This window comes from Littorina saxatilis, linkage group LG4 (assembly GCF_037325665.1).
Source record: "Littorina saxatilis isolate snail1 linkage group LG4, US_GU_Lsax_2.0, whole genome shotgun sequence".
Lineage (NCBI taxonomy): Eukaryota > Metazoa > Mollusca > Gastropoda > Littorinimorpha > Littorinidae > Littorina > Littorina saxatilis.
In genome coordinates, this window is record NC_090248.1 from 18874221 (window position 1) to 18945405 (window position 71185).

Genomic DNA, 71185 nt, shown 5'->3' on the forward strand with positions numbered 1-71185 from the left:
TTAGTCAAGTTTTGACACATGTGAAATTTTAACTTGGTGTGTTTGTATAGCTGCTAAACATGTTTTTTAATGTATGTAAAATATATAAATGACCCACATGACAGCTGAAGTACATTCAAGTTATTTTTTCAAGTGAATGTTTGAAATATCTTCTTCTGATCTTGTACATCACCACAGAACGGTCTAGGCTTTTGAATGGAATATGAGTACAGTTGAACCCCCCTTTTTTACCAAAACAAAAATCTGAGAAAATCAGGTCTTACATTGGGGTTTTACAGTATCGTTCCAGTTGGAAACATACACACAATCTACATCCTGGCTGTTTCTTGTGCAGAGTGGGCTGTTTTTTGCTGGATCATTTAGTGACATAATTATATGTAAAATACCAAATGATTTCAGCTAAAATATTCCATTCCACACAATAATGAAACAGGCAGGATGTTGATTTTGAAATAATTCTATTTTTACACTTATCTTGTGATGTCTGCCTGTGGTTAGACAAGGCCTAATCTAATATCTTGGCCTTGTAGTGATTGTGTTGTTGGTCACATTTAATCGCCACTATACCTATAAATATATATAATTTACGAACAAGACTGCGCAAATCTGTTTTTCTTTTTGAGGTATCTTTTCCGGTTATCTTGCAACAGCTAGAAAACAACACACACATCACCTTCGAGAATGTGCGCAAGGGTGCATGGTGCCTTTCTTATGCCAGGTACTTTACACTCAACATGTTTTGAGTTTTGTGAGACTTCACTGTAGTCTGTTAGCAAGATTCCTTTTCTCCTTCAGAAAAGCCCATGACCTAACCTCAATGATGCAGCAATCAGTCAAATGGGGGGCACCAAGTTTTGTGCCAACCCTTGTGCAGTATTAACATGTGCAACAGTAACTAATTCAACATGCAGGTGCACATACTACATGTATTTTGCTTTTTAATGAGGTGTGAGACACTGATTTCAAAATCATCTTGTATGTCTGCATCTGACTTTCTTCCTTTATACACCTTTAGATATGCAGTATTTTTCAGGGACATCTTTTTTATGGTGATTAATGTGTTATTGGGAACTTTTTTTTTAAGGAAGCAGTTTAGTGTGAAATTAATTATAGTTCGTCTTTCAGATGGTGGTAATGTATTCATTACAATCAGAATATTCAGCTTGAAACTACCTCTTGAATAATGCTGTTTTACTTCCATATTTGAAAGACTGGTTTATATATGCATGTACTACAGGAAAGTTGAGATCTGATCGTTTTCTTGTTAATTTATTATGTCCATTATTTTTATACTCCTTTTTTAACAAGCTTTAATAAAAAAATAAAAAGTATGGCTATAATTTACCCATATAGGGAATACAGCTTGTTTTATGTTGTTTATGGTAAGTTTCCCTTCACATTAAAAGTATATAGAGTAAAGCTGAGTGTTTTGGGGTTGGGTTTTTGTGGAGGGGAGGGGGGGGTACATTTCTCTTTACACTGACAGAATGTTGCCATATTAGCTCTTTATTGAAAGTAGCATTAGAAACAAAACCACAGTGAACAATATCACACAGTATACAAAACAGTAAAGGAGTTCAAACAGGTTTATTATGAAATTCTTATTCAATATTTTACAAATCTGAAAAAAACATACTGCAGTGTGTACAAGAAAGTGAGTTTGTATTATCAAAAAAGCCAAAACACCAAAAAGTCTGCATTTTTCAACAGCTAGAAACCTTAATCAGCAAGAAATTTAGCATTGTCAAAGACAGAAACTGCAGGTTTGTTTGCATTGTTTAAGACGGCTAGATCATTTGCATTGTAAAAGATGGAAACTGAAACAGCAAGAAAAAGTTTGCATTGTTGGAGAAACAAAAACAGCAACAAAAAGTGTATTTCTTTTAAGAAAGTTTGCAGTCTTAAAGAAAGAAACTATAACAACATGAAAATTTACATTGCTAAAAAAACCAAAATGAAAACAGTTAGATAAATTTGCATTGTTAAAGGCACAGTAAGCCTCCCGTAAACCATCACAGATACTGTCAGACTTTTACACGCAGTACAAACACCCTTTCATTTAAACACTCACCGCTTGAGAACATCCTAGGTGCCCTCCGTAAAGAGCGAGCAATTTTCAAAGAATTTATTTTTGCGTAGTTTATCTTACCCCTGAGCCATCGTGAACCCGTGTGATCCAGTTTCCTTTTTTCAAAATGTAGTCGTCAGTTTGTAATTTGAATGCGACTCGCTGTAAGCTTATCTGCAATAGCATGTTATTATGTACCTCTGAATCTAAACGAAACAAACGGCTGTGATTCACAAGAACTCTAGCGATGGCTTTTGACTCAACTGTTCAGAGGAACTGGCGATAGGCATAAACCGTCGTCTGCTACGAGAACCACGACCTTGCGTGACCCTGCTTTTCCTTTTTAAAACCTTCGAATTGTACTGATCTTGTCTTGATGAAAAAAGAATTCTTTTATGATTTAAGAATGTTTGCATGGGTGTTACTCTTCCGGCTTTTGCCGGATTTCCGGTTTTTGAAAAAATCTGAAGCCGGAAATTCCGGTTTTCCGGTTTTTCAACAAAAAAAAAAAAAAAAAAAAAAAGCTTCGTTTTGCTAAGTTGAAATAACGAGCAGCGGTTCCGATCCGACTTTTGACACCGGTTCGCGTGCTTTCTCGGTTCGCTCCCTTGGATTTGCCGCCATCTTGCTTATTATGATTTGGTTTCGTCGGTGTCCAGAAACTTTCTTTCAAACTTGAGCATTTTGCTCGATCAAAATGCCTTACATCAGTGATGATGTCGATCCTTCTAAACTTGAAAAACTAGAGGAAGGTGTTACAAACAAGTGGAGGTGGGAATGGTTGTTGGAAAAAAACGGTGATGGTGACCGCAAGTCTCTGAAACACACCCTCAAAGCAGTAAAGAGCGGACTACATCTAAATTGCCGAAAGGGGGGAAACGTGCTGCTTTACAGAGTGCAGGAGACATTCGTTCCTTCTTCAAAAAGCCTCGCATGGATACATTATAGGACTCAGATCAGAAGCAGTGTTTGTGTGTGGCTTTGATAATGCCACTGAACTCAAGAAAACGCGGGATGCCTTGTTTCTTGTCAGACATTTTTCGAATGCTCTAGAATTTTTTTTGAATTATTGACGGTGATTTTGCTTGGTTGATTGGGACAGTAAAGTATCCCATTTGTATTATTTTTGTGGACTTTTTTTGTTTCTGCTTCTTTTCTTCTTGTATGGTTTCTGACTGTGAGAATGCTGGAAATGGCCACTATTCATTTTGGCAAATTTGCTTCAGCTTCAGGGGGGGCAACGCCCCCCTGAACACCCCAACGGGGCACTGCCCCTGTGCCCCAACGGGGCCTCAGCGGCCCCTGGACCCCTGCCTTTCAGGTTTTTTGATTTTTCCCAGTAGCACCCATGTGTTTGTGTAACAAGCTGTCAATTTATTATTTATTTTTTAAAAGTTAGGTCTAGCGCCAAAACGCACCACGGTCGGATTTTTTTATCAGACAATCCGCAAAATTAATTCTTTGAAAATTGCTCGCTCTTTACGTAAGGCACCTAGGATGTTCCCGTTCGGTGAGCGTTCAAATGAAAGGGTGTTTGTACTGTGTGTAAAAGCCTGACAGTATCTGTGATGGTTTACGGGAGGCGTACTGTGCCTTTAAGAAAGTTTGCATTGTTTAAAAAAAGAAACTAAAACAGTTGACAAACAAAAGAATTGTGTACTCACCGATACAAGGACAGCACAATGATACACATTTTTGCTTGTAAAAGCTTCATCAGGTAATTATGTTACATTATAAGATGTTTGATGGGTTGTTGACAGACCAGCTTTTTTGTCGGTCCGAGGGGGAGCATATCGTCTTTTGTTTCATATTTATTGACCAAGGCCGAAGGCCGCGGTCAATAAATATGAAACAAAAGTCGATATGCCCCCCGAGGACTGACAAAAAAGCTTGTCTGGCAACAAACCATCAAACATCGTTTTTGTCATCATTTTGGTGGTTCAACGTTAAGTGAAAAATCAACACAGGGAGCCATGGTTTGAAACGCGAGTTCTGTTATTATAATGCATGTTCGGGGCCCCAGCACGTTGTTCAAAGCTGGCGTGCGAAAGCAACTTACTGTGTGTGATTTGAGTTTATAATGTTAGACAAGTATGTCAGGTTTGAGGATGCGAAGTTCTGTAGGTTCCGACTACAGAGTGGTGTGTGAAACCAACAGTAAGCGCCTTTGAAACGATAGTGCCCACATGTTGCATTCGAGCGATGGGATTGTCGTATTTCAAACGAGGTGATTTGCTTGCACAGTCAGCGTTGACCATCTCACAACAGATCTGTTATGTGGATTATCGTGCGACGTTCGAGTCGGGGGCAAGGAATCGCAGGAAGCAAAGATGAGTCTTTTTCCATTGTCACCTTTCTTTCCGGTTGTTGGTGCATATAATATTGTGCGGACAAAATGATGCGACGGCGAGTGTTTTTTGCCTCCAAGATTTTGTGGTGTGGGTATTGTTTTGCTCGTTTCATACCCACACCAAAACCTGAAACACACCCCACCCCACCCTCCCCCTCCCTCACAATCAGTCCATGAACACAAACACTGACACACACAAATTAATGATCAAGTTACCCCCCCCCCCCCCCCAACCCTTCACTTGCACACCTGCAACGCAGACGATCATATTATTGATTAAATATTCATATAGGTCAGTGTTGGGTTTTTTGTTCTTGTTTGTGTTATTGCAGAATCGGTTTTCTCTTATTGCTACACGTGTCTCTTCATTACATTTCACCATCGCCCTACCACCCTGCCCCTCTCGGTATTCCACGACTCGGTTTTCAGTGGTAAATATTAGTAATCGAATATTGAAGCTACGTTGAGTCAAAGGTCACAGAAGATTTGCATCGTGCAGCACTGCACGAATTGGGTCAAAGGACACAAACGATTTGCGTCGTGCCGCGAAGGAAAGATAATCGCGATCTTGTTTCTCATTGCCTCTCTGTTTTTCATTAGACTTGTCATTCTGCTTGCTCGGCTTTGTCAGATGTCTTCATTTCTTGTTGCTATGTTCTTTGCTTTTTTTATTATTATTTTTTTATTTGCGCTTAGTTTATCGATACAACGTCTTGTGCACGGGTCAAAATGTGTGTGTCAGGGGTCAATTGGTTTGACTTAAACTTGACGTTCTCTCCAAACAGAGATACACGCACTCCATGACTTTGTGAGAAGATAAAACATATCGATAGGTTTCATTTGTTTGCGATAAAGCATAAATGTATGACCTTTGATGAGGTAGTTTTGTTTTTTGTTTACATTTGCCGGTTTGCCAGTTCGTATTTGGAACTTGGCGAAGCAGTGTCGTCTGTTTAGGTCTGGGGAAACGCCAATGAAAAGAGCCGACGAATCCTCGAGCGTTTCTATTGGGTTTGCTTTTGATTATCCATGTAATAGGGCTTCCTGCAACTATGGTTACCGGGGATTTATTCCCCGGGGAACATGAGATTTATTTCCCAGGTGCTTGTGAATGAAAACTCATGAAAATGATGACAATTGTTTTTGTTACCTGATGAAGCTTCATTATAAGCGAAAATTCGTATTATTGTGCTGTCCTTGTATCGGTGAGTACACAATTCCTTTGTTTTTCACCTTTGTTCATCTCACCACAGTCACTTTGTTATTTAGATTACTAAAAATGAAAATAAAACAGTAAGAAAAGTTTGCATTATTTAAGAAAGGTTGCATTGTTTGAGAAGTTATGACTTTTTAGGCTTGTTTCTGAAAATGTATTGCTGTTGTATGTCTTCAAAAATAAACCCATTTGCATACATAGGCATTGTTTTTGTATAATTATGGTGTGTATGTTTTCTGGTTGGTCAACAGACTATGTGTGAAAATGATGAAGAATGAAATGCACCACCTGGTGCGATTACCCGGGGGGGGGGGGGGGGGGGGGGGGGGGTCGTGCACAGACGCACACACACATACACACTCAGAAGCTCCAGGGCACAATGCATGAAGAAAACATAAAAACAAAAACAAATTGATCAGATGCACAAAGATATGAAAGTAACAGCTTCAACGTGAAAAGCTAACATAAAAACTGCACAAAACTTACACTTAAAAAACAAGCCCTATTCTATACTTTAGTGAGATTGACATCAAGAGAGAGGTTGACATCAAGGACCTAAAACAAGGTTTGGAAAAACCGCTACAGAAGCAAACAGTGCATACGCACACAAGATTACAATATGATGTACGGTAGGTACACGGGAGACTACTCCTGTTAATAAGTTTTCTGGTAAGTGACGATGTTGTTTTTGTTTGTTTGTGTATTTTGTTTTCTTTTGTTACTTACTCAAGATCACTGTTTGCTGAGGCCGGGGCAACAACACTGAAAAAAAAGATGACGAGAAGGGGAGGGTGGGGGATAGAGCACAGAACAAGATCAACAACAAAAAAACATTAATATTTTGCTGGTGTCATTTTGTTGTTTTTGTTGTTGGTAGGATCCTATAATTATGCCACCCACTCACAAAATTATACACTCTTTGCTAAACCTCTTGTTCTCTTGCTGGGTATTTGTCAAGTTAGAGAGAGACGGACAAAACTGAGCAGGAGGAAGCGGATAGAATGAGGAGGTGTCATCTTAGCCCCAAAAATCACAACTAAATTATTTTCTCTGACCCTGGAACTACCTTGCAACGATTCCTTTTTCGCTGAACCAGGGTACATTATAATCAGAAGTAGGCTACGACCATTACGTGCAGTCGACGGGCGGTGATACAATCAGCCATTTGGATTTTCCCAGAAGCCGATGTTACTAAAAAAATAAAAATAAAATAGAAAGGGTAATTATGGGAAATCGTTCACTGGAAGTACTATGTATATAATTATGCAACCCTTTGATAAATTCGATTTTCAAGAAATCACTCATAATCTTTGTAATGAATTAAAATGAATAAAATACAAAAATTACAAGTTCAGAACATAAAGGAAAAGTTGAACCATTTTTTAAAAACAAGTTCGAAAATTAATTTTGTCAATACAAAGACCCTGACCCACGGGTTACGAATTGGTGGGCGAGCGCTCTACCATTGAGCCAACCCGGCACACAATTCTGGGGTGAAAATATAAATTTTAACTTCTAAAGTTGTAAAGTGTGTTTATTTTCTTTATATGAACATCGCTGGCATTGCACCAGACAGTAGATGCATAGTAAATGTGAGAGAGACAGTGTGCGTGGAAAAACATTTTGAGGGCATCCACAGAAACTTATTAAGTACGAAAAGGTTCCTAGAAACTCGTTTATAAACTGTATCGATGTGAGAGCGATCACTCGGAGAGAAACCGATGATGGTCTTGGTCACCAATCTGTTCACCTCAACTGTTGCGAGCTGGTTCTAGTGTGCTTGCAGCAGACCCAGCACAGCACAGATCCACTTCTGGAATCTTAAGCTAAATGTGTCCCAAGACACACATTTTGTAGTCCTGGCATCCTGAAAGGCAGAGGCCCCAACCTACAGGTTTGCTTCCATACCCAAAACGCCTCCAGACACGGGAACTTGGGAGCAGAGGCAACAGCTCCGCTTGAACCTCAGAAACCAAATGTGCCTCCAGACACACTGACAGATCCCTTAGACGGCCGAGGCTGTGGCCTCTAAGGTTCTCTTGTACCAAACCGCCTCCTGACTCTGCATCAGATTGCTTGCGCTGGCATCTGCTTACATAGACCCACATTAAGTCACCACCGAGTGGTAGACACAGACGACATTTGGTAGCACTGACTGCCAGCTTCACGGTAATGTGTACCCCTAGCGCGGCTCTGCTTGGGTGGGAATGTTCTGAGCAAATCACTATGTGTTACTCCATACCCCCCGCCCTCCATGGAACTTCTTGACCCCAACCAATTGGGGGGGGGGGGGGGGGGGGAGTTTGCCCAGTCGGTAGAGGCGCTGGCTTTAAAACCGGTTGTTACTATCAGCGTGGGTTCAACCCCCAAGTTCGGCGCGGGAGTGTGTGTCCCAGAGTCAACTTTGTGCAGACTCTCCTCGGTGTCCGAACACACCCGTGTGCACACATGCGCACGATAAAGATCCCAGGGTCACAGCGAAAGCCTCAGGCCTTGGTTACACGAATACCATGCATTCAAAAATATGAAGCCCGGGTGTCCGTTCGGCCAACAGCCAATAAAGTAACCATTTCAGCACTGACCCAAGACGACCCAACCCGGTCCCTAGCCCATTTCAGGTCTCCTCTAGCAGCCGGCAGCCAGCTGTCCACATCCCCCCCCCCCCCCACTTTTTTATGTTTATACAAAGCCGGGTTTTCCCATGTAACATGCCCCTAATGGCTTTGCTGTGAGGGCGTAAAACTTACATTTTCTCTCAGAGCGCCAGTTAAAGGCACAGTAAGCCTCCCGTAAACCATCACAGATACGGTCAGGCTTTTACACACAGTACAAACACCCTTTCATTTAAACACTCACCGATTGAGAACATCCTAGGTGCCCTCCGTAAAGAGCGAACAATTTCCAAAGAATTTATTTTTGCGTGGTTTATCTTACCCCTGAGCCATCGTGAACCCGTGTGATCCAGTTTCCCTTTTTCACAATGTAGTCGTCAGTTAGTCATTTGAATGCGACTCGATGTGAGCTTATCTACAATAGCACGTTTTTATGCACGAAACAAACGGCTGTGGTTCACAAGAACTCTAGCGATGGCTTTTGACTGTTGAGAGGAACGGCGATATGCATAAACCGTCGTCTGCTACGACCCTTGCGTGACCCTGCTTCCGGGCTTTTCTTTTTTCAAACTTTCACAACTTCGAATTGTACTGATCTTGTCTTGATGAAAAAAGAATTCTTTTATGATTAAAGAATGTTTGTGTAACAAGCTGTAAATTTATTATTTAGATTTTAAAAGTTAGGTCTAGCGCAAAAACGCACCACGGTCCAAAAACATTCTGATAATCATCGATCCACGGCTATCGCCAGTTTACATCGATAGAATGAGACCCGAAGGGAAGTAACTCATTTTTGACCTGAGTTCAGGATGGGTCCAAAAAGTGTTCGAGACAATCTGCAAAATGAATTCTTTAAAAATTGCTAGCTCTTTACGTAGGGCACCTAGGATGTTCCCGTTTGGTGAGCGTTCAAATGGAAGGGTGTTTGTACTGTGTGTAAAAGCCTGACAGTATCTGTGATGGTTTACGGGAGGCTTACTGTCCGGGCGTGATTTCCGGTATTCAGTCGGATGATATTCAGTCATAACAGCCGTCCAGCACCAAAACGAGGCGCCATTGTTGTAGAGGACCAAGTCCACGAAAATAAATTCTTTGAAAATTTCTCACGCTCGACAGAAAGCAGCCAGGATGTTCCCGTTCGGTGAGCGTTCAAATGGAAGTATGCTTGTACTGTATGTAGACGCTCGTGGAGCTCTGTGATGGTTTACGGGACGCTTACTGTGCCTTTAAGTTCATCATCAATTACAACTCCAAGCAAGAGAGAGAGAGAGAGAGAGAGAGAGAGAGAGAGAGAGAGAGAGAGAGAGAGAGAGAGAGAGAGAGAGTATTCTGATTGTGTATGCAATGCTCTTTAAGTTTTTCATTTTATATGCATGTGAAGTCAATCTTTATGCGTACTTCCTCGACCGCCTCTCCCTTACTCTTGAAACGAAAAAGCCTGTTTATGGCACCGTTTAACGATGCATTGCTGTATAGTTTTGCTTTTTGTTTGTTTTGTTTTAGACTTGTCGTCAAATGACATTATGTTAGAAGGACAGGTTGGAAGATTAGGCTAAGCCTAAAACCTTTATCCTTGTGTAATAAAGTTCTGAGTTTTGAGTTCTCTCTCTCTCTCTCTTTCTCTGGTGAATATTATATTGCTCAGTCACAACCCAGACCACAAAGAGTTCTTTATTTCTCTAAGCCCTCCGCGACCTGCCTAATTTAAGTACATGCAGAAAGAAACGGTCTACTTCACAAAGCTTAGATACTCTATTTCGTATATAATTCCAGACTGGAACACACTTAGTGAGTTGCATTTCAGTCGCTTTACTCGTTCATGTAATTTAAACGTAGTGTCCTGTAACAGATTGATATTGCAGAGATTGTAAGAACTGTTGCAGTACTATTCACACGTTTTCGTTTTTAGCCTTTTTACATTTAGTCAAGTTTTGACTAAATGTTTTAACATAGAGGGGGGAATCGAGACGAGGGTCGTGGTGTATGTGTGTGCAGGGATCTAAATATAGGTCTATGGTGTGTGTGTGTGTGTGTCTGTGTGTGTGTGTGTAGAGCGATTCAGACTAAACTACTGGGCCGATCTTTATGAAATTTGACATGAAAGTTCCTGGGTATGATATCCCCGGACGTTTTTTTTCTTTTTTTCGATAAATACCTTTGATGACGTCATATCCGGCTTTTTGTAAAAGTTGAGGCAGCACTGTCACACCCTTATTTTTCAATTAAATTGATTGAAATTTTGGCAAATCAATCTTCGACGAAGGCCGGGGTTTGGTATTGTATTTCAGCTTGGTGGCTTAAAAACTAATGAGTGAGTTTGGTCATTAAAAATCGAAAACTTGTAATTAAAATTATTTATTTATTAAACGATCCAAAAACAAATTTCATCTTATTCTTCGTCATTTTCTGATTCCAAAAACATATACATATGTTATATTTGGATTAAAAACAATCTCTGAAAATTAAAAATATAACAATTATGATCAAAATTACATTTCCGAAATCGATTCAAAAACTATTTCATCTTATTCCTTGTCGGTTCCTGATTCCAAAAACATATAGATATGATATGTTTGGATTAAAAACACGCTCAGAAAGTTAAAACGAAGAGAGGTACAGTAAAGCGTGCTATGAAGCACAGCGCAACCGCTGCCGCGCCAAACAGGCTCGTCACTTTCACTGCCTTTTGCACTAGCGGCGGACTACGTTCAGTTTCATTCTGTGAGTTCCACAGCTTGACTAAATGTAGTAATTTCGCCTTACGCGACTTGTTTTATATTGCAGATTAACGTTTGGCAGATCTTTCCCAATATCTCATAGGAATGTTCTATCAAGATCAGAGCTCTAAAGCTGTTTGTGCATCGTCTACATATTCTTCACGGAATCGAAAAGAAAAGTTATACATTCACCATCCTTAAAGGTTAGGCAGGTCGATATTATAATAGTTAATTAATTATTTGTGAGACCACAAGGTAATGATGTTTGGCTGGTTTGAGAGAGAGAGAGAGAGAGAGAGAGAGAGAGAGAGAGAGAGAGAGAGAGAGAGACAGACAGACAGACAGACAGACAGAGAGAGAGACAGACAGAGACAGAGAGATAGTTCCTTGTTAACTTGAACTTTATTTTCCCAGTACAGCTGGTGCCTGTCTTCCATCGGCGTATGCTGCCTGAATGGCGGGGTAAAAACGGTCATACACGTACAAATCCACTCGCGCTACAAACATGAGTGAACGTGAGAGTCTAAGCCCATGAACGAAAAACAAGAAGGAGGAGGACACCGATTGATTCACACACAAAAAAATTCGCTAATATTTTGCGTGTGATATTTCCAGTGTGTGTTGAAACAAGTGTAAAACAAATGTAAGGGAAATCAATCGGGCAGACTTTATGTTACACAATTTTGAATATGATGACATGCCAAAATTCAGGTAAACAATACCCCCAATGGGGTTTCTGCCCGATCAATTACAACTACAGGACCTATTTTGGAAGGTACGCTGGTATTAATCCCTTGTTTACGTTTGTTGTAATGATGTGCTTCTATTTGAATAATAGTAACGTGTCTTTCCGATATGTCTGGAAATAGCGTAATTACATGACGCTTTCAATGCTAAAATTTAATCAGTTTCTTTCTTTCTCTCTCTCTCTCTCCCCCCAAATTGATTATTCTTTAATTCTTTTAAACACAGACAGGCAGATTTTGCTAGCGAAGAAGTGCCATCAACTCTCAGAATGAAGATATTACTGTAGTAGCCTACATGTATGTTACATGTAATCAGTTTATGTCTGTGACGAAATAACACCATTATCCACAGGAGGACCAAACAAAGCACTGAATCGAGGTTCTTGAGTTTTCAAATGCGATAGCCCAAACGTTCATAAAACTATGACTTGTGAGTGCGTATCTGAAAACAATGACATTCCTCGCCGTACGTGGTCCCTCGCTGCCTTGCCATTGTCAGTATAATGTCTTTCCTTTCTGCAGTTTGAAACAGGTCCCGCGACTGAGACCGCCGTTTCAACTACACATTGGCCCTATAAAAACCGGAAATTTCTAGTGTCTCTTAGACCCACTAAAAATGGCTCTAAAAGGAGTATTATCCACTTGGATGGCAAAACCTTGAAATGATGTGGCTTTTCAGAATGACTAGTTCTATGAGTGAAAAATCGAAACTAAGACTGTGTGAAACCTCTCGCTCCTTCTTCATTGACGCAATTTTGTGTCAGCGTCTACGGTGTCACATTTAGAGAACTGGGGTGCGTTGTGTAGAGCAAACGTTCTATTCGCGAAGAGAGAAAAGGGTTTCCTTTTATAAGCAACGCTATGTTCGCGGAAAACTGTTTGCAATAGGGCCTTTTACACCTGGGCTATTCTAGGCGACCTTGACCTTGGCCCGCTGTGCCTCGGGCAAAGTCAGCCACTTTTGCGCGTTGTTTGAATGGTGGAGCTGTACGATGGTGCACAAACATTGCCGCTGTTATGGCGTGTGTGGAAGTGATTTAAGACACCGTGAGAGATCACACATGGTCGGTGTTGGATGGGTACCGTTTTCCAAACCCTCTAGAGATTTAGAAAAGTGCCGAAAATGGATTAAACTATGTGGAAGAACGATCGAGAGGTTCAACATCGAAAAAGTCAACAAAGACACCTACATTTGCACAAAACACTTCGTCGGGGGGCACTTGAAAATGACATGCTGTTTTTCTTCATAAGTATAAATGGAACAAAAAAGATTGTACCATGCTTTGACTTTATGTGCTGAGAGAGGAAGAAATGGTTTTAATGTAGCTTTTTCATATCCCCATAAACCAAAGTGTGATACTGCAGCTAGTTAGCAAAACAATTTCATTGAAAAACTAGACAGCAAGTGACACATAGTCTACAAACCAATGAACACGAAGGCATTTAAGAAACAGGATCATTCTTTTAATCTTGTCTAAAATTTTGAACATGAATCTCACTGCAAAAACACAATCTAACAGAAGTGGCAGAAAAACAAAACTACTTCAGCATACAAATGGCCCAAAGAATATGGTCTGAAATCAGACAAAAAGCACGACAGCTCGGTGCTTGCAGTTGCATACAACAAGAACACAAAAATGAAACAAGAAGGGCAAAGCCCATACGACTCACATGCTTGACCTTGACCTTTACATGACAAACCTAGCAATGACATCATACACTAAGAACTGCTTTACACATTTTTCCTACCAAAATACATGTGACCTCAAGGTCAAGGTCATCCAAGGTCATGCAACACAAAGCTGTTAATTCAAGACATAGGAAGTACAATGGTGCTTATTGGCTCTTTCTACCATGAGATAATGGTCACTTTTAGTGGTTCACTACCTTATTTTGGTCACATTTCATAAGGGTCAAAGTGACCTTGACCTTGATCATATGTGACCAAATGTGTCTCATGATGAAAGCATAACATGTGCCCCACATAATTTTAAAGTTTGAAACAGTTATCTTCCATAGTTCAGGGTCAAGGTCACTTCAAAATATGTATACAATCCAACTTTGAAGAGCTCCTGTGACCTTGACCTTGAAGCAAGGTAAACCAAACTGGTATCAAAAGATGGGGCTTACTTTGCCCTATATATCATATATAGGTGAGGTATTGAATCTCAAAAACTTCAGAGAAAATGGGAAAAATGTGAAAAATAGCTGTTTTTTAGACAACATTTCTGGCCCCTGCGACCTTGACCTTGAAGCAAGGTCAAGATGCTATGTATGTTTTTGGGGGCCTTGTCATCATACACCATCTTGCCAAATTTGGTACTGATAGACTGAATAGTGTCCAAGAAATATCCAACGTTAAAGTTTTCCGGACGGACGGACGGACGGACGACTCGGGTGAGTACATAGACTCACTTTTGCTTCGCATGTGAGTCAAAAAATGGTCAAACTGAACTATGTGTCGTTCAAAGGAAAAATGGTTTGCCTCAAGGAAAAAGACTTGAGAGACATCACATAACTGTACAAGCTCACAAGACCCGGTATTGGTTGTAATCATGAGTACGACAAGACTGAAATGATAAATAATGTGCATCACAGTACTATTCAAGCACTAAAAAGTGCCTCTCACTAGCTTGTCACCAAATAAACAAAGTAGGTTGTAACAAAATTGCAGATTAATAAAAAAAAATAGTTCAATCAATAGTATATATATATATATGTGACTTGTCACACCTGACATTAAACTAGTGATTTCCATCACTATCCTTTTCAGACATTAAAAATAGTTCAAAGCACCTAGCCCCACATAGAAGTAAGAGGCTCATTCACAAGCTAGTTAAAAGCTTTTCATTCTTTTGTTTTTCTCAAAAGAAAATTCATAGTATGACAACAGTATTCACAGCAGGCAGTTTTTAAATCACGCAAGGGCATTCTCCAGGTGTGTTCACGAAATACATTGTAATTTTAAACAGAGACAATTTTCAGTTCACGCGTGAAGATGATTTTACTGACCAAGTTTCTCCCCATATATTTCATAACCCTGCAGGTGAAAATGGGAATACCAGCACAGAATGATTGTCAGTGAAAATTTAATACCAACACTTCAAACTACATCACTCATCATAAAACAGAAACTGTGACTCCAGAGTGGATTTAAATGAAAATCAAAAAGTGGAAAAACTCATACTCTGATAATTGACATTGTTGTCCAAGTGTTTCAAACTACATCACTCATCATAACTTGAACAGAAGCTGTGACTTGGATTTAAATGAAAATCAAAACGCGGAAAAACTCATACTCTGATAATTGTTGTCCAAGTGTTTCAAACTACATCACTCATCATAAAACAGAAGCTGTGACTTGGATTTAAATGAAAATCAAAACGCGGAAGAACTCATACTCTGATAATTGTTGTCCAAGTGTTTCAAACTACATCACTCATCATAAAACAGAAGCTGTGACTTGGATTTAAATGAAAATCAAAACGCGGAAAAACTCATACTCTGATAATTGTTGTCCAAGTGTTTCAAACTACATCACTCATCATAAAACAGAAGCTGTGACTTAGATTTAAATGAAAATCAAAACGCGGAAAAACTCATACTCTGATAATTGTTGTCCAAGTGTTTCAAACTACATCACTCATCATAAAACAGAAGCTGTGACTTGGATTTAAATAAAAATCAAAACGCGGAAAAACTCATACTCTAATAATTGTTGTCTAAGTGTTTGTGTGGTTAAAAAAAACCAAATGTACCTGATCATGAATGAAATCAGAGCAACCCATATGTTCATTAACCATTCACTGAATAATAACATGCCTATGTTGTGAAATGTAAGTACTTGCCACCCCCCCCCCCCCCCCCCCCCGGACACTGGCAAAATCCCAGCAGAATGTCCCCATCTTCGCTGACGATTATGCACAGTTTATATGAGGAAGTGTGCAGGTAGGTTGTCTGCCTCTGTGTCGGTTTTACCTCCGCGGTGTAGACGAAAAACTTTTCCACTTCTGCACATGTATGTATCTCAAGTTGAGCACATGGCCATAAAAAAGGCGATATATCTTCAAAGGATTTGTAAGTTTTCGCCTTCTTCTGGTCGAAATCGTTCTTTTTCTCAATCAGATAGTTCAGGATGTCAACAACACCGATCCTGGGTGCGTTTGATGGGTCACTTTTTTCTTCGGATGTAAAAGGATCGCGTGGTGGAAATCCGATCTGTCGAAGTTTTTCGGAAAGTTTTTCTTGCACGTCCTGTCTTGTAAAATCCGGATCGATCGGAAGTTCCAACTGCTGTGCAGTTTTTACAAGTTGCAGCAGACCATCTCGTCTGTATCCAGTAACAGTATCGACAGCGAGTTTGCCCGTACCCAAGGGGAGTAACTCGAAATGACTCAGCGCGCGGTCAGCTGTAAAAGGCCCTATTCTACCCTATCTACCTACTTTAAACGAAATGGACTCGTCTCTTGAGAGAGAGTCAAACAGCAAGCTCAGTACAGTGCAATGACTTCTGGCGAGTCACCTCTCAGGCACGTTACAGAACGCTCTGAACAAACCCCCGTTGTCTAGACCTTGCTCGGCGAGAGGTCGCCATGGTTACGCTTCAGTGACCCCAGACAATGGTACTCGTACCGAGCGCTTGCTAACGTTCGCTAACGTTTACGAGCGCCACAACAAAACTATGCGTTTGCTAACATTACAAAACATTCTGCCTGTCTAACGCACCCCTGGTTTCACCCCCCAAAATAAACTCTAATGGAAAGAGTACATTCTTTTTTCAAACACACACACACACACAACCACTCACACAGACTCATTTTGGCATCCTTATTTTGATGTAGGTACTGAATAAAACGTGCGCACGCACATACAGACAGACACACACACACATGCGTGCGTGCAAATCTATGCACACACACACACACACACACGACAGATGTGAATAATAGCAGCAGACAAAGATATTCACACACAAGAGTGCTAATGCTATGTACAAATGCCAGAAATACCCAAAAGCAGCTTCACTTCGAACGCCGAGCTATGCTTTTTTACACACACACACAACCACACACATACACACAAAGATAACACGTGACATTCTCTGAACATTTTAAAAATATATTTTAAGTCAACCCACTGCACTTTTGGTTTTAATATCGAGTTTTCAAGCCATATAAACACTGCAGATCAATTATTAATACCAAAAATTAATACTGGGCCAGTGCCATTTCTGCCGGGCTATATAGTGACTTTCTTGAAGTTACTCGCCCGGCTGGTGAGTAAAAATGTTGAGATTTGGACATCCTTGTTTTAAGCTTTCAACACTCCTCATTGTCTATGTCAACAACCGCTTGTAACTGGTTGCTTCTTCCCTTTATATCATAAACCGACAATAAGGCGTCCACAACAAAGAAACCTTCAACATTTTCAAAATCAAGGAGGAATTATGGGTAAAGAAATCCTTTTTCGTGAAATATGACGTAAGTGCCATTGGTAATTGGTATAAATGTATATATATATATATATATATATATATGCGTTTCCGTGTTGGTACATGTAGTGCGAACATTATGTCGGTCACACTGGATGTCATTGCTATTTAATTTTGCTTTTAAAATACAAGCGGGTAAGGGGGAAGAATTTACTCGATGCTCCCCAGCATGTCGTAAGAGGCGACTAACGGATTCTGTTTCTCTTTTTACCCTTGTTAAGTGTTTCTTGTATAGAATATAGTCAATTTTTGTAAAGATTTTAGTCAAGCAGTATGTAAGAAATGTTAAGTCCTTTGTACTGAAAACTTGCATTCTCCCAGTAAGGTGATACATTGTACTACATTGCAAGCCCCTGGAGCAAATTTTTGATTAGTGCTTTTGTGAACAAGAAACAATTGACAAGTGGCTCTATCCCATCTCCCCCCTTTCCCCGTCGCGATATAACCTTCGTGGTTGAAAACGACGTTAAACACCAAATAAAGAAAGAAAGAAACAAGCGAATAGAGGCAGTCATCAATGTTTTACTAAGCGCTCTGTCTTAATTGAACTTCATTTTTTATCGTTCAATAATCAAAGACAAGGAGTCTATTCCAAAACAGGTGGGAAAGCGGAGAAAGACCCCTACTTTTTATTACCGACTTTTCTGAACATTTTCAAGGTCGTTTGTCAGAGGTTTTACTGTAACAAGCAAACAATGAACACTGTGAAATTTCATGAAGTTCCTTAGCCTGTGTTCCTATATTTTACTCAAGTGTAACAGACAAAGGCACAAAGTGTCCTTTACAGTGGACAGCCTTGCCCCCCCCCCCCCCCCCCCTTTCCTTTAAGACACCCCAATTTAAGACTCCTTCCCTTTAAAGGCATACTAACGCACTCCCGTGTTTACAAAGTGTAGTTTGCCCACAATCGATGTCAAACGCACCATAAGACCATATAATGACGATATGTCACCATGCGCGGACCATAATACATGCATTACAGCTTGTTCTAGCCTCTGAAAAAGTGAGGATGTCAACAAAGCCGCGGTGTTAGCTCCCTTGCATCAACGTTACATGTGTTGCCAAATCTATAAATAGGACCATCTAGATCAAAATAAAAATTCAAATATCTTAACATTGAAGGGGTCCTAGACCACAATATTTTGCAGGGAACTTAATTTAGCATGTCTCCAGCTGTTGGTAAAGCAATTAGCGTGTATAGTCATCGAGTACATATGGCTTTAACCAAACTCCCACGTGCATTTATTTTTGAACCAAAGTGTTTTCACTTGTGTGACCATTTTTCCCCCAGCCAATTGGTGTCCGATATGTCATTAAGATGGCAATATCTGTACAGATGACCGTTTTGTACAAGCTAGAGGTGCCTGTGGCAAATTGCTTGCTTTGCTTTTAACATAATTGGTTGATATCAAAGAGTCATCTGCAGTCATCGAAGAACAGCCATGAACAGCCAATGGCTTCTGTGTTGTCCAAAGCAAAATCCGAATTTGGTTAAACACAACACTTTGGAGACCGAGGTTCACAGGTTTTAGGGACAGTTCTCATCCATGCAACTTTGAAGTTCGGTACTGTCTTGAACCCCACAGAGTGATGCAGATTGATAGACTTTTCATTGTCTTCTTCAATCATTACATACACGTCACAGCCTTCTTCAAAGTATTTTGCAGCCAGCTGTGAAACGATGACCTTGGCATAACCTTTTCTGCGGAAGTGGGGCTGAATGTAGAGCATTCCCATGGCTCCATAGCTATTACCCAGCATGTGTCCAACATGCTGTCCATCTTCCATTGTCAGAAAAACAGACGGCTGGTGACGTACAAGGTCACGGATGTAAAGGTCTGACCCTTCACAGATAAACTTCCATGTTGAGTTGACCACATCAACCACATCCTCTGTCACCGGTGAGATCTTCATTCCCTCTGGCACAGGACTGTTCAACAAACACAGACGGGCATCATTTCAACAGAACAGAAACAAGAGATTTGTATAAAACAAGTGCTACTGATCAGCGCACACACCTCATTAGACTGAACAGAACTTTACAGACTCTCATGGTCAAACTGGTACAATTTCAAGGCCCTCTTTGATTCCAATTATCCAATGCTAACTTCTTCTTCTTCTGCGTTCGTGGGCTGAAACTCCCACGTACACTCGTGTTTTTTGCATGAGTAGATTTTTTACATGTATGACCGTTTTTACCCCGCCATTTAGGCAGCCATACGCCGCTTTCGGAGGAAGCACGCTGGGTATTTTCGTGTTTCTATAACCCATCGAACTCTGACATGGATTACAGGATCTTTTCCGTGCGCACTTGGTCTTGTGCGTGTACACACGAAGGGGGATAAGGCACTAGCAGGTCTGCACATAAGTTGACCTGGGAGATCAGAAAAATCTCTACCTTAACCCACCAGGCGTGGCCGGGATTCGAACCACATCCTTCTGATTTGGAGGCCGGCGTCTTACCACCAAGCCAAGGGTTGTACCCCTCATCCAATGCAAAAATATTTGCCACCATCAATAGTTCAGTGATTGTTTGACAGTCTGTTTATAACTGGTGTGTAAGAAAAATGGACATAAGAAATAAGCTAACAAGCAGTTGGTCTGGCAAGCTAATCATTTAAATATACGTCTTTCTGCATCTCAACCCATAACTCTATGGAACTTGTGTGAAAATATGAACACCAACAATAGATATAGTGTAAAAATTCAGTCAGGATTACTTACATTTGTTTCAGGTTCTGTCTTGTTGCTTTCAGCATGAGTACAGGCTCTGGTTGCAAAGGTCCAACCTTCTTTTCTTCCATAAGCGTCATTGCCGCCGGCCAAAAACTGCCTGGGACGACTGCTCAAAAGACAAACACGCACATATTTGTCATAAAATCATTCAAACTACTCAAACTACTTAAAGAAAAGTTACGATAAAATTAAACAAGAAAAGCAAACGCTTTATACAACTCTCCTTCGTCATGTCCATTAAGGATTTGTAGGTCTTAAAAAGAGGATTCCAATATCTATGACCCTGCCCCCCCCCTCCCCCCCCAAAAAAAAAGAAAAAAAAAAGAAGCTTCATAAAATAATGTTCAAGAGAACTTTCACGTCCCACTGATAGACACAAACTTGATATTTATGTGACCTGTATCAATCCATTCAACCCTAATTTTCGTTCACAATTTGAGTTTTGGCTAGCCCAGACAAAATAAGAGTGTGCAAAGTTTCAGAGGTCTAGCTTTAAAAACTTCCGAGATAACCTCAACATTAAGTTTTTTGTCCACATACGCAGGGATGGACGGAAGGACGGACGGACACATATGAAAAGGGACAATGGAAAATAATTAACTTCAATCATAACCACAGGCACATGTGTAAACATGAGCGAAAGTCATTCATGAAAACAAACTTTTATAACAAAGTATGAAAGTCAAGGTCAGAGACAATTTTAGCTTAAGAGATTTGCATACCTTCCGCCATCCTTTTCTTTACATCAAAACGCAAACATTTCTTAGTGACTAACTGTGTCTGCCAATCTTAAAAAAAAAAATTTTTTTAAAAAAATCCAGTCTTTTATTTGTAGCAACAAAAAAAGTCAGACTTAAATGAGCAAATACTGGCAACAAGGCACAGAAATGTCAAAAAGTGTATATCTCTAATTAACAAAAACATAACAAAAAACAAATAACAAACTCTTGGTTGGTTAGTTACTGAAGTTAAAAAACACACCAAATATTAGACCATGGGACTGTGACCCATAAAGAATCCAAAATAAATTAAACTTTACCTAGCAAAGCCTGAGACAACCAAAGTGGGATACTTGAAGCAAATCTGACTGAGTAAAAATTTAAATGTCGACGACAAATTTGTAGCACAAGTTATTCCGTTTAAATAAAATAAGCTGTCATTATTATAAGCTATCACTTGTCATTATTATAAGCTATCACTATTATAAAAGAGACAGCACGTGTGCACACAAAATAAGTGGTATATCCCGGTACTTACAACTCAAAACTGCGGGCTTGTTCCAGTCTACCAGTCGTTTGTCCTTGAGCAGATCGACCAAGGCTTTGTCGTTCACACCAAACATACCAAGGTTTATTTTCCCTAAAAAAACCTTACTCTCCAGCTGCAACGTAACATAACCTTTAAATTCAGTTTTACCAAATCATCATTCTAAACTTCATTCCTCAAACACTGACGCAAACACATGTGAGCTCTGATCTTTGGAAATGGTGTGATTAGGTTTTGACAGTCAAAGGGAGATAATGTAAAACTGTGGTAATATATGTACGTACATAGTTCAAAGATGTACATTTTATATGTTTTGTCCTTACACCTCACACAAACCTTCAACATGTGTCACTACCTCCTTCTTTAGTTCATGTAAGAAATGCAGTCATTGCAAAGCCAAAATGCCCACTCTGAATACTCTTTCTGTAACTTGACAATTGCATCTCATACATACCAAAAAAAACAAATTAATTCAACAACAAAAACAACTAACCCTCTTCATTTTGTGTTCCATTTTAAGGACCATCCTTCTCTTTAAGACCACAGTTGCAAATGTACAACTACAGTGGTACCTGCAATGTGAGGCCCGTCTCATGAGGATTCCTCCCCAGAAAGGACACCTTCTTCTGCCCCTTTCTCTATACATGTACATCCGACCAAAATATAACTGTCATGAAACCTGCCACCAGGTACGTAGGGACACTTTGGCTTGGTCCAAAAGGTGTCCTTTCATCACAGGTACCAGTGTACCACAAATTTGCCCAGGCTTTTACATGTCAAAATAAGCCTTCCATTTGAACGAACACCAACAATCAACAATGTGGCTGCTTTCTGGGAAATTTTTGCTGAATTCCTTTGGAAAGTGACGCCTGTGTCAATCTTCAGAATTAATTCAGCAAAATATTCCTACTCTGCACAGGAAGCAGCCAGGCTGTTGATTTTGGTATGTGTCCAAATTGATGGATGCTCTTATCTAGCGTAAAGTCCCCGACAGATCTGAGGTGGTATACATGATCACTGTCACAACAAGGATTGTAGCAATTTAATGAAAGCCCACAACAGTAGCAACTTATTGAAAGCCCATAACAGTAGGAACTTATAATGAAAGCCCACCTGATCCCCCGCAGGGTCCACAACAGCGCTGACAGCCTGGGGGTCCGGCCACCGGTCCACAAAGAAGTCCACATCAGGAAATTTGCCCTGCAGATGGCTCTTTAGGTCACCATATAACTGTTAAGGAACACAACTTTTATGTCAGCAAAAAATTAATGAAATCTCACACTATTGCTATCTTTTTTATGTTTTTAATTTAATTTAATTTTGTTGTTGTTGCTATCTTAAACCATTCTCGGATTCGAACAGCAGCATATATATATCTACTCTCCAGAAATCTACATGTAGCTGCCTCAACTCATGAAAAAGGCTCAAAACAGTTCCACGTTGATTGTGCACCCTGACAGCTACAGTCTCTCATCGTCACGCTCATAAGAACAATACCTAACTCAGTTGCAGTGAGACTACAGGGGAAGCTACTGGAAGGGACCCTATCATGTGCTAGAGGGTACAAACTCTCAGACCATCGGAAATCATTGTCACAGGTACGTAAGCAGAACTGCCTTCTCGTTTTTGAGTTAAGCACTTTTCAGTAGAGGCTTCTGTTTTTATACAGGAAGACTTGTTTGGTGTGCAAAAGCATATTTGGGTTGTTATGTAGTTGTGCTGATTGAAATCGTTGCTGCCAGCTCTTTAACTTTCACTTATCCGGCTGTCAACCGCTCGAGATAAGCAGTTTGCAACTTATTGCTAAAATAAGATAGGCAGATTGTTCAGAAACCAAACACGTTTATCTGGTTTTTTTTCTCAAAACACACAAAAATGACATAGGCAATTATCTTATGAGCGTGACGTTATTCTCCACATCACTGATATATTCTGGATAACCCTGATACAGTGGAACCTCCCTTTTAAGACTCTATTTTCTCAGACTTTCTGTTCATAACCTCTGTAAGATTACCTCCATTTTAAGACTCTCCTTTTTAATACATACCTGATTTTCTCAGAGTTTAGTTTTTTTTAAAAGGGGGTTCCACTTACCAGCATTAGTCTAAACCAAAAGCTAACATGGAGGTAGAGTATTCTTGATGAGAGCGAGCGTTCTGTTTATCTTGGGTACTTTATCTAAGGAACACATTACGTGACATAGTAACTGGTTCAATTTGGCAGGTTGCACACAGTTAAGCCCCGGAAAATGATTACTGTAATTTTGAGTGTGATTTAAAATGTCAAATGTAATTGAGGAAGAAAGACAAGCTAGCAGTAAGTTACAAGCCTAACTCTGACATTGCGAGGCCTCCATTTCCTCAGATATTTGGAGGTCTTTAAAAGGGCGTTCTACTATACAGTGGAACCCCTTTTTTAAGACCCCCCAATTTAAGACCTCGCTAAATCTACCTCCATTTGAAGAACCTCTCCTTTTTAAGACCTGATTTTCTCACAATTTTTTAGGTCTTTAAAAGGGAGGTTGCACTTGAAATGAGAGCATCAGAAAAGTTCACTGATACCCCAGTATAAGACAACAATGCAACATGCATATTACCTTAAAAGTGGTTGGAAGATACGGCTGAAGCCACAACAGCAGCTGAGGAAGCTGTGACTCTGATAATTTCACGGCCATAGTGTTAGCTGCAAAAGAAAGAACAGTTCTGATAAGCTACGGTAAGTTTTTTCAGTCCCCAGTTGCAAAGCCCCAATAACTCTCGACCCTTATCAGGTGAACATGTGTGTACATGTCAGACTGGAGTGCCTGGAAATAAGGCTTTTGTACTTTTAATTTATTATCTTACAAGTTACATAATATTACTATGTACATACATTGCAACCATATTAGTACAGTGACAACACTTCACATTTTGTTCACGATGAATACTGAAGTACATGTGCTATAAACTGTGCCCCTTCTAAGCTAAAGGTCAAGAAAAAATTCAGTGATGGTTAAGGTTACCTGTCTACAAAAATAGGTCAGGTAGGTAGGTTACTTCTCTCTTTTTATAAAGTGCTCCAGCTATAGTATACATGTACTGTTAACTTGCAGCTAAGTACATCCTCGACTCCATCACTTGTGTGAGGGTGTTTTTTCCCCATCACTTTTGTCTTGAGCTAATATGCTTAATTTCTCTCTGTATTCAGCTCTGATAGGGTGTAACTGCTCTTCGCTTATGCTGCAGTCAATAAACCCATAGAATAGACACCCATCTGATATTATACAGGTGCGACTGAAAGTTTGAACCTTCTGGTCATCAATATCATCATAAACATCACCATATTATTATTTAAACAACAGCTAGCATGTCTCACTGCTAAATCTTGGAGACTCAGTTAAATTACAACAAAAGTTACTGTATCTGAAGTTTTCCTCCAAATTAAAATGTACGTCTTCCCGTTTCTACAAATCATATAATTTTGAACAGTCATCTTTTTTCTCCCAATGTTTAACTTTTCGCGCTGTCTCCTTTTCCTCCAAATAATTGGAACTACTGAAACGTATGTGTATCAAAATAGGCCTCTATATCTATATACGGCTTGTGTGTGTGTGTGTGTGTGTGTGTGTGTGTGTGTGTGTGTGTGTGTGTGTGTGTGTGTGTGTCTGTCTGTCTGTCTGTCTGTCTGTCTTTCTGTCACTTCGCGATGCACGGCCAAAGTTCTCGATGGATCTCCTTCAAATTTGGTGGGCATATTCAGGTAGACCCCGAACACAATCTGGTTGATGAAAATGTTCAACACGTGCTCTCAGCGCGCAGCGCTGAACCGATTTTGGTTTTTCTGGTTTTTCTGTACATCCATTCCCAGTAACTCTTCCTTATCTTCTCCAGTGTTTTGCGCGTTTATCTCCCTTCCTTCGTGTGGCGTCAATCGCGTACAGTGCGCCTGGCAAAGCCGGCGTACGGTGCGAAGCCGGGTACCCGACGAAGCCGGGTATTGGTGCGCCACTCACCCGGCAAAGCCGGGTCCGGCGAAGCCGGGTACAGGCGAAGCGGGTATTCATCTAGTATATATATATATATGTAAAGTATTAATCTATAATTAATATACAACCACTCAGTGCAAACTGATTCACATGTTCATTAGTCACCTGTCCCACTCAGGTATTCATAAGTTCTCCCTGCAGGTGTTTACAATATATTCACAAATGTTTCCTGACAATTAGTAACCAACACGGCAACAGAAAGAAAAACTTATTATTGTAAATGTGCAATGACAAATTAACCATTTTACGTTTTCATTGTAAACTTAATTTTGGTGTGAGATTTTGAAGCCGGTGTGACTCCTTGATCTACTGAATCTCCTCGAATACTAAGTGTGAGTGCTTATGTATCCCAGTGTATTATATGTATACTGTATACTGCCGACCAAAAGAGTGGGATTCCCTGTAGGTGGAGTTCCTGGAGGGGGATTCCCTGTATACAGGGAATACCACAGGATTTAGTTCCTTTAGCGTATCGCTGAAAGTCACGTGATGCTTGGCGACATCGGTGTTTGATGTTTTTCAATCTTTTTTGATATTTCTTAGAAATTCGAGTATGGTTTGCAAGTTTTATTGAAAAACTCCACCCTGTGGGATTCCCTGTATACAGGGAATCCCCCTCCAGGAACTCCACCTACAGGGAATCCCACTCTTTTGGTCGGCATAGACCCCATCAGCTTCACTGGACCACTACTTTCATCCAGTGAACGATACCTTCCGCCTGTGATCAGACGACGATCGAGTGACGTACCATCTCGAACTCTGCCCCCACGCATTCGACACGAGCAATGAGTGTGACATTGCGAACCATTTCAACACTGTCTGCAAGTGTAGCAAATTCATCTTCCACCAGAATATTGTTTTTTTGTATGTTTTCATTAAATCTGCTTCCGCAACCAGTCCCACACCGTTGTTCTCAAACGGGGTACGATTTCATCATATTTCGGCGATAAGACGCTCGTCAGCTGACGAACTTATGCCAAGTTGGAATAGCGACAATGTGCACGAGTGACGTGCACACGCGTGTGTGTGTGTGTTTCACGGATTTATCATGAAAACCGTAAAAAAGAAGTATGGTTAATGCCAAGTTTGTAACCAATTATAACCAAATTGTCCTCCAGTGGCGGGCAGCTGCTGGGTGAAACACGTATACTCTGCCTTTACACCCGGCACAGGCAGTTGTTTAATTGTTGTTTTTTGGTGTAAGTGGTTTTTTGGGGGGTGGGGAAGGGGGGGGGGGGGGATGAGTGTTTAAAATGGGCTGAGAAAGACTGCTGAGGCATAACAAAATAAAATGGAGACAAAAAAACCCAGTCTGATTGGTAAGCTAAGGGAGAAGAAAAACCACGAAGCAGCCCAAGACTCAAGATCTGAAACAGCTAGTTTATTTGGAAAAAATAATAAATAATCAAGTTTTGCAAACAAGCAGACAAATAACACACAAAACAACATCAAACAATATGACCAATAAGATGTTGCTTGACAAAAAAATTCCATCAATTTGGTTGAAAATTGAGGGTGTGACACTGCCGCCTCAACTTTCACAAAAAACCGGATATGACGTCATCAAAGACATCTATCGAACAAATAAAAAAAATATCTGGGTCAACACTTGACTAAATGTAAAGAGTGACGATGAGAAGAGAAATGTACACACTGAAAAAATGGGGAGGGGAGGGTGAAGGCAGAAAGGAAGAAGTATGAGAACATAAAAAACAAGTCGCGTAAGGCGAAAATACAATATTTAGTCAAGTAGCTGTCGAACTCACAGAATGAAACTGAACGCAATGCCATTTTACTCGTAGCATCGTCAGGCCACCGCTCATGGCAAAGGCAGTGAAATTGACAAGAAGAGCGGGGTAGTAGTTGCGCTAAGAAGGATAGCACGCTTTTCTGTACCTCTCTTTGTTTTAACTTTCTGAGCGTGTTTTTAATCCAAACATATCATATCTATATGTTTTTGGAATCAGGAACCGACAAGGAATAAGATGAAAGTGTTTTTAAATTGATTTGGACAATTTAATTTTGATAATAATTTTTATATATTTAATTTTCAGAGCTTGTTTTTAATCCGAATATAACATATTTATATGTTTTTGGAATCAGCAAATGATGGAGAATAAGATAAACGTAAATTTGGATCGTTTTATAAATTGTTATTTTTTTTTACAATTTTCCGATTTTTAATGACCAAAGTCATTAATTAATTTTTAAGCCACCAAGCTGAAATGCAATACCAAATCCCGGGCTTCGTCGAAGATTACTTGACCAAAATTTGAACCAATTTGGTTGAAAAATGAGGGCGTGACAGTGCCGCCTTAACTTTCACGAAAAGCCGGATATGACGTCATCAAAGACATTTATCAAAAAAATGAAAAAAACGTTCGGGGATTTCATACCCAGGAACTCTCATGTCAAATTTCATAAAGATCGGTCCAGTAGTTTAGTCTGAATCGCTCTACACACACACACACACACACACACACACGCACGCACACACGCACGCACATACACCACGACCCTCGTTTCGATTCCCCCTCGATGTTAAAATATTTAGTCAAAACTTGACTAAATATAATGACTCGCTGATAATTAACACTTTAATTTTTCATTCAATATTTTTTCATAACAAGTGTGTTTTTACTTATATTCAGTCCAGATGGTGGCCGACATAGAACTTGGCAATGGAATTTTGCAGAGTTCATTCCACATTGTGCGGTAATAATTTTGCAGGACCGTAACTAAACAAAAAAGGCAAAAAACCGTTTATCTCGATTCTGATGGCGACGGATCGTTGATAAACCATTCTTTTTACGTTGAATCTTTCTTTAAAAATGTGGGGTCACAGCCCACGTCAATTCGAGGACAGATTGCATTCAAAGCATGACTTCCTGATAATCAACACTTTATTCTTTCACTCAATGTTTTCATTAAAGTCTGGTTTTACAAGAGAGTCAGAAGCAGATATTCAAACAAATGATGAAAGTTTTGCATTTCTTAACAGGATGATGTACATTTCTAGCGAATCCTCTGAGTTGCCTAACGAGCCTAAGCCAGGATACACAGTCCAGAAGGAGGAGGTCATGTATGGCCCACATAGAAATTGCAATGGAATTTTGCAGTGTTTATTCCACACTGTGCGGAGTGAATCTTGCAGGACTCTAACTCAACAAAAAAGGCAATAAAACGTTTCTCTCCCTGGCGATTTTGTACAAGTAATACTTTTTACATTGAGTCTTTCTTCAACAATTTGGGGTCGTACACAGCCCACGTCAATGGGACTGTGTAAAGTCCAAAGCAAGATACAGTGAAGTTAAACATAGCACTTTGGAGTCTAGGCACGGTTCACAGATTTAAGGGGCAGTTATCATCCATGCAACCTTAGAGTTCGGCACTGTCTTGAACCCCACAGAGTGATGCAGATTGATAGACTTTTCATTGTCTTCTTCAATCATTACATACACATCACGGCCTTCTTCAAAGAATTTTGCAGCCAGTTGTGAAACGATGACCTTGGCATAACCTTTTCTGCGGAAGTGGGGCTGAATGTAGAGCATTCCCATGGATCCATTGCTATTACCCAGCATGTGTCCAACATGCTGTCCATCTTCCATTGTCAGAAAAACAGACGGGTGGTGACGTACAAGGTCACAGATGTAAAGGTCTGACCCGTCATTGGAAAACTTCCATGTTGAGTTGACCACATCAACCACATCCTCTGTCACCGGTGAGATCTTCATTCCCTCAGGCACTGGACTGTTGAACAAACACAGACGGGAATCAGTTCAACAGAAAAATAACACGAGGTTTGTATGAAACAAGCACACTTCATGAGACTCAAAATAATGTTACAGTCATACAGAAGTAACATCTTTGGAAATGTATTCGAACTTGTAGTTTGTAGGCCACCTTTAGTTTGACATCAAATGAAAAGATCTTTGCCTCTGTCATGAAGTCAGGGGAGTCTGTCATAACATAATGGTCGACACTCTTGTTCACTGGCACAGTATGTAAGACAAGTCGCGTAAGGCGAAAATACAACATTTAGTCAAGTAGCTGTCGAACTCACAGAATGAAACTGAACGCAACGCAACGCAGCAAGACCGTATACTCGTAGCATCGTCACTCCACCGCCCGTGGCAAAGGCAGTGCCAGTGAAATTGACAAGAAGAGCGGGGTATTCGTTGCGCTGAGAAGGATAGCACGCTTTTCTGTACCTCTCTTCGTTTTAACTTTCTGAGCGTGTTTTTAATCCAAACATATCATATCTATATGTTTTTGGAATCAGGAACCGACAAGGAATAAGATGAAAGTGTTTTTAAATTGATTTCGAAAAATAATTTTTATATATTTAATTTTCAGAGCTTGTTGTTAATCTAAATATAACATATTTATATGTTTTTGGAATCAGCAAATGATGGAGAATAAGATGAACGTAAATTTGGATCGTTTTATAAAATAAATATTTTTTTTTACAATTTTCAGATTTTTAATGACTAAAATCATTAATTAATTTTTAAGCCACCAAGCTGAAATGCAATACCGAAGTCCGGGCTTCGTCGAAGATTACTTGACCAAAATTTCAACCAATTTGGTTGAAAAATGAGGGCGTGACAGTGCCGCCTCAACTTTCACGAAAAGCCGGATATGACGTCATCAAAGACATTTATCAAAAAAATGAAAAAAACGTGTGAGGATACCATACCCAGGAACTCTCATGTCAAATTTCATAAAGATCGGTCCAGTAGTTTAGTCTGAACCGCTCTACACACACAGACACACACACATACACCATGACCCTCGTCTCGATTCCCCCCTCTACGTTAAAACATTTAGTCAAAACTTGACTAAATGTAAAAAAAGAATGATTGGACCTACGATATTAGCCTCTGTCTCAAAAGGCTGTCTGCCATATAAAAACATTGACACTTTTCAGTTCAATTCAATTCAATTCAATTCAATAAAACTTTATTATCTGAGTGCAACAAACAGAAATGTTTCTTTTGGCTCATGTACAAAAACTTCACATAAAAACACACTCTAAGAACATATAGACACATAAAAGTACACATCAATACACACATAACCCAAACCACACATATCCATACCCGCACCCTCACATACACCCTCGTACATACTCTCGTTTATCATTGATAATCATCGATACAGTATGGTTAATATAATTGCTAGTCAACTTAATTAAAACTCAAAATAGTATATATATATATATATATATATATATATATATATATATATATATATATATATATATACTAGAGGAATACCCGGCTTCGCCGGGTGAATCGCGAGACAGAGACAGACAGCGTGGCGGTTCACCACAATCACCTTTGAAGGCGAAGTCCTCTGAAACGGGATTGAGAATTTTAGAGCTTATTTCTAAGCCCTATATTAACTGCAATGGCTTCTCAAAGGCCAGAACATACAGACAGACAATGGCGCCAGACCCCATCACAAACAGAACTCTACAATCCACAGGTGTTGCCTACACACACACACACGCACACACACACACACACACACACACACACACACACACACACATACACACACACACACACACACACACACACAGAAGCCGTATATATCTATCTATATATATAAATATATAGAGATAGATGACAGTGGATTTTTCGATAAATAGATTCGACCTTTGCACTTTTACAGTGAGGACAACGTAGGGGTACATGGAAGGAAAGCCCACAACTTCTAAGGCGAACAACTCTGCAGAGTCTGCTGTGAAGGGTGACGGTAGTCTCCCTGTCACACTCGACCCCCTTTGAATGAACTTTGTCCCCAAAGTTCCGAACCATGGACCCGCCAAGCTTAGGTCCCTCCCAGGTGGAATGGGAACAGCACGAAAATGATTCAGTGGCCTGAACATTTCATGTCGAGTCCCATCGCTGTCGACGACGCCGAGTGCCGAAACACCATAATCACCTTTGAAGGCGAAGTCCACTCAAACGGGATTGAGAAGAACTGTTATGGCTTCTCGAAGGAAGGCCTGAACATACAGACACACCAAAAGCCGCCAGACCACATCACAAACTCTACAATCCACAGGTGTTGCCCACACACACACACAAACACACACACACACACACAGAGAAGCCGTATATATATATGTATATCTATATCTATAAATATATAGAGATAGATGACAGTGTATTTTTCGCGTGGCTATAAATTGATTCGACCTTTTCACTTTTACAGTAAGGACAACTTACGGGTGCAATGAAAGCGTTCTGGACAGTGCAGTGACATTCTAAAAATAGTAACGTAGTAACGGGAATATGGACTGACGCCACACGAAGGAAGGGAGATAAACGCTGAAAACACTGGAGAAGATAAGGAAGAGTTACTGGGAATGGATCCAGAGAAAAACCAAAATCGGTTCAGCGCTGCGCGCTGAGAGCACGTGTTGAAAATTCTCATCGACCAGGTTCTGTGCGGGGTCTACCTGAATATGCCCACCAAATTTGAAGCAGATCCATCGAGAACTTTGGCCGTGCATCGCGGACACACACACACACACACAGACAGACAGACAGACAGACAGACAGACAGACACAAGTCGTATATATATATATAGATATATAAAAAAAAGAAGTCTTCTTTAAAATGTTATCATAAGGTAGGCAATAAAAGCTTCTTTCTGTGAAATACAGTTGATATAGGACATGCTCTCTCGTTCTCTCTCTCTCTCTCTCTCTCTCTCTCTCTCTCTCTCTCTCTCTCTCTCTCTCTCTCTCTCTCTCTCTCTCTCTCTCTCTCTTTGATGCCCTCAAAATGTTTTTCCACGCACACTGTCTCTCTCACATTTGCTATGCATCTACTGTCTGGTGCAATGCCAGTGATGTTCATATAAAGAAAATAAACACACTTCACAAGAGAGGTGTAAAGTTATTAAACCGAGATCCCAATATGACTACTCAAGAAAAATACACTCAACTGAACATTCTTCCGCTACACCAGCAGTTCTTTTTAAATGCTAGTGTTTTCATGTTTAAAATGTACAACCATGAAACACCTTCATACATCCAAGACCTGTTTGAGCGTCCTCCTGGTAGAGCGAGGCTTTTGAATTATACGCTACCGCTCCCACGCATTGATTTGTATAAATCTAGTTTATCCTACTGGGGATCGCTTGTGTGGAATATACTTCCAATGTACTGTAAAACATGTCAAACCCTTTCATCTTTTAAAAAAAATGTTCGAAAATATCTTTGTCAAAAATAATTCTCTCCCTACACTTTAAAATCATAACTGTTACTGCATAACATCTTAATCATCATTTTATTAATCAATGAACCACGTTATTATAGCTAGTGTTTTTGTTAGTTTTAACCTGATTACAAATTCTTAGTTAATTAGTTATTCGTTTGGCTGTTCAATACATGTTATATAAATATATAATTGTAATGTATAATGTCATGTATGTCTAAAAGGGACAGGTTGGAAGATTAGGCATTGCCTAAAACCTTTATCCCTTTGTATTAAAGTTTTGAATCTGAATCTGAATCTGAATCTGAATCTCTCTCTCTCTCTCTCTCTCTCTCTCTCTCTCTCTCTCTCTCTCTCTCTCTCTCTTGCTCTCTCTCTCTCATATTTCTCTCAGGCTGTCAGATTATACCAGAGTAACGTTCATTGGCAGTTAAATGTGATTTATAACAGAAATGGCATTGGGCACAAAGAACTTCAAAGGAGTTTTTGCGTACGAATGGAACTTTGTAGCGTCTGCCTGGAGGCAGTTTTACAAACTGTGAGAATAAGGGTTGCTCTTGTGTGATGCTGATGGCTTTGCGTTTGACTGCGGTGACGTACAGATCTGTCAGTGGTGTTTGTTTGATGCCTCTTGGCACAGTATGTCAGAACAAATCACGATGGGACTGATGATATCAAACATGAAATATACCAACAAGGAGACAGTCTGGCAAGCTAAATATATGGTTGAAAACGACGTTAAACACCAAATAAAGAAAGAAAGTAAAGCTAAATATATTTTAGGGTACAGCAAACCTGCCCTGGTAACCACCTCTCAGAAAAGACCACCCACCCATTTTGACAGCATCCCAGACAATTGTTTTTCTCTCATATCAACCACTTTAGGGGGAGGGGGTAGTTGGGTGGGTGGGGGGCAGGGGCGGATCAGTTCATTTTATGGGGGGGGTTTCCAAAAGTATATTGTGAAGATATGGGTGTGAAGGCGCGAAGCGCCGAGCCGACGGCGCGAAGCGCCTAGCTTGCTAGGGGGGTCCGGGGGCATGCCCCCCCGGAAAATTTTGAAAAAAAGGATGCAAAATGGTGCAAGCTGGTGCATTCTGAGGATGATCATTACCAGTTCCAGGCAGCAGATTTTGTCACTGATTAATACCCACAAAATTGAAACTCAACCCAAAAAAACACACAAAAATATTTTTATTTTTTGGCTGGGGGGGGGTTTCCGGAAACCCCAGAAACCCCCCCCTCGTCCGCCCCTGGGGGGGGGGGGGGGACATTATCCCTCCCAATGTTTTGACAGGTTGACAATGGCTCAAATATGTCTGTTCATAAGAGGGTTTGCTGTAATATGAAAACCCAACCCCATCAGAACTACTCACATCTGTTTCAGGTCCTGTCTTGTGGCTTTCAGCAGGAGTGCAGGCTCTGGTTGCACAGGTCCAACCTTCTTTTCTTCAATTAGCGCCATCACCACCGGCCAAAGACTGTCTGGGACGGCTACTCAAAAGACACACACATTTTCTTAAAATCTGCAGGTATTCACACTAAGTAGAAAGAAGCGTTAAAATAAAAATAAAAATGGTTGTGACTGTAACGTATTGTTTTGTCAATAACAAACGTTCCAACAACTTAACTTTCTTGTTTTTGGTTGTGATAAGGACAACGGGAAATGCTGAGTAAAGATGAATTAAAAGGAATGCTACATGCATTCCTATTTGTAATTGCTGTGAACTAGGACAGTGGGAAATAGCTTCAAACATAATTATACGCACAAAACTAAACGTGTGAAATTAAAACCTGATTCATTGATGAGAAGTTATTTTTTAAAACAAAGCATGAAACTCTTTTGTCAAAGAAATATGTTGTCTAAGAAATATCAGGGTAAAGAAATTCCCACACCTGAGAGAGAATCTGGTCTTAAAAAGGAGGGAGAGAGAATCTGGTCTTAAAAAGGAGGGAGAGAGAATCTAGTCTAAAAAAGGAGGGAGTCTTGAAATGGAGTTAATTTTACTGAGGGCACTTACTTAAATATCGAGGGGTCTTCAATCAATCAATCAATATGAGGCTTATATCGCGCGTATTCCGTGGGTACAGTTCTAAGCGCAAGGATTTTTTTTTTATAGTTTATTTTATGCAATTTATATCGCGCACATATTCAAGGCGCAGGGATTTATTTATGCCGTGTGAGATGGAATTATTTTTACACAATACATCACGCATTCACATCGGCCAGCAGATCGCAGCCATTTCGGCGCATATCCTACTTTTCACGGCCTATTATTCCAAGTCACACGGGTATTTTGGTGGACATTTTTATCTATGCCTATACAATTTTGCCAGGAAATACCCTTTTGTCAATCGTGGGATCTTTAACGTGCACACCCCAATGTAGTGTACACGAAGGGACCTCGGTTTTTCGTCTCATCCGAAGGGGGGTTCCACTATATATATGTCACAGCACTTACCACTCAATGTTGCCGTTTTGCTCCAGTCCACAAGGCGTTTGTCTTGTAGCAGATTGGTCAAGGCTTTTTCGTTCACAGCAAACATCCCAAGATTTATGTTTTGGAAAAACTTTTTACCCTCCAGCTGCAATGTAACAGCATGTTATATTCAGTTTGACCAAATCATCATTCAAAACTTCCTTCCTGCATCACACATTGCAAATACCTTACTCACAGATACAAACACACATGTAATCCAGTGCTCTGACATTTGTAAACTGTGTGAAGGTCTTAACAGTCAATGGGAGATAATTTAAAATTGTGCGTTCAAATTGTTTTGTTTCATGGTGGGCAGAAGAAGTCTATTATTCAACCGAAAGTGGTTGCATTTCCAGCAGGTGGATGGTGCACTTCCTGTGAGTGTTTTTGCGGCATTCATGGAATGCACGTAAAACATCCCACTAAATCCATTGATACAATGATATTAGACACAGCAAAGTTACCCCCCTTTTAATACCCCTCACCCCCCCCCCAATCTAATTAAAGACTCCCACCCTTTCGAGACTCAGATTTTCTGTTCTTATCCTTTGTAAACATCCCCCATTTTAATACTCCCTCCTTTTTCTAAGACCTGATCTCAGATTTATTTTAGATCTTAAAGATGGGTGTCCACTGTACATTAAGTATTATGACGATGGTACGAACATTGGCCTGGGACCCACCTTATGACCAGCAGAGTTGACAGCAGCACTCACGGCCTGTGGGTCCGGCCACCGGTCCACAAAGAAGTCCACATATGGAAATTTGCCCTGAAGATGGGTCTTCAGGTCATCATATAACTGTTACAGAACACAACTCTCATTTCAGGGAAAAATAAAAATCTTACTGTTGTCTTGATCCAGGATATTTAAATGATAACAACTATTTTATCATGTCGGCAAAACATGAAAATTCTCAGTCACACTTCTATTATTTTTATACATGTAGTAGTACGAGTACATGTTTGTGTAATTAATCTGCACCAAATCATTTCTCGGACTCTGACTGCAGATAAATTGTGACCCTCCACCACGGAATGAGTCGCATGTCACCTTTGCATGATTTTCATATTTTTACATTTTTCTACGGAGTTTTTTTATGCTCTATGCAGTGGTGAAACCCGTTTTAGAAAAGAGCGAAAACTGTTTGAGTTATAAGCCTGTGACTAAGGTGACCCTCACACTGTTACCAGACACCCCCCGGACTTATATTAAGCCTAGCGCAGGACCGCGCGAGGTCGTGACATGCGACTCATTTCGTGGTGGAGGGTCACAATTGTCCAGAAATCTAGCTGCCTCAACTCATTAACTCTAACAGAGCTCAAACCAGTCTTTTTGTCTAACTTTGTTTCTACCATATTGATTACGAACAGCAGGTCTCTTATTCAGTATGATGATGCTGACTGCTACATCACTGAAATTCTGGATTAAATATCTCAAAATCGTTCAATTATAACAGAGTATATCTATATCTATCTCTACTATATATATAAAAATGGATGTAAGTGTGTGTGTGTGTGTGTGTGTCTGTGTGTCTGTCTGTGGTCGCCATAGCTCAGAGACGGCAAGAGGAAGGAACAAGATAGTTTGCATGCACACTCCCTAGGAGCCGCAGATGTGCACCTGGGTTTTAGTTTCTTGATTCATTGTTTCCTTCCTCAGATTATGAATCTCCCCTTCAAGAACAGTCTTTATAGTGCAAGACCAGTTCAGTGCCTAGTGTTCACATGTAGCTAGCACATAATGCCAGTGATATTAGAGACTCTCTATTGCTCCTATGACGGGAAGAAAGTAAGAAAGAACAAGTCGCGTAAGGCGAAAATACAACATTTAGTCAAGTAGCTGTCGAACTCACAGAATGAAACTGAACGCAATGCAACGCAGCAAGACCGTATACTCGTAGCATCGTCAGTCCACCGCTCACGGCATAGGCAGTGAAATTGACAAGAAGAGCGGGGTAGTAGTTGCGCTGGGAAGGATAGCACGCTTTTCTGTACCTCTCTTCGTTTTAACTTTCTGAGCGTGTTTTTAATCCAAACATATCATATCTATATGGTTTTGGAATCAGGAACCGACAAGGAATAAGATGAAAGTGTTTTTAAATTGATTTCGAAAATTTAATTTTGATAATAATTTTTATATATTCAATTTTCAGAGCTTGTTTTTAATCCGAATATAGCATATATATATGTTTTTGGAATCAGCAAATGATGGAGAATAAGATAAACGTAAATTTGGATCATTTTATAAAAAACATATTTTTTTTACAATTTTCAGATGTTTAATGACCAAAGTCATTAATTAATTTTTAAGCCACCACGCTGAAATGCAATACCGAAGTCCGGGCTTCGTCGAACATTACCCGACCAAAATTTCAACCAATTTGGTTGAAAAATGAGGGCGTGACAGTGCCGCCTCAACTTTCACGAAAAGCCGGATATGACGTCATCAAAGACATTTATCAAAAAAATGAAAAAAACGTTCGGGGATTTCATACCCAGGAACTCTCATGTCAAATTTCATAAAGATCGGTCCAGTAGTTTAGTCTGAATCGCTCTACACACACACACACACACAGACACACGCACATACACCACGACCCTCGTCTCGATTCCCCCCTCTACGTTAAAACATTTAGTCAAAACTTGACTAAATGTAACAAGTCGCGTAAGGCGAAAATACAATATTTAGTCAAGTAGCTGTCGAACTCACAGAATGAAACTGAACGCAATGCCATTTTTCAGCAAGACCGTATACTCGTAGCATCGTCAGTCCACCGCTCATGGCAAAGGCAGTGAAATTGACAAGAAGAGCGGGGTAGTAGTTGCGCTAAGAAGGATAGCACGCTTTTCTGTACCTCTCTTCGTTTTAACTTTCTGAGCGTGTTTTTAATCCAAACATATCATATCTATATGTTTTTGGAATCAGGAACCGACAAGGAATAAGATGAAAGTGTTTTTAAATTGATTTCGACAATTTAATTTTGATAATAATTTTTATATATTTAATTTTCAGAGCTTGTTTTTAATCCGAATATAACATATTTATATGTTTTTGGAATCAGCAAATGATGGAGAATAAGATAAACGTAAATTTGGATCGTTTTATAAAAGAAATATTTTTTTTACAATTTTCAGATTTTTAATGACCAAAGTCATTAATTAATTTTTAAGCCACCAAGCTGAAATGCAATACCGAAGTCCGGGCTTCGTCGAAGATTACTTGACCAAAATTTCAACCAATTTGGTTGAAAAATGAGGGCGTGACAGTGCCGCCTCAACTTTCACGAAAAGCCGGATATGACGTCATCAAAGACATTTATTAAAAAAAAATTAAAAAAACGTATGGGGATATCATACCCAGGAACTCTCATGTCAAATTTCATAAAGATCGGTCCAGTAGTTTGGTCTGAATCGCTCTACACGCACGCACGCACACACACACACACACACACACACACACATACACACACACATACACCACGACCCTCGTTTCGATTCCCCCTCGATGTTAAAATATTTAGTCAAAACTTGACTAAATATAAAAACAAGTCGCGTAAGGCGAAAATACAACATTTAGTCAAGTTGTCGAACTAACAGAATGAAACTGAACGCAATGCAATTTTTCAGCAAGACCGTATACTCGTAGCATCGTCAGTCCACCGCTCGTGGCAAAGGCAGTGAAATTGACAAGAAGAGCGGGGTAGTAGTTGCGCTGAGAAGGATAGCACGCTTTTCTGTACCTCTCTTCGTTTTAACTTTCTGAGCGTGTTTTTAATCCAAACATATCATATCTATATGTTTTTGGAATCAGGAACCGACAAGGAATAAGATGAAAGTGTTCTTAAATTGATTTCGAAAATTTAATTTTGATCATAATTTTTATATTTTTAATTTTCAGAGCTTGTTTTTAATCCAAATATAACATATTTATATGTTTTTGTAATCAGAAAAGGATGAAAAATAAGATGAACGTAAATTTGGACCGTTTAAATTTTTTTTTTTTTTACAATTTTCAGATTTTTAATGACCAAAGTCATTAATCAATTTTTAAGCCACCAAGCTGAAATGCAATACCAAAGACCGGCCTTCGTCGAAGATTGCTTGGCCAAAATTTCAATCAATTTGATTGAAAAATGAGGGTGTGACAGTGCCGCCTCAACTTTTAGAAAAAGCCGGATATGACGTCATCAAAGGTATTTATCGCAAAAAAGAAAAAAACGTCCGGGGATATCATTCCCAGGAACTCTCATGTAAAATGTCAAAAAGATCGGTCCAGTAGTTTGGTCTGAATCGCTCTACACACACAGACACACACACATACACCACACCCTCGTCTCGATTCCCCCTCTATGTTAAAACATTCAGTCAAAACTTGACTAAATGTAACAAGTCGCGTAAGGCGAAAATACAATATTTAGTCAAGTAGCTGTCGAACTCACAGAATGAAACTGAACGCAACGCAACGCAGCAAGACCGTATACTCGTAGCATTGTCACTCCACCGCCCGTGGCAAAGGCAGTGTCCGTGGAATTGACAAGAAGAGCGGGGTATTCGTTGCGCTGAGAAGGATAGCACGCTTTTCTGTACCTCTCTTCGTTTTAACTTTCTGAGCGTGTTTTTAATCCAAACATATCATATCTATATATTTTTGGAATCAGGAACCGACAAGGAATAAGATGAAAGTGTTTTTAAATTGATTTCGAAAAAAAAATTTGGATAATAATTTTTATATATTTAATTTTCAGAGCTTGTTTTTAATCCGAATATAACATATTTATATGTTTTTGGAATCAGCAAATGATGGAGAATAAGATAAACGTAAATTTGGATCGTTTTATAAATTTTTATTTTTTTTTACAATTTTCCGATTTTTAATGACCAAAGTCATTAATTAATTTTTAAGCCACCAAGCTGAAATGCAATACCGAAGTCCGGGCTTCGTCGAAGATTACTTGACCAAAATTTCAACCAATTTGGTTCAAAAATGAGGGCGTGACAGTGCCGCCTCAACTTTCACGAAAAGCCGGATATGACGTCATCAAAGACATTTATCAAAAAAATGAAAAAAACGTATGGGGATTTCATACCCAGGAACTCTCATGTCAAATTTCATAAAGATCGGTCCAGTAGTTTAGTCTGAATCGCTCTACACACACACACAGACACACAGACACACAGACACACGCACATACACCACGACCCTCGTTTCGATTCCCCCTCGATGTTAAAATATTTAGTCAAAACTTGACTAAATATAACAAGTCGCGTAAGGCGAAAATACAATATTTAGTCAAGTAGCTGTCGAACTCACAGAATGAAACTGAACGCAATGCAACGCAGCAAGACCGTATACTCGTAGTCCACCGCTCACGGCATAGGCAGTGAAATTGACAAGAAGAGCGGGGTAGTAGTTGCGCTAAGAAGGATAGCACGCTTTTCTGTACCTCTCTTTGTTTTAACTTTCTGAGCGTGTTTTTAATCCAAACATATCATATCTATATGTTTTTGGAATCAGGAACCGACAAGGAATAAGATGAAAGTGTTTTTAAATTGATTTGGACAATTTAATTTTGATAATAATTTTTATATATTTAATTTTCAGAGCTTGTTTTTAATCCGAATATAACATATTTATATGTTTTTGGAATCAGCAAATGATGGAGAATAAGATAAACGTAAATTTGGATCGTTTTATAAATTTTTATTTTTTTTTACAATTTTCCGATTTTTAATGACCAAAGTCATTAATTAATTTTTAAGCCACCAAGCTGAAATGCAATACCGAAGTCCGGGCTTCGTCGAAGATTACTTGACCAAAATTTCAACCAATTTGGTTGAAAAATGAGGGCGTGACAGTGCCGCCTCAACTTTCACGAAAAGCCGGATATGACGTCATCAAAGACATTTATCAAAAAAATGAAAAAAACGTTCGGGGATTTCATTCCCAGGAACTCTCATGTAAAATTTCATAAAGATCGGTCCAGTAGTTTGGTCTGAATCGCTCTACACACACACACGCACAAACACACACACATACACCACACCCTCGTCTCGATTCCCCCTCTATGTTAAAACATTCAGTCAAAACTTGACTAAATGTAAAAAGACCGGACAGTTCCGGAAAGTTGTGGAAGCGAAGGGAGGTAACTCTTACTTTGTTATACCTTGAAGGGAGGTAACTCTGATTATGCAGGCATGTCGGATTGGAAAATCAGAAACACCGGGCGAAGCCAGTCCTCAGACTGCTGAAGTATCTAGAATGTTCCCAAGGAAGGGAGATAACTCCTGTGAAAGTTATTTCTTTAACAACAGAATGATGTTGGTGGTAGTAACAGACTTAGCAATGAACAACAATATCTACAATTTTGATTCATATCAGTCTACTCTCTTACAAATGCATTCGGGCGATGCCAACACCCGGGCGGAGCCGGGCCCTGACTGCTGGGCTATCAGCGTGGGTTCGATCCCCACGTTCGGCGAGAGATTTATTTCTCGGAGTCAACTTTGTGCAAACTCTCTTCGGTGTCCGAACACCCCCGTGTGCACACATGCGCACGAAAAAGATCCCACGTTCACAGCGAAAGTCTCAGAGCTTGGAAAACACGAAGACACGCATGCATCATCTCTCGTCTCCGATTATCATGATCGTATTTCGATACTTTGACGAGACAAACCCAATGCTGGTGTGTCGAAGAAGACAGCCACAGCGGGCTTGTTTGAAACCATATGCAACGTATTACCAATACCTGTCCCAATATAGACCAGTTGGTCTAAGAGGACGTTAAACCCTAATAATCATCAGCCCTGACTGCTAGTATTATACAAAAGTAGCTCAGCAAGTTATCAGCCTTTAAATGAAAGAATCAGAAAAGTGTACTTATAGCTTACAAAAAGACAACAAATGAACAATGCAACATACAGTACCTTAAAAGTGGTTGGAAGATATGGCTGAAGCCACAACAGCAGCTGAGGAAGCTGAGACTCCGATAATTTCACAGCCATTGTGGTGGTAGCTGTGAAGGGAAAAAAGCTTAAGGTAAGCAGGGAGATTTTCTGTCCACAGTTGCAAAGCCTCAGTAATGTCCACCCCGTATCAGGTGTACATGTGTGCACATGTCAGGCTGGCGTGTCTGGAAAAGCTGTTGTATTTTTGATTACCTTCCGTGACACCAGTATGAAGATACACTTTCAACTACTAGGTACACAGCGGTGACCTTCACAGTGTTATCAGAATGACAACCATGACTCACTAGATGCTACATATATATTTTACACTAGAGGAATACCCGGCTTCGCCGGGGTGAATCGCGAGACAGAGACAGACAGCGTGGCGGTTCACCACAATCACCTTTGAAGGCGAAGTCCTGTCAAACGGGATTGAGAATTTTAGAGCTTATTTCTTAGCCCTATATTATCTGCTGTGGCTTCTCAAATGCCAGAACATACAGACAGATGATGATGATAAAATCGTTTATTTAACGTCACTCTGTAAAAACATTGGCGACATTTGTCTTAGATTAAGAACACACACAGGCACGCACACAAACTTTCCCTTTATGTACAGTGGTTCACCACCCTCCCGCCCCCCGCACACTCTCGCTCATCCAATTAAAAATAGTGTTAAGAGATACTTGGATATAAAATGGTATTTTTAAAAGTTCTGATAAAAATATATAGTAGCTGTATGAGAAGCAATGGCGTCAGCCGCAGCAACGTCTCTTCATATCCAGGGACCAAGTGGGTGCGTGTGCATAAGTCCAGCGATAAGTTTGGGACCTTGCCACCCAAGGTCTTTATTAAAACTTAAAAGATAGCTTAATTTTTCCTTTGAGGTATTTGGCAGAATATTTCTATTTGAGTTTATAAACTGAGTCAGGGGTTGAAAGTGGCATGAGTTCAAATCACACTCCAAAGTCAAATGAGCAATGGTGAGGTCGGATTGACAGGTGCATTTAAGCTCTAGAAATTGGTAATTCCCAGCTTCTGCCCTTAGGCGGTTAATCCTTTTTATTACACGTGGGCATGCATTATAGGTGTTCATCTGTTTTAATGGGGCTTCCCGAATGAGCCAGCCAGAGCTTATAGCCTTGTGCATATATTTGTTCCTCCATTCTCTCCAGAGAAGAGAGTCTGTAAGGCTACTGATCTCAGAAGCAGACAATGGCAGGTCTACCTCGGAGGCGCCTATGCCTTGGGCAGCTTCTTTAGCGGCTTTGTCCGCTTTCTCGTTGCCAGGCACGTTCACGTGTGCTGGACACCAGACCAGGTTAATCTCGCTTCCTTTTTTTATAATTTTATTTGCCAGCTCCTTTATGGCAATGACAAGATCATGTCTTTTTGATCTTTTGTTAGATCTTAATGCTTCAATGGCTGCTTTGGAGTCAGAGAATATAGCTATCTTTTGAGGAGGAGTGTTCTTGAGATTGAGATGAACAAGCGACATGCAGATGGCAAGGAGCTCAGCTGAGAAGATCGAGTTTCTGTTGCACAGTTTAAATTTCCCAGTCATGTCATCGCTGGGGATTACAAAAGCTGCGCCAGCCTTCTTGTCATCCAACACTGACCCGTCTGTGTAAAGTACAGACAGACAAAAGCCGCCAGACCCCATCACAAACAGAACTCTACAATCCACAGGTTTTTGCCCACACACACACACACAAACACACACACACACACACACACACACAGAGAAGCCGTATATATATATGCATATCTGTATCTATAAATATATAGAGATAGGTGAGAATGTATTTTTCGCGTGGCTATAAATTGATTCGACCTTTTCACTTTGACAGTAAGAACAACTTACGGGTGCAAGGGAAGCGTTGTGGACAGCGCAGTGGACAGCGCAGTGACATTCTAAAAATAGTAATAGTAACTTACAAACGGGAAAGCCACACGAAGGAAGGGAGATAAACGCCAAACACTGGAGAAGATAAGGAAGAGTTACTTATAATGGTGAAATGAACACAAAAACCAAAATCAGTTCAGCGCTGCGCGCTGAGAGCACGTGTTGAAATATCTCATCGATGATATTGTGTCCGGGGTGTAGCTGAATACGGTGTCCAAATTTGAAAAAGATCCAGCGAGAACTTTGGCGTTGTGATGTGGTGTGGCGGCTTTGGTGTGTCGGTATGGGGGCCCGGGTAGCTGAGGTGGAACCAAAATCGGTTCAGCGCTGCGCGCTGAGAGCACGTGTTGAAATATCTCATCGATGAGGTTGTGTCCGGGGTCTCTCTGAATAAGCCCACCAAATTTGAAGCAGATCCATCGAGAACTTTGGCCGTGCATCGCGAAGACACAGATACACAGACACACACACAGATACACAGACAGACACACAGACACAAGTCGTATATATATATAGATGTGTGCACATGTCAGGCTGGCGTGTCTGGAAAAGCTGTTGTATTTTTGATTACCTTCCGTGACACCAGTATGAAGATACACTTTCAACTACTAGGTACACAGCGGTGACCTTCACAGTGTTATCAGAATGACAACCATGACTCACTAGATGCTACATAATTATATATTGTACATGTGTGCACATGTCAGGCTGGCGTGTCTGGAAAAGCTGTTGTATTTTTGATTACCTTCCGTGACACCAGTATGAAGATACACTTTCAACTACTAGGTACACAGCGGTGACCTTCACAGTGTTATCAGAATGACAACCATGACTCACTAGATGCTACATAATTATATATTGTACATGTGTGCACATGTCAGGCTGGCGTGTCTGGAAAGGCTGTTGTATTTTTGATTACCTCCCGTGACACCAGTATGAAGATACACTTTCAACTATACTAGGTACACAGCGGTGACCCTTCACGGTGTTATCAGAATGACAACCATGACTCACTAGATGCTACATATATATTGTACTTGAATTTGTGCCTGAGAATAAAGGTCATGTTTACTGATATTTGATCCTGCAAAAAATATCCAGATGATATATATAGTGAATGTGGAAACTGACAACATATCAAGTTCTTTTTCAATATCGTCTGCAAACACAGAACATACCATACAGTTACACAGTCCAGGTACCTGCGATGAAAGGTCACCCTTAATGGGACTGGTCAGCCAAAACTGGCCTTTAACAACAAGTATATATGTTTTGGTAAGGTAATTTTTGAGTCAATTTGGAGCTCAAAGGGAGTGTGTGTGTGTGTGTGTGTGTGTGTGTGTGTGTGTGTGTGTATATAATTATATATGTGTGTTTGAGAGAGAGAGAGAGTGTGTGTGTGTATGTGACACTCACAGTGTGTGTCTGAGAGAGATAGAGGTGGATGTATACATCTTTGCTCCTACTTAGTACTTCTTCTTCTTCTTCTTCTTCTTCGTTCATGGGCTTAGACTCCCACGTTCACTCATGTTTTCAGCAAGAGTGGATTTTTACGTGTATGACCGTTTTTACCCCGCCATTCAGGCAGCATACGCCGATTTCTGGGGAGGCATGCTGGGTATTTTCGTGTTTCTATAAGCCACCGAATTTTGACATGGATTACAGGATCTTTTCCGTGCGCACTTGGTCTTGTGCTTACGTGTACACACGAAGGAAAAATCTCCACCCTTAACCCAACAGGCGGCAGCGACCGGGATTCGAACTCACGACCTCCCGATTCGGGGCCGACGTCTTACCGTCCACCTCGCCACTGCGCCCGTCGCTCCTACTTATTACGTAATTAATGTCACTCTGTGCCTGAAAACATGTCCATGAATGTATTCATAGTGTACGCATTCTGTATGGATACAAAATGCAGGCAGGCATACTAAAACAGTATAAGCAGGCACATGTATACAATAACAAATATCATTAGTAGGATACAAAAGATAAAGATTAAAAAAAAGAACTGCACACATCCTCATTGTCTTTAATGAAAATGTACACACAAACCTGAGCCGAAAACTCAGATGAGGACATATTTACCAGTGCCATCTATTATTCTATGTAGCACTTGTGTCGCGGTGTACTGGGGTACTTATCTATTTTATACCATTACCAGCATGAGAAATGTTGCTCACACCTACAGTACTGCGATCTTGAAGTGACCTAAAATCCGCCCTCTAGTGTTTGAATATGGAACAGGATAAGTGCGTGGCATTGCAATTAACCATTTGATGACAGTCAGCAAGTTTAACAAATTCATCCTCGACCTGAACATAACTGATTTGACTATGGGTGTTTTCATTCCATCTGCTTCCGTAATCAAATGTGGGTGCGATCTCCTGCTAAGCTTAGTGGTTCGAGTACCGTGTATTTTGGTGAAAAGACGCTCCATAGCGACTATACGCACGAAACGCAGGCACTTGTTTCGGAGCTGGTGGGGACTGGGGATCAGATGAATTCTACTGCAGAACACAGTATAATAGTAACAAGGAACTTAGTCGATAAATATCGACAGGGGGCCGACTAATGGTTTAAATGTAAAATGTGTGTATAATAATGGGTGTGGGTCTGAAATGAAGTTAGGTAGTAGTTAACATTTGTTTTGAATAATTCGATTGGTATTTTGACAATGTGGGTAGCATGGAAATGTAAGCATTTGAATGTAAGTCTTAGGTACCATTGTACCCAGGAAGAGAGACGAGAGATAGGAGTAGGTTGCAATAGCTTGTGTGGTCTTTGAGTTTTGTTTTTGGAAAGACATTGTTAAAGAAAAAGAAGACAAGTACAGTAATGCAATATTTATTGTGAAAACCAACGATTGTACAAAGAACATGTGAGGCAACATTATGTCTATGATGGTGTGAAGAAAATTAGTTATGATTAATTTTATACTATTATTATTTAGACTTGAGACTGAATAGCAAAAGGCGAAGTGTGTGTTTTGTGGTGTGAATTGAAACAAAACGAAAAGTGTAAATATCTGGGAAATTGTGGTTAAAAGACTTCGTTATTTCTTGATTGTTGTTTACTATTATATTGAAGTGAATAGCAAAACGCTGTATTTGAAAACAGCATGGGATTTATATATATATATATATTTTTGGTATCAGGTAAATGCCCTAGTTTTTACAAATTGTAGCAAAGTCGATTAACTTTACTATGTACGATGTTTGCTTGCAAATTACAACACAAACGCGAAAAACTTAAGTATTTGTAGAGTTATAAGGCATTGCAGACAAAGCCGCAACTGCAAGAAAGTCAGGTTTTAGCAGTGTGAAAATCCGCTGAAAACGGTCTTATTATCCCTTCCGTTAACATGGCTTCGTCCGGCCATACATGTAGGCTCTTATGACACTGACCCTGAGCTGACCCTGAGGCACTGAAAAGGTTTTCACGGAAAAATTTTCTCGACTGAGAACCAAATGGGTTCGGTGCATTTGTCAGTCTGTCACATGTTGAAGGGCCCCATACGGGTTGAAAGAGATAAGGTACTGTCGTGTTTTTTCCCAAACCTAGTGCACTACCGTTCTCACGAGATAAGTTACTTCTGTTTTGTTCCGGTTTTTTTCTCCAATTGACACCATGTATGAGAGATGAAACAGAAAAGCCTGTTGTGAAAATGCAAAAATTTGGAGGAAAAAACGAAACAAAACAAAAGTAACTGTTCTCATGACAACGGCAAACAACGACACATGTTCACCGCCCTCAGCTAATTCAAGAAATCACCCCCCTCCTGCTAGGTACACGTACACTTAAGTTAACCTCTGCTTTGATCTCAGTGTGTGCCAAGAGTCAGATGAGAGAGAGAGAAAGCGAATCAAATCAAATCAAATTTTATTTTACGAGGGTTGTGGCATAAGCAATATAAACGAGCTTCTTTTCAACCAGCCCTCGCCCAGAGAGGGACTATTCTAATCTTAAATACATATATACAAACGTAAAACAATTACAAAAGATAAGCATGACAGTAAAAAAAAAAAAAAATAACAAGTCGCGTAAGGCGAAATTACTACATTTAGTCAAGCTGTGGAACTCACAGAATGAAACTGAACGTAGTCCGCCGCTAGTGCAAAAGGCAGTGAAAGTGACGAGCCTGTTTGGCGCGGCAGCGGTTGCGCTGTGCTTCATAGCACGCTTTACTGTACCTCTCTTCGTTTTAACTTTCTGAGCGTGTTTTTAATCCAAACATATCATATCTATATGTTTTTGGAATCAGGAACCGACAAGGAATAAGATGAAATAGTTTTTGAAACGATTTTGGAAATTTAATTTTGATCATAACTTTTAATTTTTTTAATTTTCAGAGCTTGTTTTTAATCCAAATTAACATATTTATATGTTTTTGGAATCAGAAAATTATGAAAAATAAGATGAACGTAAATTTGGATCGGTTTGTAAAAAAAATGTTTTTTTACAATTTTCAAATTTTTAATGACCAAAGTCATTAATTCATTTTTAAGCCACCCAACTTAAATGCAATACCGAAGTCCGGTCTTCGTCGAAAATTGCTTGGCCAAAATTTCAATCAATTTGATTAAAAAATGAGGGTGTGACAGTGCCGCCTCAACTTTTACAAAAAGCCGGATATGACGTCATCAAAGACATTTATCGAAAAAAGAAAAAAACGTCCGGGGATATCATTCCCAGGAACTCTCATGTAAGATTTCATAAAGATCGGTCCAGTAGTTTGGTCTGAATCGCTCTACACACACACACGCACAGACACACACACACACACATACACCACGACCCTCGTCTCGATTCCCCCTCTATGTTAAAACATTTAGTCAAAACTTGACTAAATGTAAAAATGGAACTGATCTCGTGAGAACTGTTGAGGCCTTGCAAGGTTTTGACGGCAACAATAATTATTGTAGTTCTCTAAGACTTTATTTCTGTTTGATTTGTGATATGTTGGGAAGACATATTTATCAATTGATCAACAAAATAAAACATAATACAAAACGACACAACATTGTTAAAATCATAATTGGCCAACGTTGAACGTTTACGAAGGCCTCAATCTTCTCGCGCCGTAGACCAGAGTTGGCCGCTGTCAGCGTGAGTTCGTCCCCACGTTCGGCGAGATATTTATTTCTCAGAGTCAACTTTGTGTGCAGACTCTCCTCGGTGTCCGAACACCCCCGTGTGTACACGCAAGCACAAGACCAAGTGCGCACGAAAAAGATCCTGTAATCCATGTCAGAGTTCGGTGGGTTATAGAAACACGAAAATACCCAGCATGCTTCCTCCGAAAGCGGCGTATGGCTGCCTAAATGGCGGGGTAAAAACGGTCATACACGTAAAAGCCGTGGGAGTTTCAGCCCATGAACGAACAAACAAACAAACATAACATTAAACCTTTCTTGGGGTTCATGGTCATGGCAACAGCCATAATAATATTATATCATGTATAATATTACATTTCAGCATATGTGAATTACATGTCATCATACCAAACTGTCATGCATTTTTATTCCCACATTATTCTGATTGATCACAACCAAACCTACCATCAGTGGACACATCCAAATGCAAGCGCCTGTCAGTCTTGACAACTTGCCACTGATCTAAAAATATAGATCAGTGCAACTTGCTGGGTCCTTTGCCACAGGAAGGTAAAATGTACAATGTATTTTCTGATTTGTGCACAAAAGCTTTTTTTTTTTTTTTTTTGTTGTTGCATAACAATGCTTAATGTCACTGTATGTTTGAAATTTTACATGAGAGTTCCTGGGTATGATATCCCCAGAATTGTTTTTCATTTTTTCGATAAATGTCTTTGCTGACGTCATATCCGGCTTTTTGTAAAAGTTGAGGCGGCACTGTCACACCCTCATTTTTCAATAAAATTGATTGAAATTTTGGCCAAGAATCTCAGCTTGGAGGCTTAAAAACTAATTAATGACTTTGGTCATTAAAAATCTGAAAATTGTAATTTTTTTTTTTTTTAATATAAAACGATCTAAAATTACGTTCATCTTTTTTTTCATCCTTTTCTGATTCCAAAAACATATAAATATGTTATATTTGGATTAAAAACAAGCTCTGAAAATTAAAAATATAAAAACTATGATTAAAATAAAATTTCCGAAATCGATTTAAAAACAATTTCATCTTATTCCTTGTCGGTTCCTGATTCCAAAAACATATAGATATGATATGTTTGGATTAAAAACACGCTCAGAAAGTTCAAACGAAGAGAGGTACAGAAAAGCGTGCTATGCAGCACAGCGCAACCACTACCGCGCTACACAGGCTCGTCAATTTCACTGCCTTTTGCACGAGCGGCGGACTACGGTCATTGTGAAAAAATGCATTGCGTTCAGTTTCATTCTGTGAGTTCACAGCTTGACTAAATGTAGTAATTTCGCCTTACGCGACTTGTTTGCTTTTGCTGTTAGTTTTGCGTATTGGTTTTGCTTTCGCTCTTGGTTTTTCTTCTGTGCTAGTGTTGGTCTAAATTATCTCCACGTTTTATCAGTTGCCTGAGATGAGAGTGTTGCACTTCTTCACACGGCGATGTGCTCTTCCAGTCGCTCTCGCAGCTTTCCGCTTGTGCCAGGCGTAGTCGTAATACTTGTTGATGTGCTTCTTGGCTTCCTTCAGGGCAGCCTCATCTAGCACGTTGCCTCTCCTCAGCCAGATCTGGCCGCCAGCCTGCAACACGGCCTTCACCTCGTGGTTCACGGCGCCAGAGTTGAGCAGGATCGTGTCCCAGAACGCGTGCTTCTTCCACGACGCGCAGGCCCTGAAGTACACCACGTACCGCTTCTTTGCTTTCATCTGCACGGCCACCTCGTAGACGGCTGGCGCGTATTGTTTGTCCCAGAAAAGCCGGACGTTGCGGAGTCCGATTTTGCGTGGAGGAGGTCCTCTGGGTCTTGAACGACTCCGGGGCATGAAATCCCACGACTGCTTGCCTCTGAGAGGGGGGTTAGCGGGGACGAGTGCCTTGTACCACGGGGTCCACTCGATCTTCTTCACACAGCTGCCTTTGCTCAACTCCTCATCCTTGACGTCTTCGCGGAACTTTTTCGTCACTCCAGGCTGAAACAACATTAAAACGCATTCCTGTTGAAAAGTGAAGGTGCTGGTTGAGGGGTGAGCAGAAGACCAAATGTTGACTTTATCGAGGTCTGGCAAGCAAACAGTAATCTGTATGTGTGATATGCGGGTTTTATTTTCAAATTCAATTCTGGTGAATTTGCTAGATTTTAAGAAATGCCTTTTTCATCAACAAAGCTGTCCAAACGGTAAGAGCTATTTCAGTTTGCCAAGGCTTCTTACGTTGTGGTATCTGTTTGTAAATGTACCATATACACGTGGCATCACATCAGTGTTTGAAAGACTACGTCCAGTGATTTATTATAAGAAACTTAGTTACTTTAAAAAAACACACATTACTTTAACTCACCACAGGCTTTTTTCGTTGCTTTGACTTCGTGGCTGTAACCTTTTTGCCTTTGCTCTTGTCGGGTTTTCTTCCTTTGACGACCTTCACCCCTCTGCCCTTTGCTTTCAAGGCCGCCGCTTTGGCTCCAGCCTTGACGTTTGCTTTGGTCGTCTTCGTCTTGCCTTTACTTGCCGTCGCCTTGCTTCTCCCCTTTCCTCCAGCCACGGCTGCCGTAACTTTGCCTTTGGTCTTGGCTGCAGTAACTTTGCCTTTGGTCTTGGCTGCAGTAACCTTGCCTTTGGTCTTGGCTGCAGTAACCTTGCCCTTGGTCTTGGCTGCAGTAACCTTGCCTTTGGTCTTGGCTGCAGCGACCTTTCCTTTGGTCTTAGCTGCAGTAGCCTTGCCTTTGGTCTTGGCTGCAGTAACCTTGCCCTTGCCCTTCGCTAAAGCGCCAGTCTTGGATACCGTGGTCTTCGCTTTGCCTTTGACCGGTGTTTTCTTGGCAGCCCCGTCTTCGTCCCGTTCTTCATCGTCTTCTTCCGGTGCATCTGTACCAAACACTCGGATGCTGGAAAGCTTCTTGACGAGGTGCGCCTTAGTGGTGGCAGCGCCATCCGACTTCTTGGACAGCTCTTTGCGGATGGAGGGAGGGGCGGAGAACAGAGCGGTGGTCTCCACTACAGAGGATCCAGAGGCTAGGGGCGTGACGGTCGTAACGTTACCTTCCGTGTCCAGCGTGACGACAGAACCATTCTTCTCCAGGGTAGCCACCGCGGACGCCTTGCTCGCAGACGACAGTGATCTTGCCTTGGTTAACGATTTGGAACTTGTCCTGCTCAGCGATTTAGAAGCGCTTCTACTCATCGACGTGGAACCCCTCTTGCTAAGCGATTTGGAACCTGCTCTGCTCAGCGATTTGGAACTTGTTTTGCTCAGCGATTTGGCGCTCGCTTTGCTCAGTGACGAGGACTTTCTCCCCGCACTGTCCACCTCCTTGTCCTCATCTTCCAACTGTAGGGTGGACATTCTCCTCAAGCCCGGAGCGATTACCTCCATTTCTTCGCTCACCTCCGTCACATCTTCTTCAACAGCTGAAAGCACGGCCGAGGACGCGGCGGACGCCTTCTTTGCTCTGCCAGTGGGAACGAGGGTGGGCCACTTGGGCAAGGGCAAGGTCGTAGAAGCATCGGGTTGGCCGCGAGAGGTCGTAGCCTTGACCCTGAAGCTTGGCCACTTGGGAGGGGCCATGGTGGCTGGGAGGGAGGTGTTGGAGCGACGGAGGGTGCTGAGGTTTCTGCTGATCGTTGTGCTGGTGCTCTGTTTGGTCAGTTTGGACGGTGGCTGGTAGGGCGCCGCCCTTGACGCCTTGCGCTTCATCCTTCGCTTGCAGCTGTGGAAGGGAGATATTAATAGTGATTAATATATGGATGTGTGGTTTGAAGGCAAAAAGCCAGACAGAATTCACAATTTAAGAATGCATCGCTGGACGGGCGAACATGGTCAATGAGTAAAAGGGAGTTCCTATCTTTTTCGACCCTCCAAAAGAAACTCGAGACTGAAGGAAAACAGATCCACACACACTCAAATGCAAACACACACACACACACACACACACACACACACACACACACACACACATACTGACGCAAATTGACACAAACACACACACACACACACACACACACACACACACACACACACACACACACACACACACAAAACCGAATGCCTCTTGTGCAGAGTTGGACTTTTTGTAATGTCAGAATTAGCCTATCATACTAGTATTTCATTCACTTGTGGTAATGTATAATTCATTAACTGACACTTCATTGTCAACCTGCGAAATGAATTCATCAACAATAACAACCAAAATCCCACTCTGCACAGAAAAGACCCAGGTTGTTGTCTCTAGGTGTGTGTCCATGTGGAGGGCTGGGGTTGCCCCATGGAACAGCCTGGACAGATTGAAGGTGAAAAGCTGGATTGTGTACAAGGGCCTTTGCCTTTAAAAACTCCTCACTGTGATGGAGGCTGATTATTAGTAACTGATATGTGCTGCAAGACGTATCTTGTCCATAAAGGGGCGGTGTCGGAATAGCTTACAGCAATACTAAGTTAGTTGCGCTTTCTGTTCTGTGTGTGACTTACTTCGCATGTACCGGGAATATATATGCCTAGTGGTACGAATTCTCTGTGTGTGTGTGTGTGTGTGTGTGTGTGTGTGTGTGTGTGTGTGTGTGTGTGTGTGTGTGTGTGTATGTGTGTGTGTGTGTGTGTGTGTGTGTGTCGTGCTCAAGTAGAGGAAGGGTCGTGCCGTTGGTGTGGACCAAACGGGAACACTAATCGCACATGCAATGACTGGACTTCAAAATCGTCTTTGTCTGATGCTATTATTCACATCTGTCTTGTGTGCGTATATATATATATATATCTTCTTCTATATCTATATACGGTTTGTGTGTGTCTGTCTGTCTGTCTGTGTGTTCACGATTCACGGCCAAAGTTCTCGATGGATCTGCTTCAAATTTGGTGGGCATATTCAGGTAGACCCCGGACACAATCGTGGAAAATTTTGAACACGTGCGTGCTCTCAGCGCGCAGCGTTGAACCGATTTTAGTTTTTCTGTACATCCATTCCCAGTAACTCTTCCTTATCTACTCCAGTGTTTTGCGCGTTTATCTCCCTTCCTTCGTACGGTGCGCCGGCTTCACCCGGAAAGAAAAGGACTGCAGCAGAAGAGCCCATCTCATCAACCGACCGTTGGAGGTCTTTGATCTCTGCAAGTGCTGCAGAGATTGATGATCCGGGTATTCGGCTCTACTTCTTCCCGGCGAAGCCGGTATTCATCTAGTATTAATATATATATATATATGTGTGTGTGTGTGTGTGTTGGCACGCGCACGTTTTATTCAGTACCTACTTCAAACAAGGATCCCGAAATGAGTCTGTGCGTGTGTTTGTGTGTGTGTGTTTGTTTGTGTGTTTGTGTGTGTGTGTGTGTGTGTGTGTGTGTGTGTGTGTTTTCTATGTGAGAAACTTATAACTTATTACAGTTACAGAGCTATTGTGAGACTTGTTTAAATTAAAGGGAGGACAAAAACAACGAAGAATAAAGAATCAAAAAGATCAAAAACCAATGGTTAAGTTGCAATATTATGGTTTATGCAACCTTCATCTGGCAGAATTTCAGAAGACTGAAGGCACAATGTCTTGAAGAGATTGTTTAATTTCATGAAGATAATGTACAGTAAATTGTGAGAGGGGGGGGGGGGGGGGGAGTTGCATTCGATTTTTAACTTTCTTGTTCTTGTTTCTTCATTCATACATAGTTGGGCTAAATAAGCATTTGATTGAAACAAATTAAAGAATGTAACCTGAAAAGCTACCAACCCTTCCAGTTTTCGCGGAATTCTTCCGAGTTTTGATTTCGTTCTAGCTATTTCCGATTTCTGTAACCATATTCCGATTTTCTAATAAAAAAATAAAAATCTAAAAAAATAAAAAAAACGTTTATTTTATTTTATTTCTTTTTAATTTTTTTATTTAGAAAATCGGTCCATTGACTGACTGATACATTTATCTATCGGTCTTTTCTGAATTTACCTAGGCAAAAGACCGATGACCGACGCCCAAGCCATACCCTGACTTTGTGACAATACAATAAACCGACACAGATCTGGTCACATGTTTCCGATGTAAGTGTACTTTTCTACACAGTTTCAAGTGTTATAAATAACAAGACTGTGTTCCAGGAAAATAAAGAAAACGCTGTTTGCACTTACTTGGCTCCGAAGAATTGCTACTAAGTGTTGAATGTGCTTGTTGATCACAGCAGCAAGGCAATGCCTGAAACACAATATTTCACCTGTGTACTCAGGGATTAATTGATCGACTGCCATTCAGTTCAAGCGGCGGCATGTCTAACTCTCATAACGTGTCGCCACGTCAAAGTTCTTATACCGTCACTAACACTGTAGCCTACGTTAAAACGCCGGCAGATTATTTTCCTTGGCGAGATTCAAACTGACTTGCGCAAGAACGCGAGCTGTCATTTGATTTTAGAATAAGTATTATCTGTGCATGGCTATACATTGACCCAGTTACACTAACTAATCGTAGCATAGGTCTAGGCCTACATGTATGTCTTCTAGGGATTTTTTGTTTGTTTGTTTGCTTAACGCCCAGCCGACCACGAAGGGCCATATCAGGGCGGTGCTGCTTTGACATATAACGTGCGCCACTCTTCTAGGGATACACTCTCTGGGAAGAAGAAAAGCACTCTATGGTTTTTAATCAGTGTACCAGTGAGCTAAACGGGATCGACTCAGAACGGAAACTTGCAAGTCAGCGCAAACTATACACACTGTGCTGTAGTACAGCCTGTATGGTCGACACACAAAGCACACACATGATCTTGGTATACAGTATAACGGTTATATCACACGGCGTTTGCCACTGCAAATTAAGACTTAATATATACCTGGCAAAAACACACAGTCGGCTGGAGCGACCTACTAAATTCACATGCCGGTCAGAACGACAACCAGTCGGCAATGTAGAGAGCGTGTGCATTCTTGTTTTAACACTGATTAACAAGATATAATTGGCCCTCGCTAAATATCAATATCAGCACAGGCCAGTGCAGTTAAGTTTCGAGACGCTTTAAAATTAAAAATCACGTTACTAATTATGTACTGGCTTGGTGTTGTTGATTATTGGGGTCGTTCCTTTTAAACTGATGAATGCAGTAAAAATGGGAAACATGACTCTCTGGGATTCGGGTAAACATTTATCATAAATTAGGCAATTCAGAATTGGGTCATTTTGAACATTATTTGGTCAGTTTGACCAGTTTTTTCTTTCATCCAAAAATGTACCACGTTGTTTGTCACTTCAAGTGACACCTTGCTTTTGTCCACAAAGCCAAATAAAATTACATTATGTACTATAGTAAACTCGTCTTTCATTTTTTCACTCACATGCGAAGCAAAAGTGAGTCTATGTACTCACCCGAGTCGTCCGTCCGTCCGTCCGTCCGGAAAACTTTAACGTTGGATATTTCTTGGACACTATTCAGTCTATCAGTACCAAATTTGGCAAGATGGTGTATGATGACAAGGCCCCCAAAAACAGACATAGCATCTTGACCTTGCTTCAAGGTCAAGGTCGCAGGGGCCATAAATGTTGTCTAAAAAACAGCTATTTTTCCCATTTTTCCCATTTTCTCTGAAGTTTTTGAGATTCAATACCTCACCTATATATGATATATAGGGCAAAGTAAGCCCCATCTTTTGATACCAGTTTGGTTTACCTTGCTTCAAGGTCAAGGTCACAGGAGCTCTTCAAAGTTGGATTGTATACATATTTTGAAGTGACCTTGACCCTGAACTATGGAAGATAACTGTTTCAAACTTAAAAATTATGTGGGGCACATGTTATGCTTTCATCATGAGACACATTTGGTCACATATGATCAAGGTCAAGGTCACTTTGACCTTATGAAATGTGACCAAAATAAGGTAGTGAACCACTAAAAGTGACCATATCTCATGGTAGAAAGAGCCAATAAGCACCATTGTACTTCCTATGTCTTGAATTAACAGCTTTGTGTTGCATGACCTTGGATGACCTTGACCTTGGGTCAAGGTCACATGTATTTTGGTAGGAAAAATGTGTAAAGCAGTTCTTAGTGTATGATGTCATTGCTAGGTTTCGTTATTTGACCTTGACCCTGAAGGTCAAGGTCATGTAAAGGTCAAGGTCAAGCATGTGAGTCGTATGGGCTTTGCCCTTCTTGTGGTTGAACATGTACGGCTTGGACAGGAAAGGCCTGTTGTGTAGGAACGTAAAAAGGCACACGCCAGTCTATTCTGCGAAACTGAACAACAACAACAACAACAACAACAACATCGACGACGCCGACAACAACAACAAAACTATGACACGGTAACTCGACTCCCATTATTCTGGAACGACTGATCGTTCGTTTAAAAATGTGGCGGGTCACTGAGTTCACGATGATCAACACCGGGCCTACACCTTACGGCAGAACGAAGGAAGAAGAAAACAGGAGAGAAAAACCCAGATCATCCCAACAGCACCTGGCTCTGAACAGACACACATGATCTCACACTAGACGCAGTTCGGTACCAGCTTGACATTGGTTGATGTTAGTTTGAGGAATGTTACTATCTTGCTACGACTGCATTGTCACGAACGGCCGACGCCGAGCGAAACAAAGCTGCTTCGATCGTGTTTACCTGAAACTTCACCGTGGCGGCAACAGTCTCAGTGTGGGTGCCGCCTTAATTCTTTCCACTGACACGGGACAAAGCCTCCAGTCTAGTCACATCGGAGGATTTATATATGTACAACAGGGATATGCCACCATTGCTTCAGACGTACGTTTTACTTCACCGAATAGCAGGCACAGCAAAAACCAGAGGTTAATATATAAATTGGCCACGCCCCCGTTTGCGTCAGGGTTTGCTTTAGCCGGGTCTGCTCTGCTCCGCGAAGCTTAATGATTTTTTTTTTAACACTAGTGTGTCGTCACAATTACAGGCGCCAGAATTGGACGTTTTTAAACAGTCTGACGATTTCAGTAATGCATTCACACGGTAGAGGTTGAAACTGAGTAGACAGATGTAGGCCAAATGAAGTCTTCTTCTTCTTCTTCTTCTTCTTCTTCAAAATAGTGAGGAAATCCCTGCACAAGGCAACTATCCTCTGGTACGCCTAATTTCCCCAGAAAAGTGCCTTTACTACTCACAGGGACCTATATCTAATATAGGTCTATGCTACTCACTAACCGGCGGCATCAGTCATAGCGGTCCGGATACCGGTTCGAGTGCCGCACCCCCACACATACTCTTCCCACTCTACCATCATGGTGTTGAGTGCTGAAAAGAAAGACAATCAAATTTGAATACTAGCGCCATACTAGTCGGGCAAATAAAATGTTATCAGCTTGCGTTTTTATTTGTGTAGGTTCCGGTGATAACGACGAAACATTTCTACAAGTCACATGACTAAGAATCACATGATCTTGAACAGTGTACAGCACTTCCGGTCAGATGTAAGAAGGATAGCGAAAGATAAAGTGAACAAATGAAAGGCTTGTGGTAAGTACTTACACTTCTGTGTCATGCCCAACTCTTGACATTTGTTCAACAAAGCAAGGCGTCAAACATGTAGCAAACAAACAGGATATTCTGCAGTGATGAAGATGAGATGCTTTAGCGTGTACGATATGTTCGAACATAAACTGTTACTTTCAGTGCCCTGAATGTTTTTGGTTCAACGCCCCCCTACTGGCCCTAGGCTGAAGACAATAGGAATGGCGCGATTCTTATTCAGAATCTTGATTTAATCAAAAGCTGACCAAATGTCATGGATTATTGCTGTGGGCTGCAGGAAGCATATGATGTCATGCTGTAACCAATTTGCTTTTTCATAAATTTGAAGTTTACAGATTTGATTTGTAGATTTGACCTACTTATGAGAATGATAGATATTGCATTCAGCTATAAGTCATCTCTCCGGTAGGTGACTCAGGTATTGAGCAGACAGTTAATAAAGTTAACTAGTGGTACCCGTGCTACGCACTTTGTGTGCTGCGCATGCGATGTCATTTTGTTGGTTATGTGCTTGTGAAAATGTTGTTTGCACCCCTCCCCCCCCCCCCCCCGCACATTATCCCGCATATAATGAATTATATTCTCTTGGTGAAAAATAAAATGTTAACCCTTACACCGGTGCAATTCTGTAACACATGTTACATAGCCACTGGTGAATTAACAGAGAGAAAAATAACAAAAAACAGTCATATAGGTTTTCGCATCAATGGGAGGTAATCGGAACTGACCAAAAAGACTGCGCGACCGCACGCGACTATACAAACAAACAAAATAAAATACAGCAGGTATGACGTTTGCATGAATCCATGATTACGTCTACATGAACAACAGTGATAAAAGTGCGCATCTCTTCCCAGCCGTGCAGCGCTTTGAAAGTTGGAAGCATTAAAATTTAAACGGGTAAAAAGCCATCGTGAAGATACGAAAAAAAGTATGACGTCTAAAATACTTAATGATTCAAACGCATAGTATAACATATGTAATTGACAACATTGTCAACAGAAAATATATACATGGTTCACACACACAATCGAGTACACACATCCATCCATGCTTATTTAAAGTCATGTACACACACACATACATACATGGCATCAAGCAACACACAATTAAATGACACATATGGAATATGGAAAACGTATAATGGACATGAACATGGCAAGTAATTTACACCGTTACCTACTATAAAATTGATGATATATATATACCACTCACTTGCTATTCGCCTAAAAGCTTGCGGTGTGCTGTGACACATATAAGAAACCAGAAGAAAAAAGGACTTTACTTTGGCGAAAAGAGCATATGCTGCTTATTTTTGTACATAACTGCTATAACTGTATTTTTTCCGAACACTTACATGTAAAAAACATAGAGATATATCTTACCATTTCACTAAGACAGCCAAAATAACGGTCAAATTAAGGGGAGATCATGATGACGTACATGTCTATGGTTGCACCGGGGGAAAATATTTAGTCGCTGGAACCTATAAGGTATAACACATGTTACATAGCCACTGGTGAATTAACAGAGAGAAAAATAACAAAAAACAGTCATATAGGTTTTCGCATCAATGGGAGGTAATCGGAACTGACCAAAAAGACTGCGCGACCGCACGCGACTATACAAACAAACAAAATAAAATACAGCAGGTATGACGTTTGCATGAATCCATGATTACGTCTACATGAACAACAGTGATAAAAGTGCGCATCTCTTCCCAGCCGTGCAGCGCTTTGAAAGTTGGAAGCATTAAAATTTAAACGGGTAAAAAGCCATCGTGAAGATACGAAAAAAAGTATGACGTCTAAAATACTTAATGATTCAAACGCATAGTATAACATATGTAATTGACAACATTGTCAACAGAAAATATATACATGGTTCACACACACAATCGAGTGCACACATCCATCCATGCTTATTTAAAGTCATGTACACACATACATACATGGCATCAAGCAACACACAATTAAATGACACATATGGAATATGGAAAACGTATAATGGACATGAACATGGCAAGTAATTTACACCGTTATCTACTATAAAATTGATGATATATATATACCACTCACTTGCTATTCGCCTAAAAGCTTGCGGTGTGCTGTGACACATATAAGAAACCAGAAGAAAAAAGGACTTTACTTTGGCGAAAAGAGCATATGCTGCTTATTTTTGTACATAGCTGCTATAACTGTATTTTTTCCGAACACTTACATGTAAAAAACATAGAGATATATCTTACCATTTCACTAAGACAGCCAAAATAACGGTCAAATTAAGGGGAGATCATGATGACGTACATGTCTATGGTTGAACCGGGGGAAAATATTTAGTCGCTGGAACCTATAAGGTTATACGGCGACTTATCAGGTGATAATGTTTCGAACTTATCTTTTAAAAATTAAGTAAACAAATCTATGGAATATTTTGGAGTTCCATTAACAGATAAACAGATCTATCTATCTTCTTATTATTTTAGGTTCGTCTGGGGTAGAGAAATAAAACACACAGCTAGGTTCGTCTGAGGTGCGGTCGCGTAGTGTTTAATGTAGTGTTTAGAAGAAGAACCAATCACAGATCTCTTTCGCCGCGATGTCAAAGTTCAGGTCAAAGTTCACTGTTGTCTGCTCAAATTTGCGAGACAAACCTCTTCAAACTTTGTTCGTGGACAAAATTGGAAGTCGGGACCTAGCGGAATCGATTTCCTGGGTCACGTTGGCATAGCAACCGAAGGAGAAGGCACAAATCCGCGCGGTTTGGTCACAGGAATCGAAAAACCACCGAAAAACCTACCAGTATTATATAGTAGATTTAAGTTATGTTGGCAAGAGGATTTTTGTGTTATGCCTCAGTGATAACTGTACTATGATAAAGTTGTTTTTTGGTTGTTTCAGGTAATGGTGTGTCAAGATGGCTAGTTTCTAAATACCTCTTCAGCCTAATCCCATGACAATCATGAGTGAACAGGCATTCTCCATCCCAACCATCCCGCCAGACTTGCGGCGAGAGGAAACCATCCTTCAAATTACCGATTCTCTGGAGTACCTGGAAAAGGTGGCAAACGATGTGTTTACTCGGATCAGCAAGAGAGTGGCTGAGAACAGAACTCGATTACAGCAAGTCAATGACAGAGTCAGCTTAGCACAGGCACGTGTTGACAAACTCAAAGGTAGCAACAAGGCCACCAAAGTTTTTGCATCTTCCAAGTACCCTGCTGAAGATGAGCAGAAGAATTACCACACCCTGTTTGCAGCTACGGAGGGGGTGAAGGTCACCAAACGGAAGCACTACAGAGTGCAGTCGAAGCATCCGCCGTCAGACGAACGTGTGCTGCGAGAGAAGCTGCAGTTCTTCAACGTCCACCTCAACACCAAGTCAAAGAAAGATGCGGAGAAAGGAGAGGGACTGGGGGGGTTACCCCACTCTCTGCCGTCCATCAGCTCTCTGCTGCTCTTCAATACCACTGAAAACCCGTAAGTAATGATGATATCTTGTCAGGCACTTGTTTTCTTGTATATATATCAGTGTCTCTGCTTCTCTCTCGATCCCCACAGTCTTGGGATAGCGTAGAATTTTTTGTAAGCTTCAAATTGTTTTGAATATTTGTGACTTGAAGCATAAGAAGGGTCGTTTTTTTGTTTAGCTGTACATTGTTTTGAATGTTTATGAAGTACCTTGAATTTTAACAAGTTCAGCCTGACCAAATATTTGTTTGCATTCATCTGAAACATCAGAATGCATCGCATACTATTGCCGGCTTGAAAGTCGCCCAGCTACTTTTAAAATGAACCATAAAGTTAATTGCATATTGATCTGTTTTTGCACAGTTACAAGAAGTATGTGATGCTGGACCCACTGGGTGTGGTGACCAAGACGCGAGCAGCGGTGACAGAGGGGGCTGCTGGTCCAGCGGACGCTCCCACCACCATCGTCCAGAGCGAAGAGATGCAACGCCAGCAGCAGGAGAACTACTTCTACGTTCCTGATCTTGGCAACGTGCCGGAAATTGCTGTCCCAGACTTCCTGCCAAACTTACCGGGTGAGAAATAAGGCAAAATTATAAATGCTCTATCTTGAAAATGGGGAGCTTTGTAATCCAGAGGTAGGAAAGAAATGGATAAAACTGTTTACTGTAGCATGCACTTACAGAAGAAATGTATGCAGTTGGGATATCTTTTTGTTATTGTTGTTTTCTTAAGCATGATTTGTCTCATGTTTCATGCACTCTCTTGAAAAAAGGATAAGATTTGAAGCAAAGGAACAAAGGGTCAGTCATATTTTCTTATTCTTCAGCGCCTGTCTATTATCGGCATACAACGGTAGCACTGAATTGTTGGTAAAGAGACTTCACAAAGAAGACTTCGGGCTCAATTAAGGACCAGCTTTAGGATTATTAGGTGGGAGTACAACTTGTCACATCCGCACCAATATGAAAATGGGAAATATGGAGTGTTCCGAGAAGTGTATACCTTTTCATGTAGTCACCATGGTGTCACGTTGTGTGCAGGTGTGGCCGATGACGTGACGTTCAGTGGTGACCAAGGCTTGTCCATCGCCCCCTCAGTGCTGGCCACCAACATACCAGACCTGCCGTCCATCGCGCCAGAAACCGACGCCATTCCCTCCGGTCCTGCTGCCCCAGGTGCACCTTCTGAAGCACCTCCTCCCCCACCCCCAGGGCCCCCTCCCCCTGGCCCGCCTCCCCCTCCTGGTCCCCCGCCCCCTCCTTCTGCTGCTCCCCCACCCCCTCCCCCAGGACCACCACCCCCTCCTGGACCAGCAGCACCTCCTCCGGAGGGCCCACCCCCTTCAGATGTGCCGGTAGCAGTTGCAGCCCCGAGCGACGGTCGGTCAAACCTCATGGACGCTATCCGGGCTGCAGGGGGAGCAGGGAAAGCAATGCTTCGTTCGGCCAAAGAAAAGAAGGCGCAGAGCAAGAAGAAGAAGCAGGAGGAAAAAGAGAAGGGACCAGCGTCGTCTGGTGGGGGTGGAGATTTGATGGGCGATCTCTTCAAACAGCTGTCCATGCGACGGAAGGGTATTTCTGGGTCTGGAAAGCCTGGAGGTGGGGGTGGTGAGAAGTCGGATGGTGGTGGGGGTGCAATGGACAAGATTTCGGCCATGATTCCCTCCCCGCCCAAGCCCGGTGGTGGTGGTGGAGGAGGCGGTGATGATGATGACGACTGGGAGTAAAACAGACAGACTGGGTGTGAATGATTTTGAATGGAAGTGTGTATAGAGGAAAGCATGCTTTCTTTTTTCTGAATAATTCTGTAACCTAGCTTGCTGTCTAACCATAAAGGATTCTTTTTAAAAAAAAAGTACAATGCACTGTTTTATGCACCACCAAGGATGGCTTGAGCAGATAATAATCTGATTCTTTTTCTGAGGTAATAAGAGATTTTTTTCGATTTCTGTTGCTTACCTCGACAGTATACCTGTTCTGGGTTTTTTAAACTGTTATAGCTCGGAATCACTTGAGTTTTCATTGCAGAGGATGTTTGCACTTCAAATTTTCTTACACACAACATTCCATAAGTAATGTCACATTTAATTCTTTGCCCTTGTTGATGGTTTATATGAGTTTGTTATGAAGTTGGTGTCTCTTAGATTGTTACTTTTAATCTTTTAGGCTGCAAAACAAGAGAAGAGTATTGTATACATATGGCATGGTTTTTTTTGTTATACATGTTTGTATGCTGGATGCCGAGTGTGCAAAGATTACGGAAAGGTGTTTGTATGAAACAATACTAAAAAAAGATGTTATGCTATTATGCATTTCTGACACCATTATTGGGTGCAAAATTATCATGTATTTGCAAGAGCCATATTTGAATGACCAGGTGTTTTCCAGATAATTCTATGTAATTGTTACCAAATTTCATCAAGCTCAGTAGAGGTGAAAATGTGCTATCCAAGGAAAAAGTTTGTTAAGATTTGCCGTATCAGAACAAAAATTATGTAGTGTAACTACATGTATTACTTGTTCAAAGTCCACGAACATATAAGATGCGATTTAAATATTATTTAACAGAATCTAACATTTGTGTCTATGTATTCTTACTATTGTGTGTATGGAGTGGGGAGTGAGTGTTGAAAGACTAGCAGTGGAATGAGCTCAAGGGCTCCAGAAACTGCGTCCTGTACGCTTTATAAGCCGAAAAACATACCAGAAATTCATGGTCTTGAGAAACCTTTATAGAGCGAGTCCCGGGATGCACTGCATATTCATTAACATGTGTACCACCGGTTCTGTTTTTAGAAAATATTCTGCCAGGTCTGTACCAAAGCAAAATGATTGTACATGTATCACTATCACTCAGATATCATCAAAATGTTTTCGTGAAGGGCTCAGATGACTTTCAAAAGTTAGCACTGCATTAAATTACATATCTTACCCAACTCACATATAGCAATTAACCCATAGTTCAGTGCTGATATCGCTGTACGCGTCCCCTTAGCAACAAGGAAGACGCCTCTAAAAAAGAGTGACCGAGACCCGTAAGGGTATCCAAGTCAGCCCGTAAGGGAGGCTGCCTTCCATATGCGCGCGCATATGCCGCCATCTTGTCATTCTACTCTCAGCGATCAGTGGAGCTGGTCGTGTTTGGTACGCTCCGGCTGTGTTTTCAGCCTACTTGCTTGGTCTTCCAGACCTGGTTTGTGTTCCCCTTGGTGTCTTCTTGTCACCGGACTTCGCATTTGCTGTTGAGGTGAGATCTTTCCATTTTTTACCTGAATTTTGGCGGCATTGTTGGCTTGTTTTCGGACTTACAAAATTTTTTCCAAATTTGTTTGTGAGTTGTTTTCATCATGGCCGACAATGCGGACGGGAAGAGGTCAACATCTAAACATGTAGCTGCTTCGCCCTCTCCTGTTAAGAAAAGCTCTAGAAGTTCTAGAAGTTCTAAAACGCACGGCGATACGTCCGTGTCTCTTTCGGGTTCAGAATCCAAAAAATGTAGTGATGTTGTTGTTGGCGTGCCCGGAGTTTCCGGTTCGTCTGCTAAACCTACGGAGAAGCCCTTGCTCGGGGTTAAGCATGTTGTAGGGGATGTCTCGCCTGTAGGGTCTGGGCTTGCATCTGCGGATTTTGCTTCTTTGCTTTTGACATTAAGCTCTCAGGTTTCGGCCTTAGCGGCTGAAGTTTCGTCAACTAAGGCGGAGATACGTGCGCTGCCGGCAGGGGTCGGTGGTACGTCGTCGCTGGCCAGTGTGCGTTTGCCTCCCTCTGCTACTGTTACGAGGGCGGACGTGCATGCGTCTCAGGATGGGATCTCTCAGGCTCCCGTGGGGTCTCCGGCCGGTGTCCGTTCTTCTTCACAAGGTATGTGCACTCCACGTGAGCGTTGTCTTGAGGGAGTAGCCTCGGGTCTCATCCCAGGTGAAAGTTCTGAAACATCGGCTGATATCCACCGCTTAGTCGGGGTGTCAGTGGGTGCGAAGAGCCCTGACAAGCGAACAGATGTTCCTATTCTTCCTGGCCGTAGTCAGGTTGAAGGGCATCTGCTTCCGCCCAGGGGGCAGGAAGTTGGTGGTAGTATGGCTGGCTCTGGACTTGACTCTGTTAGTCAGTACGGGGACCAGTCTCCGGAGTGCACGGAAGGGCACGACGGCTACCTGGATGACGGTGCCGCCTCTCAGGCTGAAGGTGCTGGATTCTTTTTGCCACGACAGCTGCCAGATGCGGTGGCTCTGGCGGCTGGAGTGGCTTCGAAATATCTCGAGGAGGAGGTGGCGGTGAACAAATCTCAGTTTGTCCATCCTCCTTCTGCCTTAGGGGATTTCAGGAGTGCTAAGGAACCGAAAAGTTCGTTCCGATTCCGGGAGTCCCCCTCTTTGGCGGTCGAGATGTCGAAGGTTTTTGCGAAAGGTCGAGCTATGTCCGATGCCTTTCCGCTGTTGTCACAGCATGGGGAGGCGCCGGAGGTGGTGGGCCCCTGGTTGGCTAAAGCGGGTCAACACGTTCCTTGTTCTGCGCTCTCAAAGAGCTCTAAACTGTCGGTTCGTCCCGTCGCTCTACTTGACTCTTTCGCTTTGCCGAGATCAGTTCTACCGGTGACTCCGGAACTGCTTTCTCTGCGGGAGGACGGGTATGCCAGGGATAGATCAGTCCCTTACACGGAGTCTGCTCTTCAGGCTTTGGAGGAGACGGGTAGATCTCTGCTCGAGTTGGGTTCCGTCTCTAGTTCTCTCCAACGCTCTTTGTCTAGGTCTATCGCTTCATCGTTAGACCCGTTTGAGTTCCGTTACGACGCCTCCCAGGAGGATGTGACAACTCTGTTGGCGACGCTTGCCAAGGTCTCTCAGGAACAATTGAGCTTGGCAGCCAGGCTTTACGGGCATGCTGTACATTCCCGCAGAACTGCCTTTTTGGCGGGTTCAAAGATCCGAGACAGGGGTACCATTGACAGACTTAAGGTATCCCCGTTTACGGAAGGGTCGCTGCTGGGTACTTCCTCTTTGGACGCTTTGCAGAAGGAAACCCAGGACGCTAGGGATCTGGCTATTGCAAGGATTGCTCACCACGGCTTTCAGAAGGTTCAGAGCAAGCCTACCTCCCAGAGTAAGGCTCAGCCTTCTTCGTCTGGGGGGGGCAAGATGCAAAATCAGTCCACCTCTTTTCGGGGTAGGGGGCGAGGCGCGCCTTACCCGAAGAGAGGCTCCTTTGGGGGTTCTCGGGGGTCGGGGCACAAGCCTCACCCCCAATGAGGGTCTCCCGAGCCACTATTCCCAGTAACCCCCGCCGTGGTGGCGGCGGGTGGCCCCTCCAGGGCCTTGGCCGCCTGGACACGCCTGGTGTCCAGCCGGTGGATTTTGGGAATAGTGCGTTCGGGATTCCGTCTCCTCTGGGCAGAGGGGAAGGCACCTCTGTCCAGGATACCTCCGCCTTTCAGATATCCCGTGGACCCGGAAGCCAAGTCAGCCGTTCATGCGGAGGTGGCTTCCCTACTCCTGAAGGGTGCGATAGAGGAAGTTCGAGATCGAGAGTCCCTCGGCTTTTACGGCAGGCTGTTCGTGGTGCCCAAAGCCTCAGGGGCATGGAGGCCTGTTTTGGACCTGTCCACCCTGAACAAATACCTACGGGTAGTCAAGTTTGTCATGGAGACTCCTCTCTCTGTAAGGGAAGCTCTGCGTCCGGGAGATTGGGCCACGTCGGTGGATCTCACCGACGCATATTTCCATGTGCTCATGCATGTTCAAGACAGGAAATGGCTGCGCTTTCTGTGGGGCGAGAAAGTGTTTCAATTTCGGGCACTCCCCTTCGGGCTTTCCCTGGCCCCCTGGATCTTCACGCTGGTCGTTCGCCAGCTTTGCTCCCTTGTCAGACAAGAGGGGGTACGCCTACGGGCGTATTTAGACGATTGGTTGAATCTGCATCAGGACCAGTACATGTGCAGAACTCAGACTGCGAGGGTTCTCGACCTGGCGGCTCAGCTGGGCTTTACAGTCAATCTAGGGAAGTCAGAGTTAGAACCATCCCAACGCTTCACTTACCTGGGCATGGATTTCGATACGGTGGAGTGGTTAGTCCGTCCCTCTCAAAAGAGGGTGGACAAGCTTCAGAACTTGGTTCGCTCGTTGAAAGGAAAGAGTGTGTCCACGGCCCGGGAGTTGTCCTCCCTACTGGGGCAGATGGAATCGATGGCTCCCCTTGTGCCTCTAGGCAGGGTCCACAAGAGGCCGTTTCAGGCGGCTTTGAGGAGGCAGTGGGACCAAGCCTCTCAGGGCTGGAATGTTCGCATAGGACTGGGGAGTTGGTTCAGCAACACTACAAGTGTTTGGCTGCTCCCCTGGGTCTCTCAGGGTGTTCCGATCGTTCCTCCGGCGCCGGAGAACATTCTTGTTACAGATGCATCCATGACAGGCTGGGGTGCTCATCTGGCCGATCAGACAGCCTCAGGTCTGTGGGATCTCTCCCTAGCTCCTCAGCACATAAACGTGCTGGAGCTGGAGGCTGTGTCTCTGGGTTTACAGGCTTTCCTGCCGCTTCTGGGGGGCAGTCATGTTCAAGTCCACACGGACAATACGACTGTGGCCGCTTACATAAATCGGCAGGGGGGCACACGCTCGCAGAAGCTGTCGGAGAGCGCTTGCCGTCTGTTGGTTTGGTGCAGCTCGCACAACATACTTCTCTCAGCGAAGTACCTGAAGGGCACGCTCAATGTTTTGGCGGATGCCCTCAGTCGGGGGGACAAGGTTCTGCACTCAGAATGGACCCTCTCCCACCAGGCGTTGGACCGCCTTTGGGTTCAAGTATACAAGCCTTGCATAGATCTGTTTGCAACGAGATTCTCCACCAGGCTTCCCCTTTTCGTCTCACCGTTCCCGGACCCTCTGGCGTGGGCGGTGAACGCGTTGGATCTGGATTGGTCAAATCTGCAGGCGTACGCTTTTCCTCCGTTTTGCCTGCTAGGAAAGGTAGTAAGAAAAGTGGATCTGGAAAAGCCAGCGCTGGTGCTGGTTGCTCCTCTTTGGCCCAGCCAGCACTGGTATCCGGACCTTCTGCGGCTGGCAGTGCGCCCACCCATTCCTCTAGGCGTTCGAAGGGGCGACCTGTTACAGCCCAGGTCAGGGGTCCCGCACGAGAATCCGCAAGCGTTGCAGCTTCACGGCTGGATTCTGTCAGAATCGCTCTGCGTCGTGCCGGGGCCTCGGCCACAACTTTGAAACTGGTACAGAAAGCACACAGAGACTCAACTAGCTCCGTTTACTCTTCTCATTGGGCTGCATGGGCCAAGTGGTGCTCTGAGAATAAGGTTCAACATCTTTCCCCAAGGTCCATGGAGGTAGCCAACCACCTCTCTTGGTTGGCTAGTAGGGGGGTCTCTCCTTCTTCACTGCGAGTTAGAAGGTCTGCGATTTCTTCCACGCTTAGACAGCTCGGTCGCAAGATCAATCTTGACGGTGTCATTTCAAGCGTGCTTAAGGGAGCTGCCCTTGATGCAGCTCTCTCAAGATCACAGCTCCCTGCCTGGGATCTGTTTGTGGTTCTCCGTTTCCTTGCATCGGAGGACTTTGAGCCTCTCCGGTTGGCTAGTTTACCTAATTTGACGAGAAAAACTCTGTTTTTGGTCTTGCTGGCCACGGCTAGGAGGGGTAGCGAGGTGCACGCACTTTCTGGTCTCGCTAAAGATATTTCCCTGGAGAGGGATGGCTCCTACTCTTTGAGATTTACGTCTAATTTTCTCGCTAAAAATCAAAAGCCCGGTCAGGCTTCGCCTTGCATTCGTATTCCACCCTTGAGCGATATACTCGCTCCTGGAGACCCCGATCTGTCAAATTGTCCTGTCAGGGCGTTAAGCAGCTACCTGTCTAGGTCTTCGCCGATTCGCTCGGAAACTCAGAAATTACTGTTTATATCCCTCAACACTGTGCGAGCGAAGGATATCTCGAAGGTCACCTTGACTAAATGGGTTTCACTGACCATTAAGCAAGCGTATGGATGGTGGCAACGCCAGTCTGGCGAGGTCAGGGCGGTGCTTCCTCTTACGTCAGCCAGGACGCACGAAGCGAGGGCTTGGGCGTCTTCTGTGGCCGTGCTTCGCTCAGGGCGCCTATCAGAGGTCCTGGCGGCGGCTTATTGGAAATCTGAGGACGTGTTCATCAATTTTTATTTGAGAGACATTGCTGCAAGGCGGCAAGATGGCAGTGCGGCTTTGCCGGCTCTCGTGGCTGCAGGGCAGGTCCTGCGGTCTTAAGTTGGTAAGTACCCTCCTCCTATAGTAGCAATCTGCTATATGTGAGTTGGGTAAGATATGTAATTTAATTAAAAATTTTAATAATAAATTTTCATTTGATTAATATACTTACCCAACTCACATCGTTTATTCCCTCCCGCCTCCCCGCTGTGGGGGGTATGGGGGTCTAAAAAAGTAGTGAGTTGGGCTTCGTGTAGAATGACAAGATGGCGGCATATGCGCGCGCATATGGAAGGCAGCCTCCCTTACGGGCTGACTTGGATACCCTTACGGGTCTCGGTCACTCTTTTTTAGAGGCGTCTTCCTTGTTGCTAAGGGGACGCGTACAGCGATATCAGCACTGAACTATGGGTTAATTGCTATATGTGAGTTGGGTAAGTATATTAATCAAATGAAAATTTATTATTAAAATTTTTAATTGACATTTTGACATCCAGGGATCAAATGACAGCAAATAATTGCAATGTTCCTCTTTTTAGAATCATATTTTGAAATCTGTCATGTTCAAAAACGCTCCCATGGGGTCGCCTTCAGGCGGCGGGAGTGTTTCCACAGAGCTACCCCACCCCTTTACTTCTCTTCTTTTGTCTTATTTCTGCCTTACCAGTCCTTTCACCTATATTTCCTTCCAAGAAAACTCTCCCTACTATTCCCTGCAGTTTTCCAATTCTTTTCTTGTTGTCTTATTTCTACCTGACTGGATCCATCACCTTTATTTCACTTACCAAAAGTCTTCTTTTCCACATCCTTATTTCTCTGCCCCCCGCATGTTGTAAGAGGCGACTAACGGATTCTGTTTCTCCTTTTACCCTTGTTGAGTGGTTCTTGTATAGAATATAGTCAATGTTTGTAAAGATTTTAGTCAAGCAGTATGTAAGAAATGTTTAGTCCTTTGTACTGGAAACTTGCATTCTCCCAGTAAGGTCATATATTGTACTACGTTGCAAGCCCCTGGAGCAATTTTTTGATTAGTGCTTTTGTGAACAAGAAACACTTAACAAGTGGCTCTATCCCATCTCCCCCCTTTCCCCTATCCCATCTCCCCCCTTTCCCCTATCCCATCTCCCCCCTTTCCCTCGTCGCGATATAACCTTCGTGG

The 71185-nt window shown here is 41.8% G+C and overlaps 4 protein-coding genes and 1 long non-coding RNA gene across 9 annotated transcripts in view; 2 read left to right on the forward strand and 3 right to left on the reverse strand.

The window, feature by feature from the left end:
- Positions 1-3188, forward strand: part of LOC138964157 (uncharacterized) — a 6083-nt gene extending 2895 nt beyond the window's left edge. Inside the window, exons 1-2 of the long non-coding RNA XR_011455034.1 lie at positions 1-2558; positions 2593-3188. The exon at positions 1-2558 is cut by the window's left edge and continues 2895 nt beyond it. This is a non-coding gene — a long non-coding RNA (uncharacterized lncRNA). The remainder of the gene's footprint in view (positions 2559-2592) is intronic.
- A 13625-nt stretch (positions 3189-16813) lies between these two features.
- Positions 16814-26163, reverse strand: LOC138964159 (glycine N-acyltransferase-like protein 3). 4 transcript variants are annotated; one of them, XM_070336046.1, is made up of 6 exons: positions 25975-26163; positions 23799-23884; positions 22316-22432; positions 21194-21317; positions 19925-20042; positions 16814-19130 (listed from the first exon to the last, which is right to left on the reverse strand). In XM_070336046.1, the coding sequence occupies exons 1-6, from the start codon at positions 25997-25999 to the stop codon at positions 18692-18694; spliced, it is 909 nt and encodes a 302-aa protein (XP_070192147.1). In that variant the 5' UTR covers positions 26000-26163; the 3' UTR covers positions 16814-18691. The 4 variants fall into 4 exon arrangements, with proteins under 4 accessions (XP_070192147.1, XP_070192148.1, XP_070192149.1 ...); XM_070336047.1 differs by having other exon boundaries at positions 25938-26163; XM_070336048.1 differs by lacking the exon at positions 25975-26163 and adding an exon at positions 25862-25947.
- A 1209-nt stretch (positions 26164-27372) lies between these two features.
- Positions 27373-42953, reverse strand: LOC138964162 (glycine N-acyltransferase-like protein 3). Its single transcript, XM_070336052.1, has 5 exons — positions 41871-42953; positions 35629-35745; positions 34928-35051; positions 33842-33959; positions 27373-28979 (listed from the first exon to the last, which is right to left on the reverse strand). The coding sequence occupies exons 1-5, from the start codon at positions 41946-41948 to the stop codon at positions 28577-28579; spliced, it is 840 nt and encodes a 279-aa protein (XP_070192153.1). The 5' UTR covers positions 41949-42953; the 3' UTR covers positions 27373-28576.
- Positions 42954-49798: 6845 nt separating this feature from the next.
- LOC138964161 (coiled-coil domain-containing protein 71-like) lies at positions 49799-57711 on the reverse strand. Of its 2 annotated transcripts, none has more exons than XM_070336050.1 (4): positions 57500-57711; positions 55022-55085; positions 51260-52628; positions 49799-50892 (listed from the first exon to the last, which is right to left on the reverse strand). In XM_070336050.1, exons 3-4 carry the CDS (start codon positions 52613-52615, stop codon positions 50323-50325), a joined length of 1926 nt encoding a protein of 641 aa, XP_070192151.1. In that variant the 5' UTR covers positions 52616-52628; positions 55022-55085; positions 57500-57711; the 3' UTR covers positions 49799-50322. The 2 variants fall into 2 exon arrangements, with proteins under 2 accessions (XP_070192151.1, XP_070192152.1); XM_070336051.1 differs by lacking the exon at positions 57500-57711 and adding an exon at positions 55720-55808.
- A 515-nt stretch (positions 57712-58226) lies between these two features.
- LOC138964167 (WASH complex subunit 1-like) lies at positions 58227-64425 on the forward strand. The gene is made up of 4 exons (XM_070336057.1): positions 58227-58363; positions 61279-61857; positions 62212-62423; positions 62892-64425. The coding sequence occupies exons 2-4, from the start codon at positions 61331-61333 to the stop codon at positions 63575-63577; spliced, it is 1425 nt and encodes a 474-aa protein (XP_070192158.1). The 5' UTR covers positions 58227-58363; positions 61279-61330; the 3' UTR covers positions 63578-64425.
- The last annotated feature ends 6760 nt before the right edge of the window (positions 64426-71185 follow it).

Excerpts from the sequence above, each read along its gene's own strand:
- LOC138964159 (XM_070336046.1), bottom strand. The coding sequence starts at position 25,999 with ATGCGTGGGGGCAGAGTTCGAGATG. Across the intron at positions 21,318-22,315 it reads TGGACCCTGCGGGGGATCAG|CTGGAGAGTAAGGTTTTTTT; the intron begins GTGGGCTTTCAT and ends GTTACGTTGCAG. Across the intron at positions 20,043-21,193 it reads CAAGCCCGCAGTTTTGAGTT|TCGTCCCAGGCAGTTTTTGG; the intron begins GTAAGTACCGGG and ends TCTTTTGAGCAG.
- LOC138964162 (XM_070336052.1), bottom strand. The coding sequence starts at position 41,948 with ATGGCTGTGAAATTATCGGAGTCTCAGCTTCCTCAGCTGCTGTTGTGG. Across the intron at positions 35,746-41,870 it reads ATCTTCCAACCACTTTTAAG|TTATATGATGACCTGAAGAC; the intron begins GTACTGTATGTT and ends GTTCTGTAACAG. Across the intron at positions 33,960-34,927 it reads CAAAACGGCAACATTGAGTG|CCGTCCCAGACAGTCTTTGG; the intron begins GTAAGTGCTGTG and ends TCTTTTGAGTAG.
- LOC138964161 (XM_070336050.1), bottom strand. The coding sequence starts at position 52,615 with ATGAAGCGCAAGGCGTCAAGGGCGGCGCCCTACCAGCCACCGTCCAAA. Across the intron at positions 50,893-51,259 it reads AGCAACGAAAAAAGCCTGTG|CCTGGAGTGACGAAAAAGTT; the intron begins GTGAGTTAAAGT and ends ATGTTGTTTCAG.
- LOC138964167 (XM_070336057.1), top strand. The coding sequence starts at position 61,331 with ATGACAATCATGAGTGAACAGGCATTCTCCATCCCAACCATCCCGCCA. Across the intron at positions 61,858-62,211 it reads TTCAATACCACTGAAAACCC|TTACAAGAAGTATGTGATGC; the intron begins GTAAGTAATGAT and ends GTTTTTGCACAG. Across the intron at positions 62,424-62,891 it reads CTTCCTGCCAAACTTACCGG|GTGTGGCCGATGACGTGACG; the intron begins GTGAGAAATAAG and ends CGTTGTGTGCAG.